Source organism: Rhincodon typus, chromosome 12 (genome assembly GCF_021869965.1).
Source record: "Rhincodon typus isolate 14 chromosome 12, sRhiTyp1.1, whole genome shotgun sequence".
Classification (NCBI taxonomy): Eukaryota; Metazoa; Chordata; class Chondrichthyes; order Orectolobiformes; family Rhincodontidae; genus Rhincodon; species Rhincodon typus.
Window position 1 is genome coordinate 60,803,414 of NC_063343.1, and position 70,573 is coordinate 60,873,986.

The window sequence follows — 70,573 nt, forward strand, 5'->3', positions numbered from 1 at the left end:
TGGGTCTCTGGCTTAATCATTTAGTGATAATACCACTAGGTCATCGCCACTCTGAGATAATTTCATCTTTAAGGTGGTCATTACCTGGCAGGGTGCAGCGTGAATATTCCTTGTCACTTATCAGCTCAAGCTTTCCTATAATCCAGGTCTTGCTGCATATGGACATGGGCTACTTCAGCAGCTGAGCTGTCATGACTGGTGCTGACACACAGAAACCAGAAGCAGGAGTTGGCCATTAAATTCTTTCAGCCTTCTCCACCATTCAATATGATCATGGCTGATCTTCTATCAAATGCCATTTTCCCACTTTCTCCCCTCTTGATGTCTTTAAGATCTAAAACAAAACTATTACATTCTTGAATATATATTCAGGTGGACTATCTTTGAGTGAAGAAATTTTTATTCATCTTGATCCTAAATGGTCTACCCCGTATCCTGGATTGTACCCTTTGGTTCTAGATTGCACACCCAGAGGAAACAGTCTGTCCAGCAGAATTTTATACAGTTCAGCCAGGTCCTCTCTCATCCTTTCAAACTCTAGTAAATACAGGCTCAATCAAACCAATCTCTCCTAATAAGATAGTCCTGCTAACTCTGGCATCAGCCTATTGATCCTCTGCTGCACTCCCTCTACAGAGAGCTTATTCTTTCTTCGGCAGGGAGACTGAAACTGCATGCAATAGCATGGGTGTGATCTCACCAATTCCTCTAAGACATCCCTACTTCTGAATTCAAAACCTCTGGCAATGAAGGCCAACATATCATTTGCCTTTCTAATTGGTTGCTGCATCTGCCTGTCTACTTTCCTTGATTGGTGTACACGTATACCCAGATCCTTTTTGGACATCCACATTTCCCAATATATCACCATTTAAAAAGTACTGTCTCACTGTTTTTTACATCAAAGTGTATTTCCTATCTCTAAGCCAGGAGGCCTGGGTTCAAGACCCACCTGCTCCAGAGCTGTGGACTAACAACTCTGAACAGGTTGTTTCAAAAATGTATAACTTCACATTTAGACCTGTTGTATTCCATCTGATATGCATTTTCCCTCTCACTTAACTTGTCTAAATCACCTTGAAGACATCTTGCATGCTCCTAACACCTCACAACCCCACAAGATAACACAGTGTGGAGTTGGAGGAACACAGCAGGCAAATGAGGCATCAGAGCAGCAGGAAAGTTGACGTTTTGGGTCGGGACCCAAAATGTCAACTTTCCTGCTCCTCTGATGGTGCCTGGTCTGCTGCGTTCTTCCAGCTCCACACTGTGTTATCTCTGACCCCAACATCTGCAGTTCTTACTATCTCACAACCCCACGAGTTTTGTGCCATCAGCAAACTTGGAAATGTTGCATTTGGTTCCCTCATCCAGGTTATTGTAGGTTAGATATTGTAAAGAGCTAGGACAAAAGCACTGATCTTTGTGATGCTCCACTAGTAACTGCTACTCAGAAAAAGATCATGTCTTTGCACTCTCTGTTTTCATTCTGTCAACTACTTCTCAATATATACCAATATATCAACCCCTATCCGTGTGCCTTGACATTGACCACTAACCACTTATGAGGAAATTTGGCGGGTCTTTCTGAAAATCCAAATGCACGCCATCTTCTGGTTCTCTCTTATCTACTCTACTGTTCTAGTTACATCCTCAAAAAACTCCAGTTAAACATGATTTGCCATTCATAATCCCATTCTGGTTTTGTCCAATCCCATTAATGCTTTCCAAGTGTTATGTTATCTCATCTTTTATAATAGACACTAGCATTTTCCCTAGTACTGATATTAAGCTAACTGGTCAGTAGGTCACTAGATTTTCTCTCCCACCCTTTTTAAAGAGTGTGGTCACATTTGCCTCCAAACTGTAGGAATGTCTCTGGAGTCCATACAATTCTGGAAGGTAACCAAAAATGCATCCCATATTTCCATAGCCACTTTCTTTATTTTCCTGGGATGTAGATTACCAGGCCCTGGTGGTTTGTCAATCTTTTTAACCTCATTAATTTCCCCAGCACTATCTTCTGACTATTACTGATTTCCTTCAATTCTGCCCGCTCACAAGATCCTTGGTTCCCTTATATTTCTGGGAGGTTATTTTCATCCACTTTGGTGAAGTCAGAATCAACATATATGTTCAATTCTTCAGCCATTTCTTTGTTCACCATTATAATTTCCCAGGCTTCTGACTGTAAGGGATCTACATTTATCTTTAATAGTCTTTTTCTCTTCTCATATTTATACAAGCTTTTACTGTCTGTTTCCATGTTCTCTGCAGTTTTATTCTATTTCCCCCCTCCCACCCTATCATCAAACTTATTGCTATTGCAAAGGATGTTGATTGAGTGACATAGAAAGATCAGTGATATAGTTCCACATCAAAGTGAAGGTACTTTTTGAGGACATAGTGAAAAATGTAAGTTAGGGTAATGTTGTCAATGTCATATACCTGAGGTATTTCAAAGGCTTTTGATAACATAGCCTCATAACCAAGATGAGGACATGTGAAGTCAAGGGACAAGAGGACTTAAAATGGATCTAACGGAAAGTCTGAAGTGTAGGTTTACAAAATCTGCGGTTCTTTTGGTTTTTTTTTCAGGAAGTGTAGGTTATCAGGTTGAAGGAAGGGAGGAAGTGATGTGACAGAATGCTCTGTACAGTGAGCACAGTTGTTCTTAGCTTACATCAGTAAGTTAATTTTAGGAATTGGTAATGTCATTTCAAAAGTTGCAGAGGATGCCAAATCATGGATTTTGGTTTACGGTGAGAAACAGTACAACATTAGCAGAGCAGTTATTAGAAAACCTGAGACTGGACAATTAAACAACACATGAACTTTTTTTAAACAACAATAAATGAGGTTTGGAAAGAAAAATACTCTCATTGTCTACACCTTTATTATTCATTCACAGGATATGGTCATCACTAGCAAGCCCATCATATATTGCCCATTCGTAGTTGTCCTGGAGAAGGTGGTGGTGAGTTGCCTTCCTGAATTGTTGCTGTGCTTAGGATACAGGGGTGCCCACTGTGCTGTTATGTCAGGGGTTCCAGGATTTTACATGAGCATATGACCTCAGAGCAGGAAAGAGGTCACTCAACCCTTACAGCCTGCTTCACCATTTGATAAGGTCACGGCTGAACTGCTTGTAACCTCAAATCCACATTCCCACCTATACCGAACAATATTTCACTACCTTGCTTACCAAGAATCTCACAACTACCATCTTCAAAATCTATGGACACTGCCACTACCTTATCAGAAAGAATTTCAAGGAGCCTTAATCCTCTGAAAGAAAACCTCTATTTTAAATGAGCAACCTCTGATTTTTAAACAGTGATACCTAATTCCAGAAGATTTAGAGATAACTTCATAGAGGCCATTAGAATTCTGAAAGTATTGACAGGATAAACATGCAAGGAACATTTCCATTTGAGAGAGAATACATAAATATGAGATGGAAACAGAAATATATCTCATGGAGAAATGAGGAAAAGTTTATTTAATGAGCACGGTTAAAATGCAGAACTCACAACTGTATAAGATTGAGGCAAACTTTTTAAAAGTTAATAAAAGAAGAAAAAGTGAGCTGATGAAAACTTTTTTTGCACTTTGAGTGGTCCAGATCTGAAATGCACTGCCTGACAATGTGATGGAGGTAGGTTCCATCAAGGTATTCAAAGGAATTGGACAACATACAGAGCTACAGGGAGAAGGCAGGAGAATAGCCCTAAGTGGGGTACTTATTTTGAGAGCTGGCACAAATGCAATGGGCCAAATGGCCTGTTTCCATATTGTAACAATTCTGTGACTTTGCGAAACAGCTTGGATATTTCCAAAAGGTTATTATGTAAGTATGAGATTAGAAATGTTGAAAGACTAAGATGACATAAGCAAAAAAAACTCATATGTAATACTCACTGCCTCTTCATGTGTGAAGGGGCCCAGGGGAAGCCTAGTAATTAAATTTAATTTATGATCTGACAATGCACTTTTCACATTTACACTGTGTTGGAGACGGTCAGCGCTGCCTCCTTGATTTTCACCTTGAACCCCACTGAACTCAAGTAGTGTAATGGTGACTCTTTCTAGTTTGTATGTTCACATCTGAGCTGTGAACAGCAATGTGTAAACACTATATCATTTTCATTTTTACTAATTGGAAAGGAATGGGCTTATTAGTTATATTCAGTGTGGCTTTGTGCAGGGGAGGTCTTGTCTCACAAATTTGATTGAGTTTTTTGAGGAAATGACGAAGATGATTGATGAGGGTGGGGCAGTGGGTGTTGTCTAAGTCGACTTTACTAAAACACTTAACAAGGTTCTTCATGGTAAGCTGATCCAGGAGATTAAGTCACATGGGATCGATGGTAAGCTAGATCCAAAATTGGTGTGGTCATAGAGACAGAGGGTAGTTGTAGAGGGGTGTTTTACTGACTGAGGTCTGAGACCAGTGGTTTTCCACAAGGATCAGTGCTGGGACCTCTGTTGTTTGTAATTCATATAAATGATATGAGTGAAAATGTAGATGGTCTGCTTAGCAAGTTTGCAGATGACATGAAAATTAGTGGATTTGTGAATCGTGAGGAAGATTATCAAAGGATGGAGCAGGATATAGATCATTTTGAAAGTGGGCAGAGAAATGACAGATGGAATTTAATCGGGACAAGGGTGAGGTGATGAATTTTGAGAGGTCAAATGCAAGAAGAAATTGTACAGTAAATGGCAGGACCGTTTGGAGAATTGATATTTAGAGGGATCTTGGGGCACAAGTTCCTAGCTCCCTGAAAGTAGCAACCCAAGTGGATGAGGTGGTAAAGAAGATGTACAGCATGCTTGCCTTTCTCAGTCGGAGCACTGAGTACAACAATTGGCAAGTCATGTTGCAGCTGTATGAAACTTTAGTTCAACCACATTTGAAGTATTGTGTACAGTTCTGGTCACCACACAGTAGAAAATATGTGGAGGCTTTGGAGTAGAATGCAAAAGAATTTGACCGGGATATTGCCTGGATTGGAGTGTATTCACCCAAAGGAGCGGTTGGACAATTTTGGATTATTTTTGCTAATGTGTCAGATGTTGAGGGGTGGCATATGTAAAATGATGAGGTGCATGGCTAAGGTGAATAGTTGGAGTCTCTTTCCCAGGATGGAAATGTCAAATACTATTGGGGCATTGGTTTAAGGTGAGAGGGGGAAATTTTGAAAGGAGGTGTGCGAGGCAAATTTTTCACGCAGAAGATGGTCAATGCCTGGAATGTGCTGCCCGGGGGAGATGGTAGAAGCATTTACAGAAACAACATTTAAAGAAGCATTTAGGCAGACACATCAACGGGCAGGTAATAGAGAGATATGAACCCATATATAAGCAAATGGGTCAATTTGGAATGGCAACATGATCAACACAGATATGGTTGGCCAAAGCGTCTGCTCCAATGCTGTACTGTTCGATGTACTTTTGATTGTCGACTGAAACGTGAGAAAGAACTGTTTTAAAACCAAACATTGCTGAAGGATTACTGCATGTAACCCCGTTCTCATTGTTAGTTCTCTTTGCACATTTGCTGGTTCAAGCAATAGTTGAAGTGTAGTTTACAGAAGAGCTGGAACGGTGTGGATTTAAATGGAGATTCAGACTCTGTGACAATTCTATGGCTTGAAGAGAGGTATTTTGTCCCTTATTTTATGAACAGAGGTTGAAACAGTGGTGCTAAGCGGTCTGCTCCAAGCCAATAAAGTAAACAGCTAATGAGGCCTTGGAATTTTTAAAAGTCGGAACATTAGAAGTGACATGAATGCGTAGGTTCAAGCTCCCACTGAACCAGGGTTTTGGTTTTGCTTTCAGTAGTTGCTAGGGTCTTGAAACTGCATGTTGAAGCTGTTATTCCTCTCAGCTAAAAGCTGGAGTTCGCTCTGCTGTCGGAATTGCATGTGAGACAATCTATTGTACTGAATTTGTGTTTGCCAAGGGAGTGTTTTTATGGGATTTTACTATATTTAGAACAGTTGCTGCTTTGTATATAAATAATCTGTTATTCTATTAAGTTTTCCAACAGGGACAATTTGTTCTAATTCATTTTTCTCTTGTTTATATTTTAACTACAGGGTAAGAATAAAGTGTGTTTTGCTAAAAGTTGCGTTGTATAACCAATTGAATTTCATCTGGAACACAGCACCTTACACTTGTCTTTAAAATAAGATAACCTAAACCCTAACGTCTATATCCTTGTTATATTTGAAGGGTGTTTACTGTGGTCTGTAATACCTCCAACATGTAACTGAATGGTGTGTGGACTAGTAAACATTTATTGATAACAAAAGTCTTCTGCTGCCATTAATTGTGTGATTAGTTCTCAGGTATGGGAACAGCTTGTGGCTGTGAACATCAGAGGGAGAAGACATCAGACATCCACCAGATCAGGAGGTCTCTCTGTTTTCTGCCATAAAAGCCACTCTACACATAAATAAAACTGGTTTATCTTTCCTTCAGCAGTTGAAAGTTGTAAGTATTCTTAAACCTGTATGGCTCCTGTAATATAAGAAACTGGGCATGGATGTCAGTATTGAAGAATCCAGCAGACATTAATGTAGCTAATTATCATGAACAATTGTTATTTTCTTTCAGCCATATTAGTCGCTGGGGCAGTTTTAAACCATTAGTTTACTGGAAGCATGCTCCTCTGTTGTGCAGTGATCTGAGGTAAGATGGAGTATGAGTCTTTATATCCTCAGGTCACGTGCTATGACACAGCAATAGCATCATCAGCATGCTTCTTAAATGCATACAAACCATGAGAGCATAACACAACCTTGATCAGAGTTCTGATTTATAACCAACAATTTAATATGAAAACACTAAAAGCAGCACAGAGATAGTAGGAACTGCAGATGCTGGAAAATCTGAGATAACAAGGTGTAGAGCTGGATGAACACAGCAGGCCAAGCAGCATCATAGGAGCAGGAAGGCTGACATTTCGGGCCTAGACCCAAAATGATTGTCATGTTACGTTTGATCAGGTTTAAACTTTCCATGTTCTCAGTAATCTGTTGCTTGAATTCATTCGGTCCCTAAGTAGATTTTGGATGTTCTGGAAGACAAGCTGCTGGTAGGGGTTCATACTCAAGGCGACCATTTCCAAACAACTTCAGCAATGCCCCATTCCTGGTCTGATCTGTGACGAGCTGCAAGAATCCCTCTGCAACCTGTGAAGTCCTGGACAAATCAGATGGTAATCCTGAATATTCATCTAATTAGTTTAAAATGTCCCGCTCTCAGAATGCAATTCCTTCCAGTGGGTTAAGGCAGCAGATCACTGAGCCTTCTACCCAGTCTGGGAGAATCTAACTAGCAGGGTCAATAAATGAGAAACAGCCAATGTCATTGATTTCCAAAAGGCATTCCAGGGTTGTTTGCATATCTGCTGTCACATCATTCTGCACACTCATCAAATCCAACATGCAAAGTCTCAGGTTAATGCCAAAGATTTAGAAATCAATCTGTGTCACTTCATGGATACCACACCATCATGTCAATAGCTCATCACTCTACAAGTACTCCATGTAGACATTTGAGCATGTTTTCATCCTGTCAATTCCCAACCCACTTCCTGATTGTTTTCATACTCACGTCAGCACTCCAAATCTGGCCAACAGTCTGTCAGCCTTCTCCTTCTGTTCCGGAGCCTTCAGCAATTTCAGATTTGCCAGAAGCTGAGTGTCAACGAAACCAGGACACAGCACTTGTAGTCGAACTCCATGCTTCTCAAGGCAGGTCAGCTGAAAGCAGAAACTATGTAATGTCTCATACTCTCCAAAGTTATTGAACTTTACAACTTTCTAACGGGAAGGTCTCAGGTCCCAGTTTATGTTGAATTTTGTGATTAGGGCCCATTCTCACTGCAGTGCACTGCAGTAATCAGGAATCCAGTGTTTGTGCTTTGTGTGAGGCTTACCTGAGTGGCAGCACAATTCAAACACACTTAGCATTAGGGTCATCAACACATTCAATCTGATTACACTTGTCTCTTCATCCCCATATCCTGGGCTTATCTTTCTTTGGGAGTGTTAAATGTTTGGAGCAAGCCCACACCCATATGGCTCACTTGCCCTACAGCCTTTTATCCATTCATCAGTTTGGGATGGGCCTCCTGCCACATCTATGAGGATCGAACTACCAGTGTTGATAAAGGAGAAGCAGGCAATGCAGTACATTTGGATTTCCAAGAGGCATGTGATTAGATGCCACCAAAAAGATTAATATGCAAGATAAGAGTTCATTGGATTATGGGTAATATGTTAACAGGCATATATAAACAGGAAGCAAAAAGTTCATTTTTAAGTTGACAGGCCATGACATTTAGAGGGCCACAGCGATCAGTGCCAGCTACTTGCAATCTATGTTCATGAATTTGGCAAAAAGACGGAGTATTATTGTACATTTGCGAGCGGTTCAAAGCTAGACAAAAGTGCCAGCTGTGAGGAGGCCACAAAGCGGTTGTAAAAATGATTAAGCAGCTTAAATAATGGACTGTAACAAGGGGATGGATGAATTATAAATTTATAAGTATGCAATTGTTCACTTTCTTCATTATTGTGGACAAGCAGAATATTTTAAAAGGCATGAAATTTGCAAAGGTTGATGTTCAGAGGGATTGGTGTATACTGATAAAAGGAAAACAAAGTTAACACGTACATTCAGCAAGCAATTAAGAAGGCAAAAAGCAAGGATTGCAAGGAGATTGGAATACAGGAATGAGAAAGTCTTGCTACAATTGAAGAGAGAATTGGTGTAACCACTGGAAATACCAAGCAGAAATAAAATGATCACTCCATTCCCCACAACCGAAGAAAGTTCAAACATGAGGAAGCCATTTGATTAGGTGGGAGGTTTGTGGGATAGGGGCCTGCTACCATCAATCGAACTAACGGTGAGAATGGTGATCTATAGCTTTTCCTCTCGGAGGCCAATTGAGGCTCTTAAGTAGTCATTTAACAACGTCTTCCACCGTCACTGATAAACGGAAGCTTGACGAGTCTGCTCAGCAAACCCTGTTGGGATTTTCAGCAACTGATTGGGGGGCCAGGAAGCAGGGGGCATGGGGCAGGGAGGGATGCGGGCATTATTCACATGAATACTGTGACTGCAATCAAGAAACAGGTGGTGTGCTGAAAGCCACTGCATGCACTCTTTCTTCTAACCTCCTGCCAACCGCCATCCCACAAGCTGGGATCTCATCTACACTCACCTCTATCTTGGGACCCATCCTCCTGTACACTCAAATGTCATATTGACAATGGCCATCATTCCCTTAATTGAGTGGAAAACCTGTAGCTGTTCAGAGTAGCATTTAATTGCTAGAAATTTATATTGGACCTCCAGCAGAGAAGAAATGCCAGGCTCCCAACAGTTCTCCTAGTGATGAGTGAGGCCCCTGGGTGAAGTTCTCCTATCTGTAGAAGAACAAGAGGTGATCCAATTGAACTTTGCAAAACTCTGACGGGGCTTGTCAGAATAGATATAGAGATTGTTTCCCCTGCCTCAGGAATCGGGAGCACAGGGGTCAATCATTTTGGACCGTAATGAGGAGAAGTTAGGAAGGTCACTTAAAGGGGAGTGAATCTTTCAAGTTGTCCATTCCAGAAGATTACAATTCTAACATTGAATATATTTTAGGCTGAGATAGACCTTTGGTTCCTCAGAATCACCAGATATAAGGATAAGGCAGGAAAGTGGTATTGAAGCCCAAAGCTAGTCATGATTGTACTGGTTCAGGCACATATATGGTTGACTGAAGCTTCGATTGTATAAGTAAGAGCCGCCTACCAATGAAACAATTTGCATCTTTCCTGTGCCACCTATCGCCAGCCAGGAGCAGCTGCTGTTATTGCATGGAAGAAATGGAGCCATGGAGTCTGAAACAACCTCAGTCCATGGACAAGCAGGGGCCAATCTTGCAGAACCCATTATTGTGCAGTAGCGTCTCAGTGAACACAGGTTTGCACAAGCAGCCCAATGGATTTTGTACCCTCTTTGTCAACATATGGTATTTACCCACCGTGGAGAGCCATCCCACTATCAGAGACTGTGGATGCTCAGTTAATGGCTCCATTCAAGGTCAATATTGACAGACATTTGGGCACTAAGGGAATCTGGAGTTATGGAGTTAAGGTGAGAAAATTAAGTCAAGGTACTAATTGAGCTCTTATCTTACTGAGTAGTGGGGCAAGCTTGAGGGACACGTGGCCTTCTCCAAGCTCTATACCTGCTACTTGTTCTTAGATTCTTGTACAGGATTAGTGCATTATTTACACAGAAAACATTTACTCTTTGCAATATAACGCTTACAGACAGTGATGTAGTGAATCCTACTACTCCATACTTTGAGGCTGCATAAACTGGTCCAAGATAATAAGGAGTCACACCTGTTCACCATAAAACAGCAGAGAGTTAGCTTCAAACACTCCACCAAACATTTGAATATATTGAAATGCATAGAGTCATACAATCATAGAGTCATACAGCATGGAAACAGACCCTTTAGTCTAACCAGTCTATGCCAACTATAATCCCAAACTAAACTAGTCCCACCTGCCTGCGCTTGGCCCACATCCCTCCAAACATTTCTTATTCATGTACTTATTCAAATGTCTTTTAAATGTTGTAATTGTACCCACATCCACCACTTCCTCTGGAAGTTCATTCCACATACGAACCACCCCGTGTAAAAAAAATTACCCCTCATGTCTTTTGCCAATCTTTCTCCTCTCATGTTAAAAATATGCCCTCTAGTCTTGAAATACCCTACCCCAGGGAAAAGACACGTGCCATTCACTTTATCAACCCCTCCTTATTTTATAAACCTCTGTAAGATCAGCCTTTATCCTCCTATGCTCCAGAGAAAGAAGTCCCAGCCAATCCAGCCTGTCCTCATAACTTAAACCCTCCATTCCTGGCAATATCCTGGTAAATCTCTTCTGAGCCCTCTCCAGCTTAATAACACCTTATATCAGGGTGACCAGAACCAGACACAGTACTCCAGAAGAAGCATGGAAACAGGCCATTCAGTCCATCCAGTTCATGTCAATATTTAACCTTTACATGAACAAATAGTCCTGATCACATTCACCTGCATGGTTTCCAAATTTCTTCCACCTTTTCCTCCATCTTTCTAATCTAAATTTAAGTATTGATGCTTCCTGCCTCAACAAACAAACCTGGAAAAGAATCCCACATGAACATGTCTCAATGAGAAGAAGTTGTTCCTGCTGTGCTCTGAATCTCTGGCATTTAATCTTGTACCAATGACCCTTCAATTACAATAAACCTCTTTTTCTATCTAACCTAGTCCATCATTTCATATTATTAAACAATTCGTTCATATTGCCAGAATTAAGATTCATTTGAAGAAAAAGACCGTAAATTTTCCAGTTTGTCTTTATATTTTGATAAACCAGGCAGATTCTCAGTGAAGCTGTGCAAGTTACTCTCTATTTAATGTCCTTCCCATGTATGCGCATTGTATCTAACACTGGTTTTAATGAACTCTGTAAAGGCTTACCATTAATTCTTGATTTTTACAGTATCTGCTCATACTTCCCAACAAAAAGTTTCATCTGTCACTACTAGAGCTATTGCCCAAACTTATCATTACTTCCTTCAGCCTTCTAAATAATTATCTGTACTTCCTTTTTTTAAACTATCTGGAAATTTCAACACATTTCCTCTGAACCCTGATCAGTCTTGCTCAAAATCAACAGAAGTGGGCCCTCAGGCTTTGAAATGCCCTAATTCACTTTCAAATCCTCTGAGAAATTGCTCATACCTTCTGTGTGGAAGCTAATTATATGTTCCTTTGCAGTAAATTATATGTAAATCAAGCTTCTCCTGAAAATGCTTTGTAGAGCACCTGCGCTCTGTTCGCGACAAATGACAACACCTTCCAGTCACGAACCATTTCAACTCCCCCTCCCACTCCCTGGATGACATGTCCATCCTGGCCCTCCTCCAGTGTCATAATGACGCCACCTGCAACTGGAGGAGCAGCACCTCATATTCCGCCTTGGGAGCCTACAACCCAATGGTCTCAATGTGGACTTTGCCAGTTTCAAAATCTCCCCACCCCGGCCTCATTCCATGACCAACCCTCCCTCTCATCCCTGCCTTCTTGACCTGTCTTCTCTCCCATCGATCCGCTCCTCACAGCTCACTGATCAATCCTTACCACTGCCTAACTGCACTCATCTATCACCATCCCACTTACTTTCCCCAGCCCCACCCCTCCTCTCTCTATTCATTTTGGAGCTCCCTTCCCCCTCCCCAATTTCTGAACAAGGGTCCCAATCCGAAACGTCAGCTTTCCTGCTCCTCTGATGCTGCCTGGCATGCTGTGTTCCTCCAGGTCCACACTGTGTTATCTCCTGAAAATGTAATTTGGTCACAGTGGATGTTTTCCAGTATCGTCAGGCAACACTTACAATATTCATTGATAAACTATTGTTACTTTATTGACTCACCTGACATGGAGGCAATATTAACAATCACTCCTCCTTTTCCACCAGTCTCCTTACTCATGTGCTGTATTCCCAGATAGGTTCCCTTAATTACACTGACCTGCAATACAAGTATCATAGAAATCACCGGGGAACAGGCCCGTTCAGACAATGTTGGAATACTGATATGTACAGACAGTAGCAAAGTGTAGAGAGATACATGTAGATACCAAGCTACATTCAAGTTCACCCAACAAGTGTATATTCAAGCATTAGCAGAGCACAGCAAAATTCAGGTGGTAGTACAGTCATAAACAATAAAACATTGTGGAACAATACAGAATGATTTGTAGAATGGTTAGCCTGATAAACAGGACGGACAAACTAGGAATTGGCAAACTGGTTAGTAGGATGAACCAATTGATCCATTGAATGAATAGAATGTTCAGTGGAATATGCAAACTGATGCAGTTTTTATGCTCCAGCACGCTAAGGAGATCATGATTATCAAAAGTAGATTGCCCAGGAAGGTGCCAGGAATTTCTAATGACTGAACCATAACTATCAACTAACAGATCATAGTACTCTCCCGCCTTCATGGGTACTTCCTGTTCCACTGGCACAACAGATGCCTTCACAGAACCTGAGCCTCCACTTCAATATTTGTTCATATTATGTGAGGTGTCATAGGAAAATAGAAACAACAAGCAGACGTATGCCATCGGCCCAGCAAATGTGTTCTGTGTGCAATAAGAACCCAGTTAGCATCTTCTACATCAATGGAAATACCACCACCTGCAAGTTCCACTCCAATTCACTCACCATTCTGACTTGGAAATATATCACCATTCCTTCAATGTCACTGGGTCTAAACCCTGGAATTCCCCCTCTAATTACATAGTGGGTTGACCTAAGGAACATCAACTGTGGTAGTTTAAGAAGGCAGCTCACCACCACCTTCTCAAATGCCCCTAGCCAACAACACCAACATTCCATGAGCAAGTTAAAAAATGTCATGGTGTGAAGTCAATAATATCAAGGGAAATTATTGCCGTTCACCACCTCTCATCCCTCTATCTTACATATTTCTCTCCCCTCATCCCATTCTCTCTACAATCTCAGATCAGAGCATCTCCATGATAATGATCACATGATCTGAGGAAAACAAGGCTTCAGAACATATTCTAGGTGGGGGCTTCAACATCTATGAATGGTTAGTGGTGGTTAGAAACATGGGCTTTGACAAGAGTGTCATGATCATTGGCAAGAGACTGTACAGTGCCAACTCGTTGTCTGAGCTGGCCAGATCTTAAAGGACATAGATGTCAGATGGACGTAGCTCTAGTACTGAGTGACCAAGGAAATAAACTAATTATCCTCAGCCTCAGCAACCCACCACAGGAGTACATACTATTGCAATGTAGAGAATCAGGATTTATTAGAACCATTCCTTATTCATTGATTTACAGAATGAAAGCTTAAAAACATTCATCTCCAAACTCAACCACATCCCAGTTTCAATAAGTGTTAATGTGCTCACTTAAAACCCAATTAATATAATTATTATACAATTGATATGTACCAGATTTACACTGAGGCAGTTCTCCCAGTTTTCCCGATCAGAGATCCCTGCATTGTTACATACTATGTCCAACTTCTGAAATTTTTCAAGAGTTTTGCTGAAACAATCTGGAAAAGACAATGAATGGAGTTGATTGGCAAAGTTTGCAACGTCTTTAACCAAACATACCAACACTAAAATCTTTAGTCAGAATGATTCATTTAGTTACTGAGTCATGAAGTCATACAGTGTAGAAACAGGTCCTTCAGCCCACCAGATCAATGTTGATCAACAAACACCAAACTATGCTAATCCCACTTACCTGCACATGGTCCATAACCTACTATGCCCTGGCATTTTAAGATGCTTCTTAAATGTTGCAAGACCACCTGTCTTCATCACCCTCGCAGGCAGTTCATACCATTTTTCCACCATTCCCTGAGTAGAAAATTTGTTCCTGAGGCCTTGTCTAAACCACTTACACCTCACTTTAAATTTATGCCCTCTGGTCTTAGATATATCTGACATGGGAAAGAGATTCTCACTATCTCCCCTGTCCTTGCCTCACATAGTTTTGTATACCTCAATCAGATCACCCTTCAGTCTCCTCTGCTCCAGAGAAAATAACACCATCCCATCCAGTCTTGCCTTATAACTGAGACTTTCCATCCCAGTTGTCAGACGTTTCATTGTCGGGAATAATCTATATGTGCAAACAATTGAGTGAATTTCCCTGATCGTTGTCCTGGGAAATGTGGTTGACCAAAGCCTAAACAGAACTTTTTCAGCAAATCCTCTTGATGTTGAACGAGAATGTTTGGAGATTCTCACTGGGAACCCTTCTATTGGCAGTATGCTTCCCATTTTCCACAATCAGCAGCCATCAAAATCCTAAAATAAAAGCCACCTGTAGATTTGAACAAAACACCTCCCCTCCTCCATATATACACCTAGAAAATGGTAAGGGTGTGCGACATCAAACCATTGAGGAACACCCTTGTTTCCCTGCAAGAGTCAACAGACTGAGTCTTTTGGCCAGAACTGGAGAGACACTGAGAACCATCATCAGGAGAACTGAGACCCTAAACTAGAACATATATCCTCTCCTGAGGCACTAAACCAAGACCTACACCAGGAGTATATACCACGACCCCAAGGGTCTAAATAAGGAACACTTGGACTGGGATCCTCCACCAAGATCGCGGAGACCCTGAGACGCAGGAACACAGAAAAGCTGAGCAGTATCAATTGGTGCCTGAGAACAGACAGAGAGCTGAATTCTGGAATCAGTGCCCCCAACAAAGCATCCCATTTCAGGGCAGGTATTTACCCCCTGCTCTGAGTGTCCATTTCTAAATGTAAATTCATCCTCATTCTCCTCCCTCAGCAAATGGAAGGTGATCCATTTTCTGTACTGATTATAGTTAATCATATTGCAGTGCATGAACTTACTAATGCCAACTGTGCAACTCCCATTCACACCAATACCAGTTGATTATTACACCCACTGGTTGCAGCAAAGAGCCCATTTAGAAATCAGTCAGTTAGATTGAACACGTCTGTGGCATGTTGTTAAAATTAATGTTTGAATTAGTACCTTTCAGCTGATTCTCGGATGTTACATCACATTGAAGGAACAAAATATTCTCATCTCCGTAGCTCTGTGCAAAGGCAGCTTTGGTGGCTTCCCCTGTGGTTACATTGATATCCAACAGACTCACCTAAAGGAGGTAAAAACATGGTTTAGTCCCAAAGGATCCTAAAGCAAAATCATGGGTTGATTAATGTGTCCGAGGGGAGCTTGGATCAGTCAGTGGCCCATTTCAAACCCTATTTCCAACCCTGACCAGACATATGAAAACTACACACTGAACTTTCTTCTGAGTTTTCTGAGTGGACTTCTGATGGAGGATCCTTCAGCACTGATTTGGTGCAGCATTCCTTGCACAGAAGCTGTGCCCCCATTCTAGGGTATGAGCTGCTGGATTAAAATGAGTGAAGAGTTCAGATAATCCAAAGCTTCTTTGAAAAGCATCAGTGGATGAAGAAGGTGTGTTGGTAACATCATTGTGTTCGTAACCCAGGAGCCCAGCTTGATGCTTTAGGGATACAGGTTCAAATCGCACCAATGCAGCTGGTGGTGTTTTAAGGCTGAGAAGGGACCTGATAGAGGTGTAAAAGATTATGACAGGCATGGACAGGGTGGGTGTGAAGTAGTTGTTCCCCCTTAGTTGAAGGGTCAGTAACGAGGGGGCATAATTTTAAAGTGAAAGGCTGAAGGTTTAAATGGGATTTGAAAAGGTGCTTTTCATCCAGAGGGTCTGGAATGCACAGCCTGGCAGGGTGGTTGAGGTGAGAAACCTCACAACATTTAACAAATATTTGAATGATCACTTGAAGTGATACAACATTCAAGGCTATGGGCCAAAGTGCTGGAAAGTAGGACGAGTGTAGATTTAGAGTAGTTTTTATCAGGGGAGACCCGATGGTCTGAAGGGCCTCTTTTGCACTGTGTGAATCTATCATTCTGTGGTAGGAAAGTAAATGGGTAATATGTAAATGGTCATTGGGAATGGAGGGTGAAATTTGCAGATTCAGAGGTAGGATGGCAGCAAGGTAGGGTGGGTAGATTGTTCAGGATTTGTTGGGGGTGGAGGTCAGAAGCCAAGCTAGATGATGGTGTTGAGTCAAGTTTGGGAGCCTGTGGGAAGAGTTGGGTTAGGACCAAAGTAGTTCAGTAGGTGGGAATGAGTTGGAAAGTGGGTTTGAGACAGATCATTGGAAGGGAGTCAGGTAGGGTAGAGGGTGTGTCAGGCAATTTGCCAGATGGTTAATTGACTAGTGGAGGCTATTCAGGTCATGTTGGGGGTGGGGGTGTTTGGCTAATAGTTGATTGTCGAGGGGAAGTTGTTGGGGTCGTCGATATGAATGATTGGGGTTCAGTTGTATTGTTCTCCTGGAGTTTTAAGACTTTGTTGTCTAACATTTCCTGGATAACTATCCAGATATGTAAGGTGGCACCATCCAAAGTCTCTGACTCCAGCTCAAAATTATAGCCTTTTCTTATTCATTTGTGGGATATGGGTATTGCCAGCAGCATTTATTGCCCATCCCTAGTTGCCCTTGAGAAGGTAGTGACGAACTGTTGTCTGGAGTCCAGTTCTTCAAAGAGATGGTGAGAAAGCTGAATTCCCCTATTGGATGACATATCCTGTTTTTGGCCATGTAAAAATTCCCTAATATAATCAACTTTACAATTATTATTCATATATCTCAGATAATAACTAAAGAATTCAGAAATCTTTACTGTTTTAGTTAATTTTAACTAAATCCCCTAGAACTGATTAATTGCACACTGATATAATTGTATGATAAATTCTTGAATTAGCTTCAACTTTTATACTAACAATTTTTGTTAATGGATTATGTAGGTGGTACACACTGCTACCACTGTGCATCAGTTGTGAGGAAATGAATATTTATAGTTGTGGCGGCAATCTAGGGGATGCTTTGTCCTGGATGGTGTCAGCTTCTTGCATGTTATTGGGGCTACACTCATTCAGGCAGCGGGGAAATATTTCATTGCACTCCTGACTTGGGCCCTTAAGATTGTGGACAGGCTTTGGGAAGAGGAGAGATGATTGACTTACCAAAGGTCTCCTCTAACCTGTGCTTGTAGTCACATTACTTATATGGCTAGTCCAGTTCAGTTTCTGGTTACTGATAACCTCCCCCCACCCCACCAGAGGCTGTTGACAGTAGGGGTTTCAGTAACGGTACTCCCATAGGATGTTAGGGAGTGATGTTCAAATTCTCTCTTTTTGACTATGGTCAGCGCCTGACACTTGTGTTTCACAAATGTAATTTGCCATTCATCAGTGCAAGCCAGGATGGTATTCAGGTCTTGCTGTATGTGGACACAGAATGTAATCTGGAATGGAAGCCTTCAATATCCAAACCAAGAGTGACTCAGCAGCAAAATTACTGACTGAGCTAGTTGAGTCCTAAAGTAAACAGCAGCTAGACTAGGTCTGTAGCAGTTGTAAGGGAACAAACAAGAGGGAAAGTCATACTTGACCTTAACCTCACCAATCAGACATGATCTACTGGAATGACAGACCCTGTAAGCTGAATGGCCTATTTCTGTTCCTATGTCTTTATGGTCAACCTGCAGATAACAAGGATTTGCTGCATATTCCACCTACAAGAAACACTGCAGAAATTTAGCAAAGCACCTCAGCTAGCATATTCCAAACCCACGACCACTTCCATCTCAAAGAACAAACGCAGCAGATACTTGGGAATACCACCACCTGCAAGTTCCCCTCCAAGCCACTCATCATCCTGATTTGGAAATATATGAACATTCCTTCAGTTCACTGGGTCAAAATCCTGCAACTCCCTCTGTCCCACTACAGTGGGTCTACCTACAGCACATCGCCTGCAATGGTTCAAGACGGCAGCTCACCACCACCTTCTCAAGGCCACTGGGATGAGCAATATATTCTGGTACAGCTAGCAATGTCCACATCTTATAACTGAATAAAAATAAGGTCATTGGTGAAGTAGCTGAAGACACGACCCTGAGGAACTCTTGCCATTATGATGACTGATTAATGAAAATTAATTTAAAAGTTACCAATATACTTAAACAAAAACAGAAATTGCTGGAGAAACTCAGCAGGTGATGCAACATATGTGGAGAGAAAGCAGAATTAACAATTTGAGTACAGTGACTGTTCTTCAGAACTCATGGTAGCTAACAAGAGGTAGTATATGTACTGAAGACAGGGGGTGGTGGTTGGGGAAAAGTAGTAAGCGTTAGGTGGAGATGGAGTGTAGTGGGAGAGAAAGAGAGTGAGGCAAACAGAGGGATAGATCATGGTAAGCCAGAGAGAAAAAAGAGCTGCTAAAGGGACCATAAGTAGGTGAAAATGGGTTAGCTGTGCTTTCAGTAGACCATATGATGACAGGGCCTGGGGTGGGGGAAGACATGGAAAAAGATGTTCAAGCCCTAAAGTTATTGAACTCAGTATTGAGTTCAGAAGGCTGCAGGGTCCCCAAGGGGAAAATGAGATGCTGTTCTTCCAGTTTGTGTGAGCATCGCTGGAGCACTGCAGCAAGCCTCAGACAGAGATATTGGCGAGGGAACTGGTGATGTGTTAAAATGGCAGGAGAGCAAGACTCATACAGTCAATGGTAGGGTCTTGGATGGTGTTACCAAACAAAGAGACATAAGGGTGCACGTGTATAGTCACTTGAATGGCAAGTTGCAGATAGACAGGGTGATGAAGAAGGCATTTGGCATGCTTGTCTTCATTGCTCAGAACATTGAGTAGAGGTTTGGGATTTCAGGTTGCAACTGTAAAGGACAATGATTAGGCTACTTTTGGAATACTGTGTTCAGTTCTGGCCTCCCTGCAATGGGAAAGATGTTGTTAAACTTGAAAGGGTGCAGACAAGGATGTTGACACGATTGGAAGGTTTGAGTCATAAGGAGAGGCTGAATAAACTGGGGCTTTTTTCCCTGGAGCAATGGAGGTTGAGGGGTGAGTTTATAGAGGTTTATAAAATCATGAGGGTCATGCATAGAGTGAATAGCCATGGTCGAATTGCTGCAGTGGGAGAGTCCAAAACTGGAAGGCATAGGTTTAAGGTGAGACGGAAAAGATTTAAAAGGAACCTGAGGGGTAAGCTTTTCACACAGAGGGTGGTGTGTGTGTGGAATTGGCTGCCAGAGGAAGTGGTGGAGGCAGGTACAATTACAACATTTAAATGGCATCTGGATGGGTATATGAATAGGAAGGGTTTAGAGGGATATGGGCCAAATGCTGGCAAAGGGAACTAGGTCAGATTGGGATGTCTGGTCAGCTGGACCATTGGACCAGAACGGTCAGTTTCCCTGCTGTGGCTCTCTACAACGCTCTAATAGGAAGCTCAGGGTCATTTTGCGAACACAAGGTCCGTGTTCTGCAAAGCCATCACCCAGTCTGCACTTCGTTTCCCCAGTGTGGAGGAGACCACATTGTGCGCAGCGAATATTTTAGTCTAGATTGAGTGAAGTGCAGATAAAACGCTGCTTCACCTGGAATGTGTGTCTGGAGCCTTGGATAGTGAGGAGGGAACAGGTAAATGGGCAAATGGTACACCTTCTGCCATTGCATACTTACCCCCAGGTAATTGCTGGAATATAGTTCTCGCTCCAGTTCAGTTCCGATTTAAAACTCTTAATTTCCACCCTAGCTTTTATGCACCGCTTGCTTCAGACCAATACTCAGGTTAACACAAACAGATGCATTTCTGAATACACTGTGCCGGCAATCATCGCCTGTCTTTACACGGGAATATTGGCAGAAACTGATCCCACAGAATCGTTACCTTAGCGCCGTTCTTCAATAGGATTTCAGCAATTGCTTTCCCAATGCCCTGAGCAGCACCAGTCACCAGCGCAACTTTCCCCTGGAACTCCATTGTAGCAGTGAGGGCGGACTTCAGCTCTCTGCTCTCAGAGCTTGCGATTAATATATCACGAGTAAAAATTTGAGTGAGCTGCTAATATCCATCCACAGAGAGCTGGGGAAAGAAAAAAAAAACCACCGCCCATCCTCCTGATATGATCAGTTTCCTCCCCGTTCCTTCCTGTTTTTGTACCAATATGAAATTCGGTCTCCCTCCCTCTTCGCCCCAACCCCCCACCCCCACCTCTACATTCCTAGTTCATGGCCAGCGTCCACACTATGAATGAGAACAGTTCCTCGCCGCTTAAACCAAACAGCGTTTAATGGGGGGAAAGGGCTGTAATATCTTAGTTCACTCCGCCTGCTTCATTCCCCCCGCCCCAGTATCCAGCCAGCCAGGTGTCACAACAAGATCCAATCCCCTCACTTTGAAGAACTAAGGAACGTGGATTTGGGTGAAAGATGGTGGGGGTCTGGAATGCACTTCCTGGGAGGGTGGTTGAGGCAGGAAACCTCACAACTTTTAAGAAGCACTTGGATGAGCTCTTGAAATGTTATAACATTCAAGGCTACCGGTCAAATGCTAGAAAATAGGACTGGTGTAGATTTAGAGTTGTTTTTATAGGTACAAATTTGATGGGCACTGTACAATTCTAAGTGTCAGAGTGGGGTTAAAGTTTTTCTCCTCAGGGGGTGCTGGAGGTCACTGAGGGTGAGAGAGGCAGAACACCTCTCCACTGGGATATGTACTGAATGAGAGATAACCCCAGGAGGCTGCATACCAAGAATTGAAAAGGGGGATGGATTGTATTTCTTAACTGGCAGGCAATGGGCTGAATGGCCTCCTCCTGTGCCACAGATCTTTCTACATACAATCCTGGTATCCATGCTCATTAACTGCAGTTTCTGCATTTGCTCCTCCCACCCAACAGCCTCAGGTATCATAGAGCAAGTATGCCCTGAGTGGTGATGTTGAAATTATATTCTGCCTTGTTTGGATTTGCTCATCACCTGCCTACAAGTGAGATCTGCTAAGAGAAGCTGCCAAACTGGTTGAACCAAGTGAAAGGGCATTATTAATCTCCAGCAGCCCTTCCTTATATTTTACAAGACTCACCTGAATATTTCAGCCACTGTGATAATCAGAGGTTCTGTGTTCAATTCAAAGAATTGAGCTAATAGTCCACATTGACATTCCCAGTGCAAGAGGTTCAGTGCTGAGGGAGCACGGTCAGAGGGTCAGTACTGAGGGAATGCTGCCAGAGGGTCAGTACTGAGGGAGCACTATCAAGGGGTCAGTACTGAGGGAGCACTGTCAGGGGGTCAGTACCGAGGGAGCACTGTCACAAGTTCAGTACTGAGGGAGCACTTCAGAGGGTCAGTACTGAGGGAGTGCTGCAATATCAGTGGGTTAGTAGCGAGGAAATGTTGTACTGGTAGGAAACATTGCTGAGGGAGTGTTGCACTGTTGAAGGTGAGTACCAAGGACAAGATGTACTATCAGTGCACAATATTGGAGGCTGCATTGTCAACGGGGCAGTAATAAGGGTGCACAGTACTGTTAGAGGACAGTACTGACAGAGCACTGCACTGTCAGAGGGGCAATAATGAGAAGAGTCCTGCATTGTTAAAGGTGCAGGACCTGGGACAAACTGCACTGTGAGGGCTTGTTCAGGTGAATATGTTATCAATTACCATGGCCCATATCTTAGGGGGTAGCTGTGCTCAGACAGCACTGACCCTTTCTGTAGTAACTGCCTTCTGCCCAAATGTGCTCTGAAACAAGTATGCATATGCACTGGGCGTTCACTGTAGAACAAGTGTCAATGCTTGTGATTTGATTAGCCTGGTGTGAGAACTCAAATCCCTGAGGTCATTTGTAGGCCAGGGTACATTCTGAGTGATACAGTCTAAGTGTGACCCTCTGCACAGGCCCTGGCCCTCTAAAGAACCCCCTCCATGGGCAATTCTGGCGTCATCATCTGAGGATAGCAGAGTAAGGCAGAGGCATGTTTTAAGAGAGGGAGGCCTTACTTGGGTCCTGGGGGAAGAAGGTGTTGGACCCGCTGCCACATCAGTTTCTCTCCCACCGTATCCCTCTGACTCTTACTGTCTTGACTTCCATGATAGCTGGTCATGACAGAACATGTGTGGTCTCTGCACCACCTAGTGGTGCCATTCACAATATACATGGTCTGAAATAGAGTCAACAAGGTCTGAAAGAAAAGTTCTGAGGAAGGGTCACCAGACCCGAAACGTTAACTCTGATTTTTTTCTTCACCGAGAGCTGCCAGACCTGCTGAGCTTTTCCAGCAACTTCTGTTTTTGTTTCTGATTTGCAGCATCCGCAGATCTTTATTCTGAAAGAAAAGTCGTCGGTATAGATTATGGGATTTCGGTAAAATTATAACATTGCATCATTCAAGAACAAAGAGGTTGTCATTGGTAATAGGGCATTAGCGACTAAGACCAGATGTGAGAAAGATAGGAGAAAGTTATAATTAAAGGTATTTTATCTGATTACACAAAGAATTTGTAGCATGATAATGAATTAATGACAAAAATAGACATCATGGATTTTATAAAGCAGTCATTATTATTGTGGATGATGTAGTTGCAGGGTGATCTAAGTTGGGAACCACATATTGACTTTTAGAAAAGGCAAAAAGAATAGAAATAGAGGTTCAATAGATCATAGAGTCATGGAGTCATAGAGGTATTCAGCATGGCAACAGACCCTTTGGACCAACTCGTCCACGCGAACCAGATATCCTAAATAAATCTGATCCCACTTGCCAGCATTTAGCCCATATCCCTCCAAACCCTTCCTATTCATATACCCATCCAGATGCCTTTTAAATGCTGTAATTGTACCAGCCTCCACCACTTCCTCTGGCAGTTCATTCCATATGCACACCGCCCTCTGCATGAAAACATCCCTTCTATATCTTTCCCCTCTCACCTTAAACCAATACCTTCTAGTTTTGGACACCCCCAAACTGGAGAAAAGACCTTGCCTATTTAGCCTATCCATTCCCTTCATGATTTTACAAGCCTCTATAAGGTCACCTCTGATGCTACAGAGAAAATTGCTCCAGCCTATTTGGCCTCCCCCTATAGCTCAAACCATCTAATCCTGGCAACATCCTTGTAAATCTTTTCTGAATCCCTTCTAGTTTCACAACATCCTTCTTATAGGAAGGAGAACAGAATCGCACGCAATACTCCAAAAGAGGCCAAACCAATGTCCTATACAGCAGCAACATGACCTACCAACTCTTGTCCATATTGCACTGACTAATAAAGGCAAGCATACCAAATGCCTTCTTCACTATCCTATCTACCTGCAAATTCACTTTCAAGGAACTAAGCAGTGGACCCAGCACCAATTCTTATGGCACATGGCTGGTCATAGGTCTCCAGTCTGAAAAGCAACTCCCCACCATCACCATCTGTCTTGTACCTTTGAGCAGTTCTGTATCCAAATAGCCAATTCTCCCTGTATTCCGTGAGATCTAATCTTGCTAACCAATCTACCATTAGGAACCCTGTTGAGCATCTTACTGAAGTCCAAATTAAGGATGAGATAAATAGTTCAGAAAATCAAGATACAGATCAGTGTCGATGGAAGTAAGAATGACAAACACTGGTAGGAATAGCTTCTAGGGCACCTATCTGTAAATATAATGTTAGACAGGTGCTAATACAATCATAGGTAGGAACTTTAATCTTCTTATAGATTGGGCAAAACAAACTGGTAAAAGTACCTTCAAAGGTGCATTACAAGATACAGTGATGACAGTTTTCTAAAACATCATATTAGGGAAGCACTAGAGACCAGGATAATTTAAACCTACTATTGTGTTATGAGGCAGTTCACCAACTTATAGTAAGTGATTGTCTCTCTGGAACAGCGATCATTAAATGACAGAATTTCACATTAAATTTGGAAGTGATGTAATTAAGGCCAAAACTAGGGTAATAAATTTAAACAAATCTATGACAGGTAAAATGCCTGAGGCAAATTGGGAGATTAGATTAAAACATGATATTGGATAAGTAAAGAAATCATTTAAAGAAATAATTCATAATTCTCAATATACATAAATTCCTCTGAAGAATAAAAAAAATCAGTGTAATTGCTGACGAGTCATGGCTGTCTAAAGTAGTTAAGGATAGTATTTAATTTAAAAAAAAACTTAATAACCTTTTTGGCAACATTATCTCCTGAGGATTCCATGGGTCTAAAAATCAGCAAAAGCTGACAAAGAAATTGATAAAGAAAGGGGAAATAGAACAATAGAATAAATTAGCAAGAAATATAAGAGCTTCAAGAAGTATGTAAAGACAAAATAATTCACGAAATTAATGTGAGCTTCAAAGAGCTAAAGACATGAGAAATTATAATAGAAACTGGGGAACTGGAAGAGGTATTGTGTCTGTTTTCAGAGGAGAAAACACAAAAAAAATCTGAAATAATGATGAATGAGAGTGACGAAATTCCAGAAGCACTGGAAAAGTTGACAGCACTGTGGGTGTATCTATGTCACATAGTGTACACTATTCAAGAAGGCGGCTGTCCACACCTTCTCAAAAGCAAATAGGGATAGGCAATAAATGCTGCACATTACATCCTGTCAAATAATATTTTTATAAAAGGACTGAAATCTGACAAATTCCATGCCCCAGGATTTTAAACAATGTGACTGCAGGAGACAGTGAATGCATTGGATTTGATCTTCCAGATCCCCTAAATTCTACAATGGTTCACATGCATTGGCAGGTGGCACTTACCTCCACTAGCCAAGAAGCATAAAATGAAGAAAAGGAACTATACTGGCCTGTAGCCTGACATTAATAATAGGGATTATTTTTTCTTTATTCAATGTGATGGTGTGTTGATGGCTAGACCAACATCTGTGAATACATGATTCATACAAATACACGGTGCTTCTAGCTCAACTGATGACCTCAGATTGGCTGTTTGTACAGCTGTTAGCTAGTGCATGTATAGCAACGATTGGCATGTGTTGCCTAATGATTCGCTCATTATTAATCTTGTAAACAGGGCCCTGCCCAATTTCTCACTTAAATATATATGCCAACTCTGCCCCGCAGCTGAATGTGGCAATGAGTTCCAAAGACTCTTAAACCTCAGAGTAGAAATTCTTCCTTATCTCAGTCTTAAATTGGTGTCCCTTTATGCTGAGACTATGCCCTCTGGTCCTAAACTCACCCTGAGGGGAAACATCTTCTCAGTATTTACCCTGTCAAGCCCCTTAAGAAACCTATCTGTTTCAATCAGAAGAATATCTAAACTATTTGTATCCGTCTTGCAACTTGCCTTTCCACTTATTTGTGTCATCTGCAAATTTGGCTACAGTACCTTGGCTTCCTTCCTCCATGTCATTAATATGTATTGTAAACTTTTGCCATCCTTCAGGGTAATGGCTTTTGTCACTTGCCAATGAATCAGCAATCTTTTTCATGCACAGAAAGTTACTGCAATTATTTGAAATTTGGTATTTTTGTGCTTGCCCTTATGACTGCATGGGCAAAGATTAGGCAACATGTGTTTCTCCTTTCACCAATATTCATGATTGGACAATGTTGGTATGCTGAGGGAGTCACGTGCCCTTCTCAATATTATGGCTGCTGGTATCTAAGGGCACCTTCACTATGAGGTCATGAATTAACGCTATCTCATTGCATGATACCAAGTCTAGTACAGCCTGCCATCTGGTTGCCCAAATGAGTTTCTTCATGACAACTGACTTCTGGCTCTTCAGAACAGCAGTGGCACGTCAATGAAGGTCCTTTCGGTTCTTGTTCTTACGGATGATGTGTCGCAAACTGTTTAGGGCAGCCCAGCCATTCTTGTTGATTGTAAACTTTTCATAGATGTTGCTGACTTGCGTTGACCAGCTGGCTTTTTGAGAATGACCACCATTTCTTTGCCATCTGCTGCTAGCTCTACACCTACAGTTATGTGGTGTAGAAGTCCATTGCCACAGAAAGAATTTCTGAACTTCAGATTGTTGGACTCAGTGCTATAGACCACTCATTACTTCTAATCAGGAAACTAGAACAGTTCCAGATGATCATCCATTAAAGGTGAGCTGACATCTCTGAACCTTCTCACACCACTGCAGTAAATAAAGTATAACAGTGATGAGTATAACCCCTGTATGACATTTCTATTACTTACTGAGTGTGTTTTTACATTTATTTCAGGAGGTGTGTTGTTGGCTTTAACATAGATTTTTTGAGGGATGTTACTGTCTCGAAGCTTCGCTTGATCAGGCTTTACTGTGGTTATGAGTTGTCTCTTGATGATCTGGAATATTTAATCAACAGGCACACTCCTGGTCCCATAGGTTAATAAAAAGCTTACTGTATATAAGGGCTGTTGTGGCACAGTGGTAGTGTCTCTTCCTTTGGGCCAGAAGATGTAGGTTCAAGTCTAATCTGTGTTGGAATTTTCCACAACATATTGATTCAAAGCAGGGGTTCTAATTTGATCAAAATTGAATTCAAATTTGGTTGTTTTTTTGAGGAGGTGACCAAGTGTGTAGATGAGGGTACCACAGTTGATATAGTTTATTTGGATTTCAGCAAAGTGTTTGACAAGATCCCAATAGGAGATTTATCAAGAAGGCAAATGCATATGGGATACAGGGTAATTTGATAAAGTGGATTCAAAATTAGCTCAAAAGTAGGAGACAGAGGGTAATGACAGAAGGCTGCTTTAGAGACTGGAAGCCATTATCCAGTGACGTACCACAGGAATCTCTGCTGGGTTCCCTAGATTCATCATTTATATAAATGACGGTATGGGGGAAGTTGGATTAGTAAGTTAGCAGATATTACAAAGATTGGTTGGGTGGTTAATGGTGAGGTTGAGTGTCTTGGGCTACAAGAAGATATAAACGGGATAGTCAAATAGGCAGATAAGTGGCAAATGGAATCTAACCCTGAAAAGTTTGAGGTGATATACTTTGGAAGGAGTAATTTGGCAAGAAAATGTTTAATGAATAACATGACACTAGGAAGTTGTGTGGAACAAAAGACCTTTGCGTATTTGTCCAAGGATCACTGGAAACACGTGCTCGTAGGGCAGTGAAAAAGGCATATGGGGCGCATGCCTTTATCAATCAAGACACAGATTACAAAAGCAGTGAAGTCATGTTGGAGTTGTGTAGGACTTTAGTGCTGCCACGTTTAGGGTATTGTGTGCAGTTCTGGTTGCCATATTATAGGAAGAATGTGAGTGCACTGAAGGGAGTCCAGTGGAGATTCACCAGAATGCTGCCTGGGATGGAAAATATAACTTTTGAGGAAAGTTTGGATAGGCTTGGGTTGTTTTCATTGGAGCAGAGAAGACTGACGAGTGATCTGACTGAGATGTACAAGATTATGAGGGCATGTATAGAGTGGATAAGGAGCAATTGTTCCCCTTGGTTGAAGAGTCAGTCATGAGGAGATGAAGATTTAAGGTAAGATTTAAGATTTAAGGGGCAGAAGGTGAGGAAAAACTTTTGTATGTATTCAATATAGGAGTTGGGAGGTCATGTTGCGGCTGTACAGGACATTGGTTCAGCCACTTTTGGAGTATCGTGTGCAGTTCTGGTCTCCCTCCTGTAGGTAGAATGTTGTGAAACTAGAAAGGGCTCAGAAAAGATGTACGAGGATGTTGCCAGGGTTGGAGGGTTTGAGCTGTAGGAAGAGGCTGAATAGGCTGGGTCTCTTTTCCCTGGAGCATCAGAGTCTTTGGGGTAACCTTATAGAGAGTTATAAAGTTATGAAGGGCATGGATAGGGTAAGTAGGCAAAATCTTTTCCCTGGGGTGAGAGAGTCCAAAACTAGAGATCGTAGGTTTAAGCTGAGAGGGGAAAGATATAAAAGGGACCTAAGGAGCAACTTTTTCACACAGTGGGTGGTGCATGATGGAACAAGCTGCCAGAGGATGTGGTGGAGGCTGGTAGAATTACATTTAAAAGGCATTGAGATGGGTAAATGAATAGGAAGGGTTTAGAGGGATATGGATCAAATGCTGGCAAATGGGACGGATTTATATAGGATATATGGTTGGCATGGACAAGTTGGACTGAAGGGTCTGCTTCCATGCTGTATCTCTAACTCTATGAGATGGTGGTAACAGTCTGGAATGTGCTGCCTGGGAGCGTGGTAGGGGCAAGTTGCCTCACATCCTTTAAAAAGTACCTGGATTCATTCAAGGCTATGGGCCAAGTGCTAGTCAATGGGATTAAGTTGAAGGTCAGGTGTTTTTCACTTGTTGGTGCAGACATGATGGGCCGAAGGGCCTCTTCTGCACTGTATGGTTCTATTCTATGATTCTACAATTCTTGTGGTGCAGTGATAGTCCTCCTACCTGTGAACCAGAAGGCTTGAAGTCAAGTCTCACCTGCTCCAGAGCTGTGTCATAACACATTTGAACAGTTGATTAAAGTATCTAATAACATCCTGACTGGCCTTGACAAGGTGAAGTTGGAAAGGCAGATTCCTATTGTCCTTGGCGCACCTTCTAGGGGGCAATTTGCAAATCAAGGTTGCTCTACAGCACAGAGGTCAGCATAAATGTTACGTGAGGCCTGTGCAACTTTAGAGCTCTCCATCTCAGAAGGCAGTGTAAGCAGGATTATTAAATATTTTTAATGATGAGGTATATAGATTCATGTTTGGCAGAAGAATCAAGGGTAGATGAGAATGTGTAATTTGAAACAAACTGATCAGCTATGATCTTAGTGAATGATGAAGCAATCTCAGGAGGGGGAATGAATGGTCTAATTCTGCTCCTAATTTGTGTGTTCATAAAATGATATTCTGGGTGGACCCTGGGCACATATTTTTTCTCATAAATTGGCACCTGTGGTGACAAAAATGGAAGCTGTACAGAGACAAGTTTTTGTGGCCAATAATTGGAGGCAAGCTTTTATCAGAAAAGGGAATCAGTGGCGTAATGGTAATGTCCCTGCATTAGGAATTGAGTGACCCAAATTAATGCTCTTTATTAATGCGCAGCTAGAACGTATAGCCAATTAGGACAGCTAAAATATAAAGCTAGTCCAATAATGCCATGAAACTATGATTGATTATCATAAAAATCCATCTGATTCATTCATGTCCTTCATTACAGAAGGAAATTCTGCTGACTGTACCTGGTCTAGCCGGCATGTAACAGCAACCCACAACAATGTTGATAGCTCTCAACGCCCCTAGAAATGGCTGAGCAAGCACGCAGTTCAAGGGCAATTAGGAAACAAATTCCACTGGATAAAATAAAGGGAAACAAAATGAGTAAAATAAGCAAATATTTATGAAGAGTCATAACAAATGGGAGAGGCAAAATCAAAATTCTTGAGGAATGAAGTATAAAGAGCAGACACATCAGCAAGCTGTAGCAGCATAAAGAAGTGAATGATGTTTGTATGCAGCAGAACTCAGGCATACAATGGAGGCAATGCTGCCGGAGACAATTTAGCTGCAATGATAAGAAAATGGGTAACTATTCTTAATATCTCCTTATGTGGATCAGATATCAAATCTTGTTCGGAAACACTCATGTTTTATGACATTTTACTTGGTAGAACTCCTCAACTGGTGACAATTGAAGCTCAACCCATTCATCTTCTAATGAGCATGTCTGCTGAGGTGTCCAGTGGGGCATATGCTTATTCTCAGTGCTGCAATTTCTCATTCTTCACCCAGTAAATCACAGAGAATCTTGCTGCAATTTTCCATTTTTTTTAAAGAAAACAAAGTAACCAGTGTTGGAACTCTATGTGTTGGGCTTCTAGCATCAGCGCAAAGAGTGTCAAGCTGGGGGCTGCAGATATTCTGTGTCACCAGAGGCTCTTGGAGTATTTCTCGTAATCGATTCCTTTTTGCTTGGATACTTTCATAACATCGCCATTCTTAGTCTCGTCAGTAACAAGTTGCAAGAATCCTTCGGCGACCAAAGATGGGCTGAAAAAACAAAAAGATGTTTTTTTCCTTTGAAAAAAACAAGAATATTTTAGCAATTTATCAAATCACAGGTTGGAATAAGTTCCATACGGCATAGAAGGAGGTCACCTTGCTTGTACTGGTTCTTTGAAAGAGCTGTCCAATTAGTCCTTTTCTGCCTCCTTCTCTATAATTTTCTTCACAACCCAGTTCTTTGGACAAGCTCTTGATCACTGCCCCAAATATCTGTGGCTCAGATTTCAAATCTTGTTTGGTTACAGTGCCCTGAAGTGCCTTGTGACATTCTACTGCATGAAAAGTGCTATATAAATGCAAGCTAGTATTGTCATATTGTAATTTTCATGAAGGTCTGCACAGATTTCCCTCTCAAGAATTTATCCAATTCCCTTTCAAAACAACTGGGATTGATTTTGCTTCCATCACCTTTCCAGATCACAACAGCTCACTGCATAACTTTTCATTTGTTTATCTGAACGTTGGTAATATTCATCACTTTACAGAAAATGTCAATACTCAGACAACAATTGCTTATCTTCTAACCACTGGAAAAATTTATGTCAATTAAAAAACATCTAAGTCTTGATCCTCGGCTTGGGAACTGTAGTCCTGACTAATTCAGAGGATCTGCAACTAATCCCTACCTCCACACAGGGAGATGAGTTATCACAGAACTGTTCATGATACAGAAGTAGGCCATTCATTCCATTGTGTCTTCAAACTGGCTCTTCAAATGAACGTCAGTACCTACTCCCAATTTCCTACCTTTTCTCCTTATCCTTGCATATTATTTCTATCCAAATAGTCATCCAATACCCTCTTGAACGCCTCAATTGAACCTGCCTCCACCACACTTCCAAGCAATGCCTTCCAGACCCTGACCACTCTCTGTGTGAAAAGGATTTTTCTTACAATCATATCTGCTTCTTTTGCAAATTATATGGGAAAGGTAATCCCAGGGAGACTCTGGAGAGGGAGGCCTGAGGAGAAGTTATGAAGATAGATTGGAGAAGTTGGCACTGTATTTCTCGGAGAAGTGAAGGCGAGAGAAAATTTGATTAAAGTGTTTAACATTGTGAGGGGGGCTGCGCAGAGTAGCTTGGGAGAAATGTTTTTCTCATAAAAGGATCAAGAACAGGAGGGAACAGATACGAGGTAATTTGCAAAAGAAACATGTGAGATGTGAGAAAAACCCTTTTAACATAGTGAGCAATTTGTTTCTAGAACACACTGCCTGGAAATGTGGTAGAACTAGGTTCAACTGAGGAATTCAAGAGGGCATTGGGTGATTATTTATAAACAAACAACATTCACCAAAATTTAGACCTGGAGAAGGGAGATTCCAGGAGGGGATACCAGAAACAGTAGTCCAAGGAGGTTGGGGAAGGCACTAGAAGGACAGACAGGGAGAACTTGGGAAGTCAATACTTGAGGAAAACTAACGCGACATTTGGACATCTAAATGAAGGGAGACTCAGGATAGGAAAGAAGAACAGGAATGGATGACTGTTGCAAAGTTGGCTAGAGTACTTGTGGATTGGGAGGCAGGAAGTTAGAATTTGGTGTTTGTAAAATGCAAGGGGGGAAACATTTAAAAGATCATGTGCTTTTTCTGTGCTGAGAGACCTGTTCTAACCTGTCCATCTTCCTACTCAGCTATGAGCTCCGCTGTTCCCACTGACCAATCACAATAGCCCCTTACCTGCATTCCACCTATCACCATCCCACCTACCTTTTCCAGCCCCACCACCCCTTTATTTATTTCTGGGTTCCCCTCCCCCTACCCAGTCCTGACAAAGGATTTCGGCCCAAAACGTTGACTTTCCTGTTCCTCTGATACTGTCTGACTTGCTATGTTTGTCGAGCTCCACGTTTATCGACTCTGGCTTCTGGCATCTGCAGTCCTTACTGTCTCCTAGTCATAAATATAGGACAGAATGGCAGAAAATGTAGTGTTCAGTATGAGGTATCTGAGAGTTTGGAGCCTTTCCCAGACTGCCATATATCCAAGAAAACACTTTGTCTTGAGTCACTCTCGCTCAGGGTTCTGGAGTTGGATTGTAAGTTAGAGATTTGTTAGATCATTTTACCCAGGATATTAGATGGGGAATGAAGCTTCCTCTGCACTGTCTCAGAAACACTACCATGGCAGGTACAGTATAGATTAGATACACAGTAAAGTTCCTTCTCACTGTCGTATTTAACACTTCAGGAAAAGGAGCTAATCAAATCAATGTTCAAATAATGCCACTGGTCAACAAGAGTTAGAAGATTCAGATTCCAACTTCTGTTCTCACTCTATAATGCCCAATGCTGCCACTGCTTGTACAGCAAGCTGGTCCAGTCCAGTAAATTGCCCCAGCATTTCTGGTGATGAAATACTCTTCATGATCGGCGTATCGGTGAATGCCGGACAGAGGACATTGATCCGAACTCCGAGGCTCTCTGCTGCGGAGGCTCCCTAAATGCAGGAAACAAAGCAAGACAGGGATTGGAGATTAGCACAGCGCTGAAAATCAAGCAGTGGTCACAATGCATTAGCCGCCAAAATAGAATTTTTTTTTTAAATAAACTTTCATGGAATGTGGGAATTCTGGCAAGACCAGCACTTCTTGTCTGTTCCTATAAGTGAATGGATTGCTAAAGCATTTCAAAGAGCAGATCAAAGCAAGAACATTGCTGTATGTCTAGAGTCACATATAGGCCAGTCTGGATATAAACTGGAGGTTTCCTTCCTGAAAAGAAATCACCCAACCTGCTAGGTTTTTGTGACAATCCAATAACCTCATGGTTACTAGTGGGTGCTCAAGGAGCAGAATGGCCTACTCCTGCTCCAATTTCCCATGCTCCTTTACAATTCAAAAACCTGTGCTGTCACTAGATTTTTAATTCCAGATGTATTTAATTAACTGAATTTCTGCTTCTGTTTTAGTTGAGCTGGCATCAACACTCAGCCAATACGCACTTGGTAAATGCCAACAAAGTTAACTTCTTCAGATGAAGTTTGGGAGCTGAATGTGTTTCTGGATATTTAGTCTACATTTCTGGATTATAAAGGAGCATGGGAAATAGGAGCAGGAGTAGGCCATTCTGCTCCTTGAGCACCCTCCACCATTCAACTAACGTGTAGCTGGTATTCTAACTTAACTCCAGCCTCCTGAACTGTCCCCATATCCCTTGATATCTTTATTATTGAGGAATCCATCATCAACCTCCATCTCAAATATCCTGTATAATAGAACCACAATGGCATCCTGGTGCAGAGAATTCCAAAGACTCACCACTGTCTGAGTGAGGAAATTCTATTTCATCTTTGTCCTAAATGGCTTACCTCTTTTTTTGAGACTGTGAATCCGGTTCTAGACTGCACCCAGTCACGGATATGACCTTCCTGCGTCTAGCCTGTCAATCCCTGTAAGAATTTTATATGCTTTCATGAGGTCATCTTTCTCAATTCAAGAGAATACAGGTCAAGTTCTCCTCTTTCTCTACTTATAGGACAGTCCTGAATCCCAGGAATCTTACTGATGAGTCTTTATTGCACTCCCTCTCACTCCTTCTATTGTAAGTGTATCCTTAACTTAAGTAAGGAGACCAAAACTGCACACATTACTCTAGGTGTAGTTTCATCAAAACTCTATACACTAGTCGTAGTCTCACCAATGCTCTATACAACTTCAGCAAGGCCGCTTTACTCCTGTACTCAAAAACCCTTACATTAAAGGTTAATATGTTATTTACTTTTCTAATTCCTTGTTGCACCTGCACTTTAGCTTTCAGTGACAATGCACAATGACACCCTGATCCCTTTGGACATGAGCATTTCCTAACCTATCACTGTTTAAGGAAAGTCCTGCATTTCTGTTTTTCTTACCAGAGTGGATAACTTCATGTTTTTTTTTCTACATTACGTACTATTTTCCTACTCTTGCCCATTCACTTAGCTGTCTAAATTCCCTGAAAGCCTCTCTGTATCCTCTTCACAACTTGTATTCCCATCTAGTTTGGTGCCATCAGGAAACTTGGAAATATTACAATTGATTGCCACATCCACATGCCTGTGATACAGGTTGTGAATAACCGTTGTCCAAACTCTGATTTTTGTAATGCACCATGAGACACAGCCTGTCAACATAAGAATGATCTGTTTACTCTTGCTCACAGTTTTCTGTCTATTAATCAAGTTTCAGTCCATTCCAGTATATTATCTCCATTCTTAGTCATTGGGGACAGAGGGTAGCGGTGGAAGGATGCTTTTCAGAATGGAGGGTTGTGACTAGTGGTGTCCACAGGGATCAGTGTTGGGACCTCTGCTGTTCATGATCGACATAAATGATTTGGAGGAAAATGTAGCTGGTCTAATTAGTAAGTTTGCGGATGATACAAAGATTGATGAAGTTGTGGATAGTGAGGAGGATTGTCAGAGGGTACAGCAGTTCATAGAACATAGAACATAGAATAGTACAGCACAGTACAGGCCCTTTGGCCCACAATGTTGTGCCAAACTTTTACCCTAATCCTAAGGTCTATCTAACCTCTACCCCTACCTTATACTATCATCAACAGTTCAGTTGGAGGCATAGGCAGAAAAATGGCAGATGGAGTTTAATTTGGACAAATGTGAAGCAATGCATTTTGGAAGGTCAAGTACAGATGGAAATTATATTGTGAATAGCAGAACCTTTAGGAGTGTTGATATGCAGAGAGATCTGGGTGTGCAGGTCCACAGATCACTGAAGGTAGCAGTGCAAGTAGATAAGGTAGTAAAAAAAGGCCTATGGCATGCTTACCTTCATTGGAAGGGGCATTGAGTACAAAGATAAACAAGTTATGCTGCAGCTTATTAGAACTTTAGCTAGGCCACAGCTGGAATTTTGTATACAGTTCTGGTCACCACACTACCAGAAGGATAAGGATGCTTTGGAGAGGGTACAGAAAAGGTTTATCAGGATGTTGTCTGGTATGGGACATTTTAGCTATGAAGAAAGGTTGGATAGACTGGGTTTGTTTTCACTGAAATGCGGGAGGATGAGGGACAACCTGGTAGAAGTTTAGAAGATTGTGAATGGCATGGAGAGAGTGGAAAGTATGATCAATTATTAGGGGCCACAGGTTCAAGGTGCGAGGGGGGATGTGCGAGGCACGTTTTTCACACAAAGTGTGATGAGTGCCTGGAACACACTGCCAGAGGAGGTGGTGGAAGCAGACACAATAGCAGCATTTGAGAAACACCTGGATAAATACATGAATAGGAAGGGAAAAGAGGGATACCAATCCTGTAAGTGAAGACGGTTTTAATATAGAAGTGCAAAATGTGTCAGCACAGGCTTGGAGGGTCGAAGGCCCTGTTCGTGTGCTGTGTTGTTCTCTTATCTTATATTCTCTAATTTTGCTTATTAACATCCTATAAAGTTTTCTGAAAATCCAAATAGACCACATCCATCTATCCTTATCTATTGAGCTAGTCAGCTATTCAAAAAAGCAGGCTTGTCAAATATGACTACCCCTCATAAACCCACGCCGACTTTGCCCAATGCACCATTATTTTCTCAGCGATCAGTTGTCACATTCCTTATAATAGATGCTGACATTTTCTAGAACATAGAACAGTACAGCACAATACAGGTCCTTTGGCCCACGATGTTGTTCCGAACTTTTACCCTAATCCTAAGGTCTATCTAACCTCCATCGCTACCTTATACTGTCATCCATATGCCTATCTAATAGCTGCTTAAATGCCCCTAACGAGGCCGACTCCACTACCCTCTCCGGCAATGCATTCCACACCCCTACCACTCTCTGAGTAAAGAACCTACCTCTGACGTCTCCCCTATATCTACCTCCACTCACTTTAAAACTATGCCCCCTCGTAATAGCTACCTCCACCCTAGGAAAAAGTCTCTGGCTGTCTACTCTATCTATAACCTCTGATCATTTTGTACACCTCTATCAAGTCACCTCTCATCCTTCATCATTCTAAAGTGAAAAGCCCTAGCTCTCTCAACCTTTCCTCTGCACCTTTTCCAACACCTCCACATCTTTCCTGTAATGAGTTGACCAGAACTGGACACAATACTCCAGATGTGGCCGAACCAGGCTTTTGTATAGCTGGAGCACAACTTCATGGCTCTTGAACTCAATCCCTCTATTAATGAAAGCTAACACACCATACGCCTTCTTAACAACTCTATCCACCTGGGTGGCAGCTTTCAGGAACGGTGAACGTGAACCCCAAGATCCCTCTGCTTCTCCACACTGCCAAGAATCTTTCCGTCAACCCTGTATTCTGCTTTCAAGTTTGTCCTTCCAAAATGAATCACCTCACACCTCACATTTTCTGTACTATTGATGTTAGGTTAACAGATTTATAATGCCCTATTTGCTCTCTTCTTCTCTTAAATTGTAGGATTACATTTCATCATCTTTTAATCTGCAGAACTGTTCCAGAATCTACTGGATATTTTGTAAATAAGAACCAAGGCATTCACCATTTTAATTGTTGTTAATTCATTCATGGGATGAGGGTGTCGCTGGCCAGCATTTATTACCCATCTTTAGTTGCCCTGAGGGCAGTTAAGAGTCAACCATATGCTTAAACAAAGGAGACTATGAAGGAATGAGGAAGGAGTTAGCTAAGGTAGAATGGGAGCAAAAACTTTATGGTGGGTCAATTGAGGAACAGTGGAGGACTTTTAAAACGATTTTTCACAGTGCTCAGCAGAAGTATATTCCAGTGATAAGGAAGAACTGTAGGATGAGAGAGCCAGCCATGGATGTCTAAGGAAATAAAGGAAAGTATCAGATTGACAAAAAAACACATACAAAAAAACAAAGAGTAGTGGGAAACTAGTAGACTGGGAAATCTTTAAAGGTCAACAGAAAGCCACAAAAAAGTTATAAAGAAAAGTAAGATCGATTATGAGAGTAAAACTAGCTCAGAATCTAAAAACAGGCAGCAAAAGTTTCTATAAATATGTAAATCGTAAAAGAGTGGCGAAGGTAAACATTGGTCCTTTAGAGGATGAAAAGGCCAATTTAATAACTGGGAATGAGGAAATAGCCGAGACATTAAACAGTTATTTCGTGTCGGTCTTCACAGTGGAAGACACAAATAACATGCCGAAAACTAATGGCAAGAAGGTTATAGCAGGCGAGGACCTAGAAACTATCATTATCACTAAGGAGGCAGTGCTGGGCAAGCTAATGGGGCGAAAGGTAGACAAGTCTCCTGGCCCTGATGAAATGCATCCCAGGGTACTAAAAGAGGTGATGGGGGAAATAGCAAATGCACTAGTAATTATTTACCAAAATTCACTGGACTCTGGGGTGGTTCCCGCAGATTGGAAAATAACCAATGTGACGCCAATGTTTAAAAAAGGAAGTAGACAAAAAGCAGGTAACTATAGGCCAGTTAGCTTAACTTTGGTAGTGGGGAAAATGCTTGAATCTATCATTAAGGAAGAAATAGCAAGACATCTGGATATAAATTGTCCTATTGGGAACACCCAGCATGGGTTCATGAAGGGTAGGTCATGTTTAACTAATTTGGTGGAATTCTTTGAGGACATTACTTGCATGGTGGACAATGGGGAACCTGTGGATGTGGTGTATCTGGATTTCCAGAAGGCATTTGACAAGGTGCCACACCAAAGGCTGCTACATAAGATAAAGTTCCACAGTATTACAGGTAATGTATTGGCATGGATAGAGGATTGGTTGACCAGTAGAAAGCAAAGAGTACGGGTAAATGGGTGTTTTTCTGGTTGGCAGTCAGTGGCTAGTGGTGTGCCTCAGGGATCAGTGTTGGGACCGCAATTGTTTACAATTTACATAGATGATTTGGAGTTGGGGACTAAGTGTAGTGTGTCAAAACTTGCAGATGACACTAAGGTGAGTGGTAAAGCAAAGTGTGCAGAAGACACTGAAAGTCTGCAGAGGGATATAGGTGGTCTAAGTGAGGGGGCAAAGGTCTGGCAGATGGAGTAGAATGTTGATAAGTGTGAGGTCATCCATTTTGGTAGGAATAACAGCAAAATGGACAATGTTTTAAATGGTAAAAAATTGCAGCATGCTGCTGTGCAGAGGGACTTGGGTGTCCTTGTGCATGAATTGCTAAAAGTAGGATTGCAGGTGCAGCAGGTAATTAAAAAGGCAAATGGAATTTTGTCTGCTATTGCTCGAGGGATGGAGTTTAAAAACAGGGAGGCTATGCTGCAGCTGTATAGAGTCCTGGTGAGGCCACACCTGGAGTACTGTGTGCAGTTTTAGTCTCCTTACTTGAGAAGAGATATACTAGCACTGGAGGGGCTGAACAGAAGATTCACTCGGTTGATTCCAGAGTTGAGAGGGTTGGATTATGAGGAGAGACTGAGTAGACTGGGATTATACTCATTGGAATTCAGAAGAATGAGGGGAGATCTTATAGAAACATATAAGATTATGAAGGGAATAGATAAAGTGGAGGCAGGGAGTTTGTTTCCGCTAGCAGGTGAAACTAGGACTAGAGGGCATCGCCTCAAAATAAAGGGAAGCAGATGTAGGACTGAGGTCAGGAGGAACATCTTCACCCAAAGGGTTGTGAATCTGTGGAATTCCCTGCCCAGTGAAGCGGTTGAAGCTACCTCGCTAAGGCAAGGCTAGATAAATTTTTGAACAGTAAAGGAATTAAGGGTTATGGTGAGCAGGCAGGTAAGTGGAGCTGAGTCTCAAAAAGATCAGCCATAATCTTATTAAATGGCGGGGCAGGCTCGAGGGGCCAGATGGCCTACTCCTGCTCCTAGTTCTTATGTTCTTATATGATTCCATTCATGTTACTCATAAACTTCTCAAGCAAGCAGAGAAGCTAAATGAAGAAGGTGAACAATAAAAGCATTACTAAAGAAGAATGAAGGTATAAATCTTGCATTATTAAGTTAATGATCGATTCCGCTATAGATTAAGATATTACTGTCAGAGTCACTGATGAGCAGGAGACCGAGAATCCAATTTCCATCTCTGCTTCAGAACTGACAATTGAAGATTACTCAGAATGACCAAAACAGAGTCAAGCAGCGCAAGGAGAAGCAAATGGACAAACATGAAATCTCAATAAAAGATGCAGAACACAAGACTTACCAGAGCTGTAGTCCAAGGAAAGAGAATGGGTATGAGACAAGGAGAGGGAATGAACGAAACAAAATATGGCAACTGAGACTATGGTTGAAGCAGATCATGGAATTATAATGAGAAAATTGCAATACATTGTAATAAATCATTAATGAAATCAATTGAAAGTTGGCACAATTTCTCAGAAGAAAATTCTGTAACCACCCAGGAGAGGAACTGTCACACGAATGCAAGAGTGCAGAATGAGATCAAAATCAGATCAGGGAGGTTGGTTAAAGTATCATAATGTGAAGTCTGAGATTTTGGGAAAAAGGGTGGGGATATGTTTAAAATATGAATAATAAGGCAGATTGGGGGAGAAGCAGAGTAATGGAGTTAACATTAGACAGATACACAATGGTGATGTCAGAGTCACATGATAAATCAGAGAGAACTGGAAGAGAGTAGAAGTTCTAAACTGGTGCAAAGAGGATACGTATTCAGATCAAGCTGTAAATGAAGAGTTCTTGCAAAGCGTTCCATTGAATCCAACAACATTGCTTCAGGAGACTAAACAGAGTTAGATCCAAAACACACAACAAAACTGAATCTGTTAGAGATCTAGCGAGTTGGATACTAAACTTATCAGAGACCCAGTAAATTATACCCTGAATCTATTAGAGATTCAGTGTGCTGAGCACTGAATTAGAGACTCGGTAAACTCAGATTTTTACCTATTGAAAATCCAGTGAGATAGGCCATGAATCTATTAGAGGATCTGAGGGAGATCAGACGATCCAGCAAATACAGGAAACACTTACAGCCACTGCCCTGGAGAATCCCACCACTCCATGCTTTGAAGCTGAATAGACTGGTCCAAAAATTACTGGATAGATTCCTGTTTAAGGGTGATAAAAGGGACAAAGAATAGGCTTAATTACTAGTCTGCACGTAAAGGTAAAGGATTTTATTTCCTATCAGTAAACCTGGGTCCAGGATTGAGGTCCATAAAACTGGAGATTTAACCTTGTTGGGTATAGAAATTAAAGAGCTGTGACATTCCAGGTGATGGGAAATTCCAAATGGGGAACGTGACAGAGACTGAAATTCTCAAGGGTCGTAATCCCAGGGTAGGGAAACTCTCCAAACAGTCAATGGGGGAGAGAGTTAATAACTTGCCTGACTGAAAATTCAGCTCACCACCACTGTGATCAAATTGCTCAATTTCAAACTGTATCCAGGCATAGAGTTCAAGTGTCAATCAGAGATTTTGGGCAGCAGATATCTGCTGGGTTCTGCCCAGTCTTCCCCTTTTTATGGCGTTGTAAAGTCAGGTTTTCTACAGATAGTGTTGCCTTAGTGGAAAGACACTGGCTGAAGGAGCAAAAACAGCAGAAGAATCAATGAAGGGTTATGACATTATTTTGGGTACAGATTGAATTGCATGGTGTCAGAAAGCCACCAACTATTGGTACCTGATACCCCCATATCCCAGCACAGGTGAGCACAAATTTCTTTGGTTTATGTAGAAGTGAGCGCTGAAAAGCCCATACCTCAAAGAGACCACAGAATCACTGAATATCATTGATTGTCACATGGTATCTTACACAACAGAAGGAGACCAGTTGGCCCATTGTGCTTAGATAACAGGGTGTGGAGCTGGATGAACACAGCATGCCAGGCAGCATCAGAGGAGCAGGAAAGCTGACGTTTCAGGTCGGGACCCTTCTTCAGAAATGGGGGAGGGGGTAGGGAGCTCCGAAATAAATAGAGAGAGGAAGGGTGGGGCTGGGGAAGGTAGGTGGGATGGTGATAGGTGAGTGCAGGTAGGCACTGGTGGGGATTGGTCAGTGAGGTGGGAGGAGCGGATAGGTGGGAGAGAAGATGGACAGGTTGTGTCAGGTCAAGGAGGCAAGGATGAGAGGGAGGGTTGGTCATGGGATGAGGCCGGGGGGGGTGGTGGGGAGATTTTGAAATGAATAAAGTCCACATTGAGACCATTGGGTTGTAGGAATATGAGGCGGAATATGAGGTGCTGCTCCTCCTGTTTCCGGGTGGCGTCATTGTGCTGGTGCTGTTTTTTCAAGTGAGTTCTCCAGTTAGTCCCAGGACCTTGCTCTTTACCTATATAACTGGTTACAACCAACTAGTTATCCAATCGGGGTATGTGAGTTTTATATCATAAAAATGAAGTCTGAACAATGTCTTATAAGCACATCTTCAACTAGTGTGTGGCCTAGAACCGGTACAGTTAGTGATTATACCCCGGGTAGGCACCAGGAAGTCTAACTCAGATACACAATGTACCTGGAATTGCAAGTGATGAAGCTACCTGGGTACACAGTCAACTAGTCTACAGCCAGGTACATGGTCAGCATATCTATCCCAGATACACGGTCACTGAGTATACTCAGAATATACATTCAATGGGGCTATTTCCAAGTATAAATTCAGTGACTCTACCACAAATACACATTTAGTGAGCGTACCCTTACACAATCAGAGCATCTGTCAGGTACACATCCAGTGAGTATACCCCAGGTACGCATTCGGTGAGTATATCACAGATAGACAGTCAGGGTTTCTATTGCAGGTACATAGTTAATGAATAAATCCCCAGGTACAGAATCAGTTGTCTATCCAAAGAACACATTCAGTGAGTATACACCGAGTACACTGTCAGTTCTTATGCCCCAAGTGCACAGGATTTATACATGTAAAGACTCTCCCTTTTATTTGTCTCTGTACCTTTTATTTTCACTTACACAAAATTGTCTCTCCCAAAGCAGAGTGCACTGTGCACCTGCCAGTTCTCTACTTAGGTGTGCAAATGATTACAGAGTGTTTGATTTATTTGAATATATATGAATACATCATTTTTCAGCCAATTTTAACTATTTACATGAAATGTCCCAGACCTGCCATGGAGGAAACATTGACTATTACTCCTCCTGCACCTCCAGTCTTTTTATTCATGCAATCTAGTCCAAGATAGGTTCCTCTGATCACACTGACCTGCAATAAAAGTGACATAATGTGATCATATACAGGCAACCGAACATAGAAAATAGGACCTGGAGTAGGCCATTCAGCCCTTTGAGCCTAATTGTCTAACTCAATAGCTTCCCTCCTTGCCTACCTATCTTTTGATTCTTTTAGCCCCAAGTGCTATATCCAGCTCCTTCTTCAAATCAATCAAGGTTGTGGCCTCAATTGCTTTGTGTGGTATCAAGTTCCACAGGTTCACCACTCTCTGGGTGAAGAATTTTTTCCTCATTTCAATCCAAAATGGCCCACTCCTTTGACTGTGACCCTGGTAATGGAATTCCCTACCTTCAGGAATATCCTTCCCGCATCTACCTTGTCTAATCTAATAGAATATTACGAGTTCATTCTTCTGAAATACAGCGAATATAATCCTAACTGAATTAACCACTCCTCATAAATCAGTTGTACTATCCGTGGAATAAGTTTAGTAAACCTTCGCTATTTTCCCTCCACAGCCAGAACATCATTCCTCAGATAAGGACACCAAAACTGCACACCATACTCTAGGTAGAGTTTCACCAAGGTCCTGTACAACTGCAGCACAACATTCTTACTCCTGTATTCGAATCTTCTCACTCTGAAGGCCAACATACCATTCGTCTTCTTCACCTTCCACTGCAATGCATGCTTACTTTCAGCGACTGGTGTACCAGGATAACCAGGTATCATTGCACATTTCCTTCTGTCAATTAATTACCATTCAGAAAATTATCTGCCTTCCTTGTTTTTTGTTACCAAAGTTGATAACCTCACTTCTATCTACATTGTGTTGTACAGGTAGTTCTCCTATAACGCGATAGTTGCATTCTTGTGGGACCTTGTGCTGTAGAAAATCGCCATAGGAAATCAAATTACAGGGAAATCGCTATAGAAAATTGCTATACCTGTAGAGCAGAAAATTTGTGTTGTCCAAACTGCATCCACTATTCATCAATCACATTACAGCCAATGTGCATTAACGATACATGTTTTATAGCAGAATTACCTGTATCTGCCATGCATTTACCCACTTGCTCAGATTGTCCAAATCACACTGAAGCATTTCTGCATTCTCCTCACTGCTCACCCACCCACCTAGATTTACACCATCTGAAAATTTGAAGATATTACATTTAGTTTTCTCATCTAAATCATGAATATATATTGTATATAGCTAGGGCTTTGCACTGATCCCCACTGGTTGTCACTTCGGAAAAGACCTGTTTATTCTTACTCTTTATTTCCTGCCTGTCAATTAGTTCTCTGTCCACCCTAATCCCGAGCACTTTAATCTTATCTGTTATTCTCTTACGTGGGACTTTATCTAAAGCCTGTTTAAAATCCAAATAAACCTCATCCACTGGCTTCCCATCATCAGCTCTACTAGTTACAGCCTTGAAGAATTCCAATAGATTTGTCAAGCATGATTTCTCTTCTGTAAATTCATGCTGAGTCTGTCCGATCCTGCCACTGTTTGCCAAGTGCTCCACCATTGAATCTTTTAAAATAGATTCTAGCATTTCTCTCAATACTGATATCAGGATGACTGGTCTGTAATTCCTGGTTTTCTCTCTACCTCTTTCTTTTAAATAGAAGGGTTACTTTCAACCTGTAGGAATTGTTCCAGAGCCTACAGAATCTTGAAAGATAGCCACCTATGCATCCAATATTTCTAGAGTCACTTCCTTAAGAACTCCGGGATATAGATTATCAGGCACTGGGATTTATCAGCCTTCAATCCCATGAATTTCCCCAACACCATTTCCCAACTGATTTCTTTCAGTTCCTCCCTTTCACAAAATCCTTTGTCTCCTACATTTCTGATATGTTATTTCCTGCTTTGTGAATACAGAACCAAAGTATGTATTTAGTTGGTCAGCCATTTCTTTGCTCCCCGTTGAAATTTACCCTGTTTCTGACTGTAAGCAACCTACATTTGCCATTTTGTTTTCTCTTCACATACCTATAGAAACTTTTAAACTTTTACAGTCAATTTTTATGTTCCCTGCAAGTTTACTTTTGTACTCTATTTTCCCTTTCTTAATCAATCCCTCTGTCCACCTGTGCTAAATTCTAAACTGCTCCTATTCCTCAGATCTGTTGTTTGTTCTTGCCAATTTCAATGCCTCTTCCTTGGATCTAATATTGTCAATAATTTCCTGTGTATGCCATGGTTTGGCCATCTTTTCTGTATTACTTCTATAGGAGGCAGAAATGAACAATTGTTGAAGTTCATCCATGTACTCTTTGAATATTTGACAATACCTTTCCACCTTAAGTAGCATTTCCCAATCTATCATAGCTAACTTGCACCTCATACCATTGTAGGTTCCTCTAATCAAAACCCTCCTCTAAGAATCAACTATTTGTCGCTCTCCATGTTGATGAAGAATTTTATCATTTTGTGGTTGCTCATTCCCACCTAGATTGCCAAGTATTGTAAGTAGTAACGATTAACTCACACTTACCAAGTTTATATCTAAACACCTCTGCCAGTTTGTTTCATTGCCTACTCCAGCGTTGTTGCAAACAATATCCAACTGTAGAAAGTTTTCTGTGGTTTTCTTGAATGCATCTGTAAGAGAAGTGTTATACAAGTGGTTAGGTCTGTGTGATATGCTAAGGACACAAAGTATACATCAGCACAACAAGCAATGCAATTTCACATGTTTCTGTTCTCTCTTACAGCCTCGTGGTAACATGAAACCACAATTAGATGTTCTTTAATAAAGTTCACGTTTTCCTTAACTCAGCAGACCTCGGTAAATATTCATTGGTACAATTAGGCAAATAACATCAATTAAGAACGGGTTAGAGATAACACAGTGAGGAGCTGGATGAACACAGCAGGCCAAGCAGCATCAGAGGAGCAGGAAGGCTGACGTTTCGGGTCTGGACCCTTCTTCAAAAATGGGGGAGGGGAAGGGGATTCTGAAATAAATAGAGAGAGAGAGAGAGGCGGATGGAAGATGGAAGATGGATTAAGGATTAAGGATTAAGGAGCAGATAGGCGGAGAGGAGACAGACAGGTCAAAGAGGCGGGGATGGAGCCAGTCAAGGTGAGTGTAGATGGGGATAGGTCAGTCCAGGGTGTTTTCTTGTGAAACCACCACTAGGTGGAGTAATAAGTGCATGCAGCAACACAGCGCTGCAGTGTGGCATCCGGACACTGCAGTGGAGCCGCAGCAACAGCTGGCTGTTACAAAGATGAGACTGCCAATCGAATCACACTGCGATTGTATCCACTGCTGAGGTGTACAAGTGTAAGCTTGCAGGGAACATAAAAGCTAACTGTAAAAGTTTCTGTAGGTATGTGAAGAGAAAATGATTGGTGAAGGCAAATTTACAGTCAGAAAGAGGGGAAATTAGTTTTGAGGAAGGGTGCCGCGACCTGAAACATTAACTCTGATTTCTCTCCACAGATGCTGCCAGACCTGCTGAGCTTTACCAGCAATTTCTATTTTTGTCTCTGATTTACAGCATCCACAGTTATGTGTTTTTTTTTACAGGGGGAACTACATTGGGGATCAAAGAAACGACGGACCAACTAAATACGTACTTTGGTTCTGCGTTCACAAAGGAAGGAATAACATTCCAGAAATAGCTAATTGACGCTTCCTTCCTTTCGGAACATCCATTTTCCACCTCGGACTGAATTGATGCAAAGAGCTGAGGTAGAACAGGGGAGCGTTTGTCACTTATAAAATTAATTCCTGCGAAATAAAGAGCAGGCTAGTCTGCACTGGCACTGATGTCAATGGTCACAACATGTGGTGACATCAGCAGTCTACATGCACGTGATTTCTGAAGGCTGTTGTGGCCCGCTGACATTACAGCCCTGTCTGCACATGCCCCAGTAGCCAATTTTGGTATTTGGTTTAATTACTCTTTGGGGAAAAAAAAAAGGCAACTTTATATCCAACAGATCAGGCTGTTCAACAACCATCTCCCGAGGGTGTGCAGCTTTGCATTTGCAGCTTTGTTGGGCGGTGTTGTGGGATGGAAGGAAGAATTTCTGGAACAAAACCGAAGCTGCTGGAAAATCTCAGCAGGTCTGGCAGCATCTGTGAAGGAGAAAACAGAGTTAACGTTTCGGGTCCAGTGACCCGAAGAAACGTTAACTCTGTTTTCTCCTTCACAGATGCTCCCAGACCTGCTGAGCTTTTCCAGCAACTTTGTTTTTTTTCCGGATTTACAGCATCCGCAGTTCTTTCGGAAGAATTTCTGGTATGGGAAGGGCAAGACAAACTTGACATGAAGGGTGGCTGCCATGTCCTGTGAGGCTTCAGAATACCGAAACAGCATGTGCACTATCCCTGGTTAACTAGCGTAATCTGAAGTCAATCAACATACTAAAAGAATTCTGCAGATTCACATGAACAGCGCTCCTGCATGCAGACAACAACAAATTATAATCCTACTTAGGAAGAGTAATTCCTTGGCAGGTTGGAAAGACCTGCAGCAATTTGAACTGCCCTTATTCCTTTCAGTTTCTGTTGGACATCAATCAACAGTATGAGTAAGTTTGTCGATGTTTTGCTGATGTACTGTGCCAGTGGGATCCTGTAGATTTCAGGGTACAATCCAGTTTAATGATGAAACCTGCCCATACCTTTCAATTGGTTGCCAGACGTCACATCACAAGTTATGAACATCGTTTGCTGAGCTCCATAGACTTTATCAAACATAGACTTCGTATTAAGGCCAACTGCACTGTTAATATCTAAAAGGCTGACCTGAAAGAGGCAATCAAAATCCTCTTAGCTTTAGAGTGGAAGACAGAATTCATCCATAACATTACAGGGTTAGTTAATGGTTCATTAATGATGTTCTAGAATCAGTTAATAATTAACCAATAGTGTTATGGGTTTAGTTAGTGGTTAGTCAATATGTGATAGGGTTAGCTACTTAGAGGTACATTAGATATCTACACAGGTACAGCATAGTACTAGGGATTTTGACCTAAGAGGTCTATGTTGGGTTCACCACTTTAATATCACCTTAATCTACCTATCCTTCTATTTGTTTTTTCTCATGTGCTAATCCAGCTTCCCCTTAAACGTGTTAACGCTTATGGTGTAGAGCTGGATGAACACAGCTGGCCAAGCAGCATCAGAGGAGCAGGAAAGCTGACATTTTGGGCCTAGACCCTTCTTCAGAAAACGTCAGCTTTCCTGTTCCTCTGATGCTGCTTGGCCTGCTGTATTCATCCAGCTCTACACCTTGTTATCTCAGATTCTCCAGCATCTGCAGTTCCTATTATCTCTAACGCTTATGGTAGCAGGTTTCGCATTTCCTCCACTCTAGATATTTTTTGGATTTATTAATGACCATCATACATTTAATTTTAATTTTTGTCTCCTCCAAAACAAGATTTTTGTACATCTACCCTGGAAATCAAAGGATATGGGGAATGGACAACAAAGTGAAGTTGAGGCAGAAGATCAGCCATTGGATCAGACTAAATTACACTGGAGGCTCAAGGGGTCATTTGGGCCATATAATCTATTCCACCTTCTACTTGTTATGATGTTATGAACATTTGCACCTTCTTAAAGACCTCCATTAGGGATCCCTCAAACTTGAGGAAAAAATCTCCAACTAGTTCAGCCTGTCTCGACTGTGAAAATCTCTTGATTTTGGGATTACTTTTGTGAGGTATTTTTCCATTTCCACTGCCTACACATCCTCAATATTGTTGTGAACTTGTTACAGTCCCACCTAATGTTATTGCTGAAAAAGATAGATTTCAGATATTAATTTGGCTTGATAGATCATATTTTCTTTATTTTTATTTTAACAAGGTGGTCTTTCATTGAAATAGAAGCACACTGAGCTAATGCTGCAGATTCAGTTTTAACCATAAAATGAAGTTTATTATACAAATAAAAGAAAGTAAAAAAGAATAAGACAAACTATTAACGTAACACAAATTCAAAATTTTTGAAACACATGGAAAAATGCAAACTCATTGATCCTTACATTACTCCTTTACAGTGCTCAAAGCAGAAAGAATTCCCTTCTTTATCACATCTATAAGTTTTAGTTTAATGGTGGCTTTTAATTCCCAGTCTTAAAAATCTAATAGCCTTTTCCTTGAGTCCTTATACAGATGAGTTTATACTTTCTTATCTTCAAATAACTCCTTCAGGATTTTAATCAAACACTCTGGTCTGGATCTTTCGGATGAAACTCTTTATACTTAAGTAACCTATTTCTTAGAAGTTTTAAACAATTTCCCTGCTTCAGGAGCAACGGTGTTACACATCCAGCTTTAGCAAAGACTTCTGCAAACCTGAACTGGAAAATGATTTCTTTATGGGTATTTCCCCCAAGCCAAAAAGATACTAGAACATTCTAAGTGAAGTCACATGCACAACTAAAACAAAACAAAGACCTACAGATGCTGGAAATCTGAGGGATCTCCTTATCCAGAGATGGAGCCCAGAGGGAGAGAAAGGCAGTCAGGCAGACAAAGGGATGGATGATGGTAAGCCAGGGAATAAAAAAAGCTGAAATTGGGGACCATAAGTAATGAAAATGGGTTGGCTATGCTGAAAGCAGCATATGTTATGACAAAACCAGTATTGAGTCCTGCAGGGTCCTCAAGAGGTCTCATTTTCTACTTGAGGACCAGATGTAATACAGAGGGGAATTCTTTCTGCTTTGACTACTGTAAATGAGTGCTGTAGGGATTAATGCGTTTGCATTTTTTGACATGCTTCAACAATTTTCAATTTATGTTAATAGTTTGGTTTATTTTGTTTTATTGATATTTTTTGTATAATAAACTTCTATTTTATTGTTAAAACTGAATCTGTAGCATTAGTTTAATGTGCTTGTGTTTCAGTGAAAGAAATATGCTTCTTCAGCATATACACTACTTTTTCTGAGCGACTGTCAATTCTGAAGGAGTGTCACTGGACCAGAAACATTAACTCTGCTTTCTTCCTACAGACGCTGCCTGACCTGTTGACTTTCTCCAGATGTTTCTGTTTTTGTTCCTAATACACAAATGTTTACTGTTTACTTGTAAAGCTCACCCATTGAAAACAAAACACATTGCACTCCAGAAAGCCTCTCCCTTGTACTGTGATTGAAAACAGAGTACAATGGCTACAGAAGTACTTACAAGTTAATTATTACACCCCTTCATAGATACAGAGTAAACACACAAGCCGCTAGATCATAATCAACAGTCAAAAATGAATGGTATTAAACGTATTTCTAAATCACTCACCCTACCCTAACCTTGGATCTATATAAGTTTAATGTAACTTTTCTGTTTTCCTTCTGGAAAGAATTCCAGCATTTTATTTGCTTATATATAGCCTTATTAATTTGTGTCACTATTGTTAATGATTTGTGTATAGTACCCTTTGCCAGACCTGCTGAATTTCTCCAGCATTCTCTGGGTTTCTTTCAAAGTTCCAGCATCCACAATATTTTGCTTTCATTGGCTCAGCCTCTTTTAAAGGGGTTTCACCAAACATAAAGCCTGTACCTCGAGATAAGTGTACACACTCCAACTCCCTAGATCCCTTTGCTGCTCTGCTGCCAGACAATTTAATGGCCAATCAATAGCATTACAAAGCTTAAAAATGGAAAGTAATGTGCTTTGGGACATATGTATCTTCTCATGTACTGGTATTAGCGTGTGTAGAGGTATGGGCCCTTGTGGTGGGGCATATCACATGTTAAGGTACACGTCATTTTGGGGAGGTTAGGCTTCCTGTGCTAGGGTCGGGGTCTTCATGTTGTAGGATGAGCCCTAATGTTGGAGTGTGTACACTTATCTCGAGGTACAGGCTTTATGTTTGGTGAAACCCCTTTAAAAGAGGCTGAGCCAATGAAAGCAAAATATTGTGGATGCTGGAACTTTGAAAGAAACCCAGAGAATGCTGGAGAAATTCAGCAGGTCTGGCAAAATATGTGGAGAGTTCCAAAAAAGTAAACAAAACAGTATTTTGTTTCTCTGTCCACAGGTGCTTCCAGACTTGCTGAGTTTCTCCATCATTCTCCATGTTTGGTTCTGAGCCAATATTCATTGAGTAGCAGCGTTGAGATAGTTAAAATATTGAAGATTTTAATATTTTGGGGGAGACAGTCACTAGTGACCTTTAGGACAGGAAATCTACTGTCTTTATCTGGCCTGAGCTGTATGGGACTCCAGACCCACAGCAATGTGGTTGACTCTTAACTTCCTCTGAAATGATCCAGAAAGTCACTCTGTTTGACCAAATTGTTAATATAAGGAAGAAGAAGAATAAAATGTTGGGGCCATCTGGATATCAACCTAGCCTATGTAAGTGGAGAGACAGGTAGAGTTCAGGAAGCAGTGAGGCTGCAGAAGGACTTGGACAGACAAGGAGAGCGGGAAAAGAAGTGGAAGATGGAACACAATGTGGGAAAAGTGTGAGGTTATGCGTTATAGTAGGAAGAAAAGAGGCATAGACTATTCTCTAAATGGGGAAAGGCTTTGGAAATATGCAAAGGGACTTACGAGTTCTAGTTTAGGATTCTCTTAAGGTTAACATGCAGGTTCAGCTGGCAGTTAGGAATGAAAATGTAATGTTAGCATTCATTTCAAGAGGGCTAGCACATAAAGCAGTGATGCTGACGCTGTATAAGGCTCTGGTCAGACTGTATTTGGAATATTGTGAGCAGTTTTGGGTCCCATATCTAAAGGAAGACATGCTGTGTTGTAAAGGATCCAGGGGAGGTTCACAAGAATGATCCCAGAAATTAAGGGCTTGTCATATGGGGAGAAATTGGCGTCTATACTCAATAGAGATTAGAAGGATGGGGGAGTGTCTCATTGAAACTTACAGAATACTGAGGGGCCCAAATGGAGTGGACATGAAGAAGAGATTTCCACCACCAGTAGAGACTAGAACCGGATGGCACAGACTCAGAGTGAAGGGATGACCCTTTAGAACTGAGATGAAGGGAATTTCCTCAGCCAGAGGGGTGAATCTGTGGAATTCATTGCTGCAGAAAGCTGTGGAGGCCAAGTCATTGTGTGTGTACTTGAGACAGAGATAGATAGATTCTTGGCTAGTAAGGGGATAAAGGGTTATGAGGAGCAGGCAGTAGAATGGAACTGAGAAACATATCAGCCATGATTGAATGGTGGACCAGACTTGATGGGCTGAATGGCCTAATTCTGCTCCTATATCTATTGGTCATATGGTCTTGTAACCAGCCTAGTTAACCCTGCAAAGTTCTCCTCACTAAGATCTATGGACCTGTGCTAAAATTAAGACAGCTGTTCCATGGACTCATCAAGTAATAGCCTGATATAGGCACTTTATCGCCCAAACCCTCAAGCTCTAACGCAAAAAAAGACAAGGTGTAAGGGAACACCACTACCTGTCAACTCAGAGCTACACACTATCCTAACAGGGAACTACAGTACTGCTCCTTTGACTCCCTTCATAACAACACTCTGGGTGTACTTGCATCAGATGGACAGAAAGGATTAAAGAAGGAAGCTCACCAACATCTTGTGATGGTAATTAAGAATGGACAATAAATGCTGACCTTCCCAGCAAGCCCATATCGCACAAATTAACATATCAAAATAAAAGTTCCTTAAATATGGAGTAGGAGAGATTTCAAAAGAATAACCAAACATGGCTCTGAATAGGACAGCCTTGCTGTCAGATTAGTGATTTTACCTCAGGGTATTTCTACCTCAGATATCTTTGCCCTCACTGTCCAGCTCATGCAAGAGTGAGGTACCGTGAGGGGACATGGATAGCAAATGCAACACCTTCAGATGAAGGGGACAGGAAACTCGGCAAAGGAGTTACAGTTGAATTCTTCCATATTGCCTTCTGAGTCAAATGTGATAAATTAAACTGTGCATGAATTGTGGTTACTCCATGCAAACTGCAGATGAAAGTCTCACCCACGTGCAACAGTTACACACAGGTTGTCATGCACACGCTGTCACTTCAGTAACACATCTTGTTTATTCCATTGGACCTTTTAATAAAAAGAAAATAAATCATCAGATTACCTTGGCACCATTTTTCAGCAGTATTTCAGCAAAAGCTTTGCCAAGTCCTTGAGCTGCTCCAGTTATTAAGGCAACTTTTCCCAACAGTGACATTGCAAAGTTGAGGGTATTCAATTCTACGTAACACTTCTCGTCCACTTATCAAGAACAATCTGGTCAAAGTCCAAAAGGCAGTAAACAGTAACAACTGGCTTTAGTTGGTTCTTGTATATCAGCAGATCCTTTTCACAGAAAAAGTCCTCAAAGAACAAGCAGAATCACAGATTCCAAGGCAGTTGCTAAAGGCTTCGAGTGTACTTACATACTATTACACCTCATTGTATAGTGCACTGGAAATCAATTCCCAGAGTAATCACAAAAATTAAAGATTGAATAAAAGTATGCAAAATTCCTCAATTTACATGTCATTTTAGACCCAGGTTACAGAACACATGGACTAGGTTTCTGTACTTAAAAAGAATTATTGTTTATTATAAGTGAGCAGATTCTGGCTAGAAGTAAACAATTATGAACCATCAAGATACAACTCCAACAAGATAAAACTCCCCCTACACACACATATCAGACAGATAAAAAATATTAGTGTCCTGGGTGTTATGATGAAAGACTAGGACGGCACTTCAATGGACTCTGCCCACAGGCTTCATTGAGATAATCCTTCTGGCTTGTCAGGACATGCTGTTCAGCAATCTCTCTTCCCAGGTACTTTCACATGCCTGCAGGAGGCATAGAGCAATTGGTTCACAATTTACAGTCTCTGGCTTATTCATTAAAACTAACAGCTTACCAACATCTGGTGAGGGAAAATAAACTGGCTTTCTTCAGGCAATTTTCATTTTACAGTTGAGTCAAAGATAGTACCATCTTTTCTGGGGGAGGCTTCTGCCTATCTCATTTATATCCAAAAGCTATTCAATAAGTTGGAAGCCAAACACATAGTTGTTAACAGGTAGAAGGTTTCTGTCATCGACAACTGGTCATCATTCCACAGAATAACTAGCTACTTGGTCCCAGCCAAATCTCATTTTGTACACTCTCCCTAAGCCAGTTTGTCTGCAACTAAATCTCTCCAACTAAACAAACAACAGTGTAAAGGACATATACAATAACTGCTGGTGATTGGCTTTTAAGGTGAAATATTCGAACTCTGCACTACTGGCACACAGTGTCTACATCATTTAAAAGTGAAGAAATCCCTTCCATTATCCTCGGTTTTTAAAACAGTCTCTTTCCCATTTCAGTCCATAATCAAAAGTGCAGAAAAATAACAACATAAGATATTTACAACAGCTTGGCTCAGCAGTAGAAGAACCGTAAACGTGTCTCTTCAAATCCCATTTCAAAAGATAACCATGTTGTTTCGTTCAGTCAGGAAATATGGGTATCACTGGCTAGGCCAGCATTTATTGCTCATCCCTATTTGCCCCAAGATGATGGTGGAGTGTTGCTTTCTTTAGCTACTTCAGTTAGCTTGGTGTTCACCTACAGTGCTTTCAGGTAGAGAATTTCAGGATTTTGATCTAGTGATATTAAAGAAAGAATGGCATATTTCCAAGTCAAGATGGTGTGCAGCTTAGAGGGGAACTTGCAGGTGGTGGTGTTCTGATTTTTCTGCTGCCCTTGTCCTTTTAGATGGGAGTGATTGTGAGTTTGGAATGTGCTGCCTAAGAAGCCTTTAAGAAATTCTACAATGCATCCTGTAAATGGTACGTACTGCTGCTACTATGCATTGGTGGTGGAGGGGCTGGATGTTTGCGCATGTGGTAGCAATCAAGTGTGCTATTTCTCTTGCATGGTGTCAAGCTTCTCGAGTGTTGTTGAGGCTGCACTTATACAGACAAGTGTGAAGAATTCCATTACATGCCATGACTTATACCATGTAGATGATAGACATGCTTTCGGGAATAAGGAGATGAATTAGCAAACATCCTAGGCTCTAACCTGCTCTTGTGTTTATATATGTATTTATATGGCTAGTCCAGTTTAGTTTCTGGTTAAAGATAATCTCAAGGATGTTAATACTTGGAGATTCAGTGATGATAATGACATTGAATGTCAAGGGGCAATGATTAAATTCTTTCACATTGGAGATGATTATTGTCTTACACTTGTGTGACATGAATGTTACTTGCCACTTATCAGTTCAAGCCTGGATATTGTCTATGTCTTGCTGCATTTGGTCGTAAGACAGCTTCCATATCTGAGGAATCACAAATGGTGCTGAACATGGTGCATCATAAACTGGCATCTCTACTTCTGACTTTCTGATGAAGAGAAGGCCATTAATGAAACATATAGAAGTGGTTGAGCCTAAGACATTACACTTAGGAACTCCAACACTGATGTCCTGGAGCTGGGATGGCTGACCTCCCACAACCATAACCATCATCCTTTGTGCCAACAGAGAGACTTCCCCATTTTGCATTGACTCTAGATTTGCTAGGAGTCCTTGTTGCCACACTTAGTCAAAGGACAGTCACTCTCATCTCACCTCTGGAAGTCAGCTTCTTGGTCCAGGTTTAACCAAGTCATTATGAAGTCATGAGGGACCACTACATTGAAATAGGGGCAGAACTGAGGCAGAAGCGTCAGAAAAGCATTAGAGTCAGGGAGGTACTAAGGGATTGGTGTACTGTTAGGCTAGTAATGAAGGAAAGCTACACCTTCAGAGGTGTCATTCTTTCAAAGAAACTTGTCTGGCTGTGAGTATTTAAAACAACACTTAAAACAGTCCATTTGACTGACAGCCTATATCTTGTGGTGGCATGTTCCACATTCCCACCACTCTGGGTAAAAGTGTTTCTCCTCAATTCTTTATTAGAACTGTTGATGGCTGACTTATACTTGTGGTCTCTATTAATGGACTCTTCCACAAATGGAAAACCATTCCCTAAGTCTAACCTATCAAACTGTTTCATATAATCTCAGTCAGGTCAACCCCTCAGGTCCCCTAACCTGGCCATTCCTCACCCTCTCCAATCCAATTATTTGTCAATCTTCCTAATCCAGCTAATCTATCCCCGCTCCCAACCTAACTGTTCCCATCTCCCTCGAATGCAACAATCTGTGGGATGGAGCTCTGTGTCACTAACTGTTTCCTTTTTGTGGCAGTTCCTTTCTGCTGTTGGTGTCGTAACACTGGAAGCTCAACTTTCTTTAGACATTTGCAGTATTCAGTTGTGAAAGAGCATTCAGTTAGAAGTGAAGTAAGGCCTGATGTTGACATTAACCTGTAAAAACTGGTGAGGCAGTGTGATTGTACCTAACCTCTGTGATACATTATCCCTCTTCTTTTTCCACTAAAGATCTATTAGATGCACCTTGTCATGTTTTCGGTCGCTACTATGAGATCATCCCACTCCCTCACAATGGATTCATTCCAACCCTCCCGGTGAGATCCTCCATGTCTGTCCCACTCAGAAAGAAAAAAGCTTAAAACCAGTAGGACCCCTTTTTTTAATGCTTCAAAATAGAGCTCAGTACGCCTAGGGCATTCATTTCCAAGTTTTTTTTTAAATTTCCTCTGGGAGAGAGAGTCTTCCTGTCTCCTCAGTGAGATACTCCAAGTCTCTTCCAAGTTCTCCCATGAAATGCTGCTGGACGCTACCAAGTTCAGCTGAGACCTGGGTCAGGGTCTGGATGTTAGGTGTTGGAGCCGGGGATGAAGTCAGGACCTGGGATTCTGTCTTGACCGGTGTGGGGGGGAGGGTGGTGGTCGGCACTGTTCAGTGACATTCAGGGCGGCTACCTTGGGCAGTACTGCTTTCTAGCACTGTTTCTTTCAACGTTGAGGTGTAGTTTGGCAACTTCTCGGTAGAAAGCAACAACAGCAAAAAAAAAGCAGCCCCTGTTTTGCTGAAGCGAACACACGAATTATTAAAGCTTCCGCCTAAGGAAAGGAAGACGCCGTTGTAGATTTACAAAGCAGGCTTCCTCCTTCCACCTCGCATTGACCTTGCGACTGATCTCTCCTGTATCTCAGTGCACTCGAACCAGTCTGTCTGTGAGATCTCTGGCCAAGCCTTGATTCGAAAGCAAGGTCTAAAATGAGCATACATGAAACGTTTGCAAGTAAAATATTTCTCCGAATTTCCTAAACCACAGCAACCCCAGGTTATGCAAGGAATTAATCTACAGCATTGAAATACTTACAGTCGGTGTGGGTTTGATCTTGAAAATCTGACGTTCCTATGTTGGCCACTCCCGTCAAATCAACTTCCTGATCATCGCCCAATCTCATGTTCCCTCTGTGAAATTATTAATGTCACTGAATCTCTGTTCGAACGATCAAATTCTAAATAGTAATGTGAGATCAGAATGGGGAGCAGGGTCCTCAGAATAAAAGTAACCAGTTCAGCACCTGAGTCTGCACATTCTCTATGGAGAGTCCTACTTTAAGCATCCATACTCACACCCCAACTATTTTATCCCTGCTAGTCCCCTGTCAGGCCAATATACCTTAACTACCAAAACTGAATGTGGTTATTCTAGATTGGTTCTAAACAACTGTACATGGACATTGGTAAAGCCACTTTTAGAATACTGCACACAATTCTGGTCGCTCTTTTATAGGATGTTGTTAAACTTTGAAATGATGCAGTAAAGATTGACAAGGATGTTGCTGGAACTGGAGGGTTTGAGTTATAGGGAGAGGCTGAATATCCTGAGGCTTTTTACCCTGGAGCGTTGGAGGCTGAGGGGTGACCTTATAGAGGTTTGTAAAATCATGATGAGCATGAAAAGGGTGACTAGTCAAGGTCTTTTTCCTAGGGTGGGGCAGTCCAAAACTAGACGACATAGGTTCAAGGTGAGAGGGAAAGGATTTTAAAGGGACCTAAGGGGCAACTTTTTCATGCAGAGGGTGATAAATGGACGGAACAGGCTGCCAGAGGAAGTGGTGGAGATGAGTACAATTACAACATTTAAAAGGCATCTGGATAGGTAAATGAATAGAAAGGTTTCAGAGGGGCATGGGCCAAATGCTAGCAAATGGGACTATATCAGATTGGGATGTCTGGCCAGTGCAGACAAGTTAGACCAAGGGTCTGTTTCTATGCTGTGTGACTCAATGATTCTAATGGGAATAATGAACCTAGAAATTTGTTGGACGCACCCACCAGGTGTATAAATGTCCTGTAGTGAATGACTTCTGCCACCCTTACAATGAATAAAAAGCTCAACAAGTAGGGACAACTGTGTATTGAACTATAGGAAATGAAGATACGCAGGGGTAAGGGATATCAGCGGGGAACAGCTTAGACCAGTCAGCGAAAAGGACAAAGACAGTCAAACAACAAAGGCCTTAAATTGAGGAAAGGCCAAATTTTTCTAAACTACAAGGTGATTTGCTAAATGTAGACTGGAAATAGATACCTGAAGGTAAATCAATATCAGACCAGTGGGAAGTACTCAAAAAGGAGATAGGGAGAATTCAGATCAAATAGATCTTCAGAATGAAAAGGGCTGGAACTTCCAAACCTGGATTATCCAGGAGGATGTGGGGAAAAAAAAAGGAAACTTATATCAGATATCGAGGCGTCAGTTCTACAGAAAGCCACAAAGAGGATAGGGGTAAAATTAAGCAGGAAATTGGAAAATGAAAACAAAGTTTGACATATGAAATGAAGGCAGTCCTGAAGTTTCTTTTTTTGGTTTGTTAAGTGTTAGAAAATAACTAAGGAAAGAATAACTAAGGAAAACTGTCTGCAGAGAACTAAGACATGGGCATTGTTCTTAATGGATGCTTACTTCCTTTTTTCACAAGGGATAGGAACAAATCAGGCATTGTAGTTAAGAAGAAGTGTGAAACATTAGATGGTGTAAAATTAATGGGAAAGGCACTATTAATGGGTTTAGCATCGTTGAAACTGGATAAAATATCACACCTGAAAGAAAGTTTGTGAAGAAACAACACTGGAACAATTTAAAAATTCATTTACAGAATGTGGGTCAGCAGTTATTGCCCATCCCTAATTACCCCTGAGAAAGTGGTGGTAAGATGCCTTTTTGAATTGCTGCGGTCCATGTGGTGTAGGGACCCCCAAAGTATTGTTAGGAAGGGAGTTCCAGGATTTTGTCCCAGCAACGTCGAAGGAACAGCGATATCCAAGTCAGGATAGTGTGTGATTTGGAGAGGAATTTGCAGCAGGAGCATTCCCATTCATCTTATTGCCCTTGCTCTGCTAGGTAGATGTTGTTTGGAAGGTGGTATCATCGGAGTCTTTGTGAGTTTTACAGTGCATCTTTAGTGTGGTATACACTGCTACCACTATGCATAAGTGGTGGAGGAACTGAATGTTGAAGGTATTAGATGGAACATCAATGGAATAGGCCACACTGTTCTGTAACTTCTTGAAAGTTACTGGAGCTGCACTTTTCCAAGCAGGCAGAGAAAATTCATTACACTTACGCTGTGTAAATGGTTGACAGATTTTGAGGAGTCAGGAATAGAGTTATTTACTGCTTCTTATAAATAGCAATGAGGAACTGGGAAATGGAAGAAGAGTTGAATAAAGAATTGAATTAAATAAATCCATCAGTCTTCATAGTATATATTACTAATAACATTCTAAAAATCCTAAATAATCAAGGAGCTAAAGTGGGGGAGTGGCAGGAGGAGGAAATAAATATGACTAGATTAAAAAAAACTAAAGAAACTAATGGAACTAAAGTTCAATAAGTCTCCTGGACCTGATGGGATGAATCCAAAGATTTTAAAATAAATTGCTGCTGAGATAATGATGCACTGGTCGTAATCTTCCAAGAATCCCAGAGAATGTCAATGTGACACCCTCACTCAAGGGAGGGAAACAAATAAACAGGTAGCTATAGGCCAGTTAGCTTAACATCTATCATTGGGAAAATGTTAGGGTTTGTTATAAAGGAAGTAAAAGCAGAACATTTAGAAGTACGGAATAAAACCAAGCAAAGTTAGCACGGCCTCATGAAGGGGAAATTGTACCTGACAAATTTATTACAGTTCTTTGAGGAGATAACAAGCAAGATAGATAAAGGGAAACCAGTAGATGTACTGCAAGTTAGGATACATATTTAGAGCCCAAGGTGTTGGGGTGGGGGAGTTATATATTAGCTGAGATAGAGGGATGGCTAAATAACAGAGGATGGAGAACTGGGATAATAAAGGGGCTGTTTTCAGGGTGGCACCCTGTGGCTAGTGGAATGCCACAGGGATCAGTGCTGGGGTCACAATTATTTATTAATATATTAATGACGTGGATGATGGAAGAATGTACTATCACCTATTTTGCAGATGACAGAACATAGGTGGGAATGTTAGTAGTGTGGTGAGGATGACTCTGGGAGTCTACAGAATATCCTCTATTGTCACAGATTAAGAAAATGGGTAAAAAATTGCAGTTAAGAACATAAGAATTACAAACAGGAGTTGGCAATTCAGCCCCTCCAGCTTGTCCCACAATATTATATGATTATGGCTATTTTAATTTTGGCCTCAACTGTGCTTTCCTGCCCACTCCCATGACCCTTTAACATAATATGAATTAAAAATTTATCTACCCTTTCTTTAAATTGATTCAGTGTCCCAATGTTCATCACACTCTAGGTAATGAATTCCATTCACAAACCTTTGAGTGAAGTAATTCCTTTTCATCCTCGTTTTAAAACTCCTGCCCTTTAGACTAAAACAATAATCTGTCATTCTAGATTCCCCTACAAGGGAAAACATCTTCCCTACACCTACTTTGTCAATCTCCTTTAGTATCTTTAGAATTTCAATTAGATCTCCTCTATCCTTCAAAATTTTAGCGGATATAGGCCTAAACTGGTCAATTTCTCCTCATAAGACAGGCCTTTCATCTCTGCAATTAATCTAGTAAACCTTCTCTGAACTGCCTCCAATGCAATTCCATCCTTTCTCAAGTAAGGGGACCAAACTGTATGCAGTACTCCAGATGCAGTGTCACCAATGATTTGTATAGTTACCATATGGAATATAATGTGGGAAAATATGAGGTTATGGACTTTGGCAGTAGGAATAGAAGGGGTGGATATTACTTAAATGGCTAACACCACAATTTCAAAAGCGATGTTTTGGATGGATGAGCTTCTGAGTGGTAAGTAGTAGTCAGGTGATTTTTTTTCTTACTTTTAATTTATATTAATCTTTTCATACCCATAATATTTAAAGTAGTGGAATTTAGGCTAGTGACAGAGTAACATAGTCCTGAGATTCAGAGTGTTACCTAAATTGTATTTGTGGAAGAATATATTTAGTATTTTTATGTGAGAATCTAACACTGGGGACCTTCTAGTTAGCTGTAAGTTAAATTATTAGAAGTTTATTTTTAATTAAGTGGCCACTATGGGGTAAAAATGGCAGTCAATGGGGTAGTATGCTTCTCCTGCAGAATGTGAGAAATTGGAGATATTTCGAATGTCCTTGACATGTACAGGAAGTATCCTAATTGCAGCTCCTGCCAGACCGCATGGATCAGTTACAGCAGCAGATGGACACACTTAGGAGCATGCAGGAAGTGGAAAACATCATAAACAGGAGTTTTAGAGATGGGACCATACCCATGTTTTAGGCAGCTAGACGGGTGATTGCCAGAAGGGGTAGGCAAACAGTGTATGTGCCCCCTGTGCTTACTCCCTTCTCTAATAAGTTTACCGTTTTTGGATACTTTTGGACAGGATTGCCTGTCAAGGGATGGCAACAACAGCAGCCAGGGCAGTGGGACCACAGCTAGTTCTGTTGTACAGCAGTGCAGGACAGCAGTAGAAATAGCAGACTCCATAGTCAGGGGCACAGGTAAACATTTTAGTGGCCACAAAAGGGACTCCAGGATCGTGTGTGCCTCCCTTGTGCCAAGGCTAAGGATATCTCTGAGCAGGCACAGTACATTCTAAAATTCCAGGGTGAGCAGCCAGAGATCGTTGTACAAATTGGTTCTGATGACATAGGCAGGAAGAGTGATGAGGTCCTGCAAAGGGAGTTCAGAGAGTTAAGTAGGTAGTTGAAAAGCAGGATCTCCAGGGTTGAAATCTTGGCATTACTTTCTGTGACAATGAGGCTAGTAGTAGGAAGATGGTACAGTTAAATAAGTGGCTAAAGAGCTGGTGTAGGAGGGAGGGCTTCACTTATGTGGATCATTGAGATGACGTCTACAGCAGGAACCTGCACAAGAAGCATGGGTTGCACCTAAACTGGAGGGCAGCAATATCTTGGCAGGGAGATTTGCTAGTGTCACTAGGGAGGGTTGGGAACCAGAGCAGTAGGTCAGCAAGTGAAATGACCAAGGATTCAGACACTAAGGCCAGTAAGGCAAAGAGGAAAACCAGACAGAGGGGGGTTACTGAACACAATGGAACTGGCGGTCTGAAGTGTGTTTGTTTTAAAATGTAAGAAGTATGACAAATAAGGCAGATGAACTTAGAGCTTGGCTTAATACAAGTAACTATGTTGTTTTAGCTATTACAGAGACATGGTTGAGGGAAGAACAGGATTGGCAGCTTAACGTTCTGGTATTTAAATGTTTCAGTTGAGATAGGAAGGGATGTAAATGAGGTGGAGGAGTTGAGTTACTGATTATGGAGAATATCGCAGCTATATTGAGGGAGGAAACCTTGGAGGTCTCATCCAGTGAGGTCATATAGGTAAAGCTCAGGGATAGGAAGGGTGCAATCACTTTGATGGGATTGTTCTACAGGCCTCCCAGTAACTGGTGGGAGATTAAGAAACCGAAATGTGGACAGATTATGGAAAAATGTAAAAGCAAGAGGGGTGTTTTGGGGGTGATTTTAACTTCCCCATATTGACTGGGACTCATTCAGTGCCAGGAGCTTGGATGGGTGTAGAATTTGTTAGGTGCATTCAGGAGGGTCTCTTGAAGCAATATGTAAATCATCTAACTAGGGGACGGGCCATACTAGATCTGGTATTGGGGAATGAATCTGGCCAAGTGATTGAAGTTTCAATGGGGAAGCATTTTGGGAACAGTGACCGTAATGCTGTAGGTTTAAAGTTACTTATGGATAAGGATAAGAGTGATTCTCCAGTAGAAGTACTAATTGGGAGAAGTTTAACTATGATAATATTAGGCAGGAACTAGGGAACGTTGATTAGGGTCAGCTGTTTGTGGGTAAATAAAGATGTAACATATGGTAATATTTTAAATGCCAGTTGATTAGGGTTCGGGACCAGCATGTTCTTGCAAAAATGAAGCACAAGGATGACAAGATTTGGGAACCTTGGATGACAAGAGAAATTGTGATCTTAGTCAAAAAGAAAAGGAGGCATATGTAGGGTTTAGGAAACTGAATACAGACAGATCCCTCGAAGAATAGAAAGAAAGCAGAAAAGAACTTACAGGGTTGGGGTGGGGGGCTAACAGGGGCCATGGAATGTTCTTGGAAAACAGGATTAAGGAAAACCCCAATGTTTTATACATATATAAGGAGCAAGCGAGCAGCAAGGGAAAGGATAGGTCCATTCAACAACAACAGAGGGGAATTAATGCATGGTGCTGGAGGAAGTGGATGAGGTCCTTAACAAATCCTTTGCATCAGTATTCACAAAGGAGAAGGACATGGTGCATGTTGAGTCTTGCAAGGGGTGTGTTGATATTCTAGGGCATGTCAATAAAAAAAAGGAAGTATTGGATGTTTTGAAAATGCATCAAGGTACACAAGTCCCCAGGACTTGATGGATCTATCCCGGAATACTAAAGGAGGCGAGGGAAGAAATTGCTGGGGTCTTGTATCCTCTTTAGTCACAGCTGAGGTCCCAGCGGATTGGAGTCATTCCTTTGTATAAGAAGGGCAACAGGGATAATCCAGGAAATTACAGACTAGTAAACCTTACATCGGTGGTAGAGAAATTATTGGAGAAGATTCTTAGGGCCAGGATTTACTCACTTTTGTGAAAATATGGACTTATTAGTGATAGGCAGCATGGCTTTGTGCATGGGAATTTGTTTCTCACAAACTTGACTGAATTTTTTGAGGAAGTCTTCATGGTGGAAGGCATGAGTAATATCCCAAAAATTCAACAGAGTCGGGGGGCAGAGGTGAATATGGTGGCAGTCACCAAGGAGAAGGTGCTAGAAAAACTGAAAAGTCTGAAGGTGGATAAATCACCTAGACCAGATGGACTACACCCCAGAGTTCTGAAAGAGATAGCTGAAGAGATAATGGAGGCGTTAGTGGTGATCTTTCAGGAATCACTGGAGTCAGGGAGGGTTCCAGAGGACTGGAAAATTGCTAATGTAATCTCCCATTTAAGAAAGGAGTAAGGCAAAAGATGGGAAATTACAGGCCAATTAGCCTGACCTCGGTTGTTGGTAAGATTTTGGAGTCCATTGTGAAGGATGAGATTTCTGAATGCTTGGAAGTGCATGGTAAAATAGGGCAAAGTCAGTATGGTTTCATCAAGGGGAGGTCATACCTGAAAAATGCGTTAAAATTCATTGAGGAGGTAATGAGCAGGTTAGACCAAGGAGAGCTGATGGATGTTATCTACCTGGACTTCCAGAAGGCCTTTGACAAAGTGATGCACACAAGGCTGCAGAGTAAAACAAGGGCCCATAGTATTAGGGGCAAGGTACCAGCATGGATAGAAGTTTGGCTGTCTGGCAGGAAGCAGACAGTGGGGATAAAAGGTTCCTTCTCAGGATGGCAGCTTGTGACTAGTGCTGTTCAACAAAGGTCAGTGTTGGGACCACAACATTTCACTTTATACATTAATGATCTAAATGAATGAACTGAGGACATTCTGGCTAAGTTTGCAGATGATACAAATATAGGTGGAGGGACAGGTAGTATTGAGGAGGCAGGAAGACTGCAGAAGAATTTAGACAGGTTAGCAGAGTGGGCAAAAAAGTGGCAGCTGAAATATAATGTGAGAAAGTGTGAGGTCATGCACTTTGGTAGGGAGAATAGAGGCATGGACTATTTTCTAAATGTGAGAAAATTCAGAAATCAAGAGTGCAAAGAGACTTAGGAGTCCTAGTCCAGGATTCTCTTAAGGTAAACTTGGAAGTTGAGTCGGTAGTTAGGAAGGCAAATACAATGTTGGCAATTATTTCAAGAGGACTAGAATATAAAATCAGGGATGTACTTCGCAGGCTTTATAAGGGTCTGATCAGACCACATTTAGAGTATTGTGAGCAATTTTGGGGCCTATATCTCAGGAAGGATGGCCCTGGAACGGTTCTCAAGGAGGTCCACAAGAATGATCCCAGGAATGAAAGGCTTAACATATGAGGAACATTTGAGGACTCTGTGTCTATACTCAATGGAGTTTAGAAGGATGAGGGGGGATCAAATTGAAACTTACAGAATATTGAACAGCTTGGATAGAGTGGACATTGGGAAGATGTTTCTATTGGCAGGAAAGACTACGACCCGAAGGCACAGCCTTAGAGTAAAGGGAAGACCCTTTAGAACAGAGATAAGGAGAAACTTCTTCAGCCAGAGTCTGGTGAATCTATGGAACTCATTGGCATAGAATGCTGTGGAGGCCAGGCCAGTGAATGTTTTTAAGACAGAGATAGATAGGATCTTGATTGTCAAGGGAATCAAGGGTTATGGGGAGAAAGCAGGAGAATGGGGTTGAGAAACTTATCAGCCATGATTGATTGGCAGAGCAGACTCGATGGGCCGAATGGCATAATTTCTGCTCCTACGTCTTATGGCCTTATGGTCTAAGTGACAAAGGTGATTAATGAGGGCCGGGTGGTGGATGTTGTCTACGTGGACTTTAGCAAAGCCTTGGTCCCACATGGCAGTCTGATACAGAAAATAAAGTCACATGAGATCCAAGGTGAACTGGTAAGATGCATACAGAACAGGGTTGGTCACAGAAGACAGACACTAGCAGTGGAAGTTTCTGATTGGAGATCTATGACCAGTGATGTTCTGCAGGATCAGTGTGGGGACCCCTGTTGTTTGTAATATTTATGTAAATGATTTAGAGGGGAATGTAGATGACCTGATTAACAAGTTTCTGGATGACACAAAGATTAAGGGAGCTACAGATAGTGAGGAGGATTAGCAGATGATACAGCTGATAGGCTGGAGATTTGGGTGGAGAAATGACAGATTAATCTGGACAAGAGTGGGGTGATGCATTTTGTAAGGGCTCATGCAGGATAGAAATATACAGTAAATGGCAGAACCTTAGAAACATTTACAGAGGGATCCAGGTGTACAGGTCCACAGTTCCCTGAAAGTAACAACATGTGGACAAGTTGGTCAAGAAGGCGTATGGAAGAAGGATCACTGGACCTGAAACATTAACCCTGCTTTCTCTCCACAGATGCCACCAGACCTGCTCAACTTTCCAGCTGGTTCTGTTTTTGTTTCTGATTTGCAGCATTCACAGATTTTTTTTAAAATAAAGAACATTCATTTTCATTAGCCCCCAAGGCACGGAACGTAACAGAATGTAATAGAATGTAAGGAAGTTACGTTAGACCTGTGTAAATCACTAGTTAGACACAACTGGAGTACTAGCTGAGGTGTACAAAATCATGAGATCTGTAATAGAATGGATAGGAAAGACCTATTTTCCTTAGCAAAATGCTAGGGTCATAGCTTTAAAACAATTGGGAAAAAAGACTTCGTCTAATGAAGGGGCTATGCTCCAAAAGCTTGTGATTTCAAATAAACCTGTTGGACTATAACCTGGTATTGTGTGACTTCTGAACTTGTCCACCCCAGTCTAATACTTGCACCTCCACATCACGAAAGAAATGAGAGCAGAGCTACTCAAACCTTTTCCTGATTCCTAACGTGACCTTATTTTAGACTTGCAATGTCAGAAGGAAAATTAGGGGTGATTACAGAGTTGATGAGTGGGAAGCATGAATTGTTGAGCAGCGAATGGTTGATGGAGGGATGGCAAGGGGCATTGAGTTGGGGGGGCTGGGTAGCGGTGATTGATGAATGTTCTCTGAGCATTCACCGCCTTCTGAGAAAAAACATTCCTGACATTTTCAAAACTAATTTGCACATCTGACTTAACACTTTAGGTCAAAGTTAGGAAAATCACAAATGGTCTATGGTTTGGAAATAGTGACATTCTGAAGTACAGTCGTACTTTACCCAAAAACTGGAAGAACTGGCATGAACTGACCCATATAAGGTACACAGATAACAAATAATTTTAGTTAATTGTTGTCTAATACTTCACTGCTTGTCTCAGCTTTTGCAACTAGCAGAGTGGGTTCACACAAAGTTTTTCACTCCCAAGATCCCAATACTGCATTGGGAGAGTGGAGTGGGAGTATGGAAAGGAGAATGGAGTGAGTGGTGTTAAAGCCGTTGTACTTGCCCTTGCATTTAGTTTTAAATGAGAATCCTTTTATTCTTTAACAATGTCCCTGTGTTCAGGAATTCCCCATGAAATGAAACAGCTTCTCAATATCCACAGTGTCAAGTTTCCTCAGCATCTTAAGTAAAAACCGAAAGAACTGCGGATGCAGTAAATCAGAAACAAAAGCAGAGTGGTTAGCACTGCTGCCTCACAGTGCCAGGAACCAGGGTTCGATTCCACCCTTGGGCAACTGTCTGTGTGGAGTTTGCACATTGTCCCCATGTCTGCATGGGTTTCCTCCCACAATCTAAAGATGTGTGAGTTAGGTGGATTGGCCATGCTAAATTGCCCATTGTGTTCAGGGATGTGTAGATTGGGCGAATGGGTCTGGGTGGGATGTCCTGAGGGTCGGTGTGGACTTGTTGGGCTGAAGGGCCTGTATCCTCACTCTAGGGGTTCTATGATGATCACTGGAAAAGCTCAGCAAGTCTGAGAGAGAAATCAAAGTTCATGTTTTGGGTCAAATAACCCATCCTCAGAACTGATGGGAGCTAGGAAAATGGCAGTTTGTATGCAGAAGGTAAAGTAGTGGGAGAGGGTAAGGAGTAAATGATAGGTGGGGATACAGCCCGAGAGAGAAGAACAGTTGGACAGACAAAGGAGTGGATAACCATCAGATTAGGAGGGTAAATATCTATAAATGGAGACTGTTAATGGCTAACAATGGGTTGTGTGTAATAGCAGACATGTGTTAACAGATCCTGATGTCTGATGTGTGGGCATTTGGATAAGGACATGGGAGAGCTCAAGCCCTAAATTTATTGAACTTGACATTGAGTGCAAAAGGCTGCAGGGACCTCCAAGTGGAAAATGAAGTGTTGTTCTTCCAGTTTATGCTGAGCTTTGCTGGAGCATTGCAGCAAGCCTGAGATGGAGATGTTGGCCAGGGAACAGGGTGGTGTGTTAAAGTGGCAGGCAAAAAGAAGCTCAGAACACTTTTTGCAGACAGAATGTTGGTGTTCTGCAAAGCAGTCACCTAGTCTATGCCTCACCCAGTACAGTAGTAACAAGACTTCACTATTTTTATATTCTAACACCCCTGCCCCTCAGCAACAAAGGCCAAAATTCTACGTGCCCTCCCATTTACTTGCTGCACCTCTATGCTAACTTTTTCATGTTTTATGCACAAGAACACCCAGATCCCTCTGTGCTGTGCTTCTTTGGAATCTATGTCTTTAAATAGTCATCTGCCTTTTGATTCTTTCTACCAAAGTACATGATCTCACAAGGCATCAAACACATCATCGGCAGCATGCCAAGGTTGAGGCATTGGAGAGGGTGCACAAACTTCCAAATACCTCATCTGTTTGCCTTTGAAGAATCACTTGCCTTGCATGTGAAGGAATCTGCAGATCAAGCAGAAGAGTTTTCAACTATTCCAGAACCGACTGAACTAGAGTGGAAGCTAATCATCATCAATACTGAGGTACTGCTTAAAAAGATACAAACCTGTTGTATTTTGATGCAGTTAAGCTCTTTAACATATACTTTAGTTGAGTATGTTGCATTGAGAGAGCTGCAGGAGCTGAAAATAATTGGTATAGAAAGAGTTCTCTGCTTGATAGCTACCACTGTTAGCATTGAACATTGCTGTATGAGGTTGAATTCCTTTCTGTAATGTGCTGACCTCTGCAAGCCCCAGCCATTTAACAGGGGATTATGAAACTATGGCCTGGGATGGAGTGCTGGTCTCATCCAAATACCAAAGATGATCAGAGAAGGGCCAGTGGGGAAGGACAAGGGTTACGGGGAGGGAAGGCAGGCTGGGAGTGGTGAGGGGCGCTAATACGTGGTTGAGAATCGGAGAGTGAGAGAGTGGATGGAACACAGCGTCTAGGAGTCGGAGAGGACAAGGAGAGTGGGAAGAATAACAATGTATAGGAGCGGCGAATGGGGAATAGGGAGTGAGGAATTGACTGTTGAGAGTGTTGGAGGGGGATATGTGCCCTAGGTATGTGGAAAGGGAGAAGCAGGCAGCAGTCTGAGGGATTGGGAGTGGGACAGTGTCTGGCAGGAGATTGGAGGAGGGGAATATAGAGAATTTGGAAAGGTATGATGGAGGATGGGGAGTAAAGGGGAGGATGTGCAGTAAAGGCGGGGAAGATTTGGAAATAAGGAAGAGTGGTATCATTTCAGAGTGGAGTGATGTGACCATGAGAGGATGAGGCATTGAGGGCAGGGGTAAATGGTGCATGGGAGGTTAAAGGACAGAGTGATGAGTGCAGCCAAGGGTGATGATTGTGAGTGGTTGATGGTTGAAGTGGGTAGGATGTTGGGGTGGTTGTAGGAGAGGGGTGATGGGGCGAGGGAGGGTGTTTGTGGATGAGGGGCAATGGTTGTGAGGGAAGGCTATTGGGGAGGAGTGATGTGGGAGGAAAGGGGTTGGGATGGCTGTGGAGGAGAGTTTTGGGGTTCTAGAGTGTCGGGGAGACTGGGGAAAGGGGTGTCTGGGTTGTGGAGTGGAGGAGAGGATTTGTGAAGGTTGTGGAGGATGGAGATGGGTTAGTTGTGGGAATTGTGGGAGTAAAAGATGTATCTGGAGTGTGTGGTGGATGGAAACAGGATTGAGGGGCATCAGGAAGTGAGATAGGTCAGGTGTGGACGCTGTGAGGGTGATGGGGATGGGTCTGAGGGTCCTGAGTGTGGAGCAGGGAGATGGGTCTGGGAGGGTGGGGGTTTGCGGGAAGGATGTCTGTCTGAGGCTGTGAGGAGGAGCGGCATGGACGTTGAGGAGGGAGATGGCTCTGTGATACATGTGAACAGCGGGATGAGGTGGATGGTGACAGTTTGGGGAGGGGGGTAATTGTGTGGGAGAGGGAGGTGGGTCTGGAAAATGTGGGGAGGAGGCATGACAGAAGGAATGTCTGTGAGGGAGGGAGATGGCTGTGGGGTGTCTGCAGGATGAATATGGGTCTGAGGTGCTTGGAGAAGAGAGGTGGCTATGAGATGCATGGAGGAGGGAGGTGGTTCTGGGTTTGTGGTACAGATGTATGGTGGAAGTAGGGTTTAATGTGTTAACGTGGTCGGGGGAGATGGATATGGTGGTGTGGGAGAGGAAGATCGACCTGGCGGAGGCGTGGGAGAGGGAGATGGGTTTGGGGCGGAGTGTGGTGGGGGGTTGATGGATCTGGGGGATGTGGTGGGGGTGATGGATCTGCGCGGAGGCGTGGTGGGAGCAGGTAGATCTTGAGGGAGATGAGTATGGTTGTTGTGATGGAGAGGGTTTGGGGAGGAGGGTGCTCTGGCAGATGGGGGTGGTTGTGTTGGGAGGAAATTGGGTTTTGAGGAGCATGTTGGGTGTAGAGGAGTGTGGGAAGATGGATGGGGTTGGAGGACGGGCAATGGGTGTGGGGTAGGGAAATGTGAGTGTGTGTGGGGTTGGGAAGGGAGGGTTTGGTAGGGACATGTGTGTGGTGGTCAGAATGGGGGATATGGGCAAAGGAAGGTGTGTGTGGGGGGATTCTGTGTGGGGGAAGTTGTGTGTGGGGTGAGGGCGTGTTTCAGTGTGAGGAGAGGATGTGTGTGAGGCGTGGGGTGTTCTGTGTGGGGGAGGGGGTGTGTGTGGGGAGGGGTTTGTGTGGGGGAGGGGTG

General features: G+C 41.9%; 2 protein-coding genes and 1 pseudogene across 9 annotated transcripts; all 3 read right to left on the reverse strand.

The window, feature by feature from the left end:
* Positions 1–3,476: 3,476 nt before the first annotated feature.
* LOC109927417 (15-hydroxyprostaglandin dehydrogenase [NAD(+)]-like) lies at positions 3,477–20,643 on the reverse strand. Its single transcript, XM_020527433.2, has 7 exons — positions 20,428–20,643; positions 15,647–15,770; positions 14,071–14,177; positions 12,513–12,609; positions 10,345–10,421; positions 7,627–7,775; positions 3,477–7,212 (listed from the first exon to the last, which is right to left on the reverse strand). Exons 1-7 carry the CDS (start codon positions 20,518–20,520, stop codon positions 7,068–7,070), a joined length of 792 nt encoding a protein of 263 aa, XP_020383022.1. The 5' UTR covers positions 20,521–20,643; the 3' UTR covers positions 3,477–7,067.
* A 5,491-nt stretch (positions 20,644–26,134) lies between these two features.
* On the reverse strand, positions 26,135–26,633 carry LOC109927416 (annotated as a pseudogene).
* Positions 26,634–29,826: 3,193 nt separating this feature from the next.
* On the reverse strand, positions 29,827–56,828 carry LOC109914266 (15-hydroxyprostaglandin dehydrogenase [NAD(+)]-like). 8 transcript variants are annotated; one of them, XM_048603803.1, is made up of 8 exons: positions 56,779–56,828; positions 52,627–52,778; positions 47,215–47,338; positions 45,071–45,177; positions 42,494–42,590; positions 40,397–40,473; positions 32,789–32,952; positions 29,827–30,494 (listed from the first exon to the last, which is right to left on the reverse strand). In XM_048603803.1, the coding sequence occupies exons 2-8, from the start codon at positions 52,717–52,719 to the stop codon at positions 30,371–30,373; spliced, it is 786 nt and encodes a 261-aa protein (XP_048459760.1). In that variant the 5' UTR covers positions 52,720–52,778; positions 56,779–56,828; the 3' UTR covers positions 29,827–30,370. The 8 variants fall into 8 exon arrangements, 7 of the variants coding, with proteins under 7 accessions (XP_048459760.1, XP_048459763.1, XP_048459762.1 ...); XM_048603806.1 differs by lacking the exon at positions 52,627–52,778 and adding an exon at positions 52,378–52,592 and having other exon boundaries at positions 29,851–30,494; positions 56,779–56,825; XM_048603805.1 differs by lacking the exon at positions 52,627–52,778 and adding an exon at positions 52,299–52,592 and having other exon boundaries at positions 29,851–30,494; positions 56,779–56,825.
* Positions 56,829–70,573: the final 13,745 nt, after the last annotated feature.

Coding starts and splice junctions, on each gene's coding strand:
- LOC109927417 (XM_020527433.2), bottom strand. CDS start 20,520: ATGGAGTTCCAGGGGAAAGTTGCGCTGGTGACTGGTGCTGCTCAGGGC. Junction 15,771..20,427: donor TATTGAAGAACGGCGCTAAG/GTAACGATTCTG, acceptor TACCTCCTTTAG/GTGAGTCTGTTGGATATCAA. Junction 14,178..15,646: donor ATCCGAGAATCAGCTGAAAG/GTACTAATTCAA, acceptor TGTCTTTTCCAG/ATTGTTTCAGCAAAACTCTT.
- LOC109914266 (XM_048603803.1), bottom strand. CDS start 52,719: ATGTCACTGTTGGGAAAAGTTGCCTTAATAACTGGAGCAGCTCAAGGA. Junction 47,339..52,626: donor TGCTGAAAAATGGTGCCAAG/GTAATCTGATGA, acceptor TGCCTCTTTCAG/GTCAGCCTTTTAGATATTAA. Junction 40,474..42,493: donor CAATGTTTCCTCCATGGCAG/GTCTGGGACATT, acceptor ACCCTTAAACAG/GAATCTATCCAGTAATTTTT.